The 72,089-nt window shown below is 55.4% G+C and overlaps 2 protein-coding genes across 2 annotated transcripts in view; both read right to left on the bottom strand.

Annotated features, from left to right (window-relative positions):
• Window positions 1–771, bottom strand: part of LOC119090895 (glutamate receptor ionotropic, delta-1) — an 11,874-nt gene extending 11,103 nt beyond the window's left edge. Inside the window, exons 1-2 of the mRNA XM_037213625.1 lie at window positions 650–771; window positions 1–140 (exon numbers count right to left, since the gene is read on the bottom strand). The exon at window positions 1–140 is cut by the window's left edge and continues 43 nt beyond it. Coding sequence (XP_037069520.1) covers window positions 1–140; window positions 650–709 — 200 coding nt within the window. The 5' untranslated portion in view covers window positions 710–771. The remainder of the gene's footprint in view (window positions 141–649) is intronic.
• Window positions 772–17,441: 16,670 nt separating this feature from the next.
• On the bottom strand, window positions 17,442–45,637 carry LOC119090892 (alpha-N-acetylgalactosaminidase-like). Its single transcript, XM_037213623.1, is given in 11 exon segments — window positions 17,442–17,486; window positions 18,110–18,172; window positions 18,174–18,212; window positions 23,411–23,575; window positions 27,594–27,781; window positions 32,562–32,733; window positions 33,409–33,503; window positions 36,069–36,243; window positions 37,989–38,163; window positions 42,452–42,627; window positions 45,607–45,637. Coding segments are annotated over 10 exon segments (1,293 nt in total). The 5' UTR covers window positions 45,607–45,637.
• Between the last annotated feature and the right edge of the window lie 26,452 nt (window positions 45,638–72,089).

Raw genomic sequence — 72,089 nt, forward strand, 5'->3', positions numbered from 1 at the left:
GCGTCAGGGACGCCGCCGCTCGGATTCGCCGACGGTACGTACTCCGGCGTGAAGTTGTAGACGGACGCCAGGATGTTGATGACGCGGAACGACCAGCGGTCTGGCTGCTGTGTCGAGTTCAGATAGGCGGCAGTCGGCATCTGGGACGGAAACACGGATGCCCAGCCAAGATCAGCTGAAGGCCCAGGCATGACAAACCACGTTTGACCTGGCTAGGCCATTTCCCGCTGGACAAACGGGACCTCAGGGGCTTCCCTGGAGTTCTCTAGGGATTGGCTTAAAACTAATGGACGGATGACGCTGAGCATTGTGGCATTGTGCCAATGGCACCAGCCTAATGCAGTTAACTGGCGATGATAAGTGAGCTACTCGGTGGCGCATGTTCACCGTGACCAAACGTGCTCCTCACCAAATTTGCATCAGCGCCAGATCGAACATACCATGCACACACACACACACACACACACACACACACACACACACACACACACACACACACCACACACACACATATATATATATATATATATATATATATATATATATATATATATATATATATATATATGCCTGACGGATGTACATCGTCTGATGTGGTCCCGCGCGGCCACCTGGTGGCGCGGTGGCCGGGCAGGAGAGCGGCCCGCACCTCCTTCACGCCGAGCCGAATGGTGCGGTTCTGCATGTCCCTGGTGACGCTGGGTCGCATCCACTGTATCAGCTGGCCGTCCGTCAGGCGGAGATAGTCGTTTGTTGCCGCACAGGCCTCGCTGTAGCCTGTAACAGCCGTGGCCAGAACTTCAGTACGTGGCAGGATGTCGGCTACTATCTGGCGGGCGAGGAAGGTCGTCCACCTCCACCTGAGCCTGACCGCGGGCTGCGCTGCTCAGCATAACTTTCGAAGTAAAAACATCGGCGATCCATGTCTAATGACAATCGCAGCATCAAAAAACTAGGTACAAAAAACAGAGAGCGAACACGCAAACACATTCTCGGTTATATTGTCCTGATATAAACGAACACAACAAGGGCATCAATAACAAAACTAAACAAGTTTCCAAGGACACGTTAGTACCGGATACACGAGTGAAAAATTATTTATAGAAGGGGCTGGATGTTACTCAGCCTAACTTGCATACGCCTGAAGATGCTGACAATGGTAAATACCGCTCTATGTACTCGCCAAGCTGACCGGTAAGAACTGGCAGCGCCGGTCGCAGTGGCATGGCGGAGAACTGTGTCACGTGCTGACGGTGTTGACCGTTGCGGACTGGCCATCACCCACCTGACGTCTTCCCGGCTGTTACGAACTCGTGCTGATGACCATTACCGGCTGATGGTGTTGACCGTTATCTACTGATAGTGTTGACCGTTATGGACTGGTGGTGTTGGCAATCATGAAATGACGATAAGATTCGCCAACAACTTGGGCCTCCGTTAATCTAGTTAATCTTCTCAATCTATGGGCAGTTAGTATTGTGTTTAAGCAGTTAAATCAGGGGGCGGAAGCCTAAGTGCATTTTGGCTACTAGTTTCTGGTCGTGCTGTCAGTGGTGTAGCTTTCACATCTTTAGCAGAAGGAAAGTATCAGTAACGGCACCTGCCGCATACCTTGCGTCGCCGTCGGATGTGAAGTGAGCAAGGTGAGTTTGGAAGATCTTCTGTTTCTCTTCAACAACTGATAATGGTTGTTACCAGTTGCATTGTCTTTAGATGTAAGAAGGAAGTTGAAGAAGGCAGTCAGAGCCATAGCAACGAAGGACGGTAGCATACAAAGGGTGGGGTAACGCCTCCTTTCGCCGACAATTCCTTCCATGCATCACCCCAAGGCTAGTGCTAAGTTTTCCAAGGAAGGTGGTAAGACATTGCACACCTGGTCCTTCGTTCATACGATTATGAACGAAAGTGTTGACACAAGGCTATAAGTTAAAATTTAAAACAAACATTGGAGCCCTGATCAGAGGATCTTACTCAATCCCGCGTCCCTATCCAAAGACGATAATACCTTTCACTGGAGGACGCCAAAGAATAGGCAATACCTAGCACGAACAGCTCTTGATCGGACGGGCGAAAAGTCTGTGCTGCGTCTCAAGTCCAGGGCTATAGATCTGACAAGAAACCAGAAACAAACTGACCAGCGCTGCCCCGAGGAGAGAGCCTAGAGCTCTCGTCCCCAGCTACGGCATGCCAACAAAATAACCGTCACTTCATCAGTTCACGTCCTTCACCTAACTGTCAGCCCGGTCTGCTCTTTTTCTCTTTGCCTTGGAAGCCATTCGACACGGGAGTGCACTTCGTCAGACTGATAGCGTGTCTGCGTTGTTAAACGGGGCCTCCCATCTGTTCCCATTTGCCGAGCGACTTTTCAGGTAGCCTGACCTTGTTCATGAGCTAAGTGGGTAATAAAGAAGCAAACGATTTCGTGGAGTGCTTCCGAATGCCGCCGGCTCCAGCCAGCTACGAGGACGAGGGGGCGTAGTAGATACAGTAGAACACAAAGGTGAATGCGTCTGGAGTTTGCTGTCAGGTGTTAGTGTAACTCGCACAGGCCAATGTCATTCACTGTCAGAAACAGTCAAGGTTGTTCAGTGATTTGTAATTAATCGTCTGCTAAGCCTGGGCGTCCAGGACGTTAGGCGTCTCCCTGACCAGGAACGCATCAACAGCGGATACACCGGCGGAGAAATTAGGAATAGAAGGACATAGCATCGATGAATATTTAGTGGGGAGCTTTTGTCGGCCTGCACTAGCGATAGTTTGTCCGTACTGGACAGGCAGTTTGGCCCGTTACGAGCACACGGTGTTGACTGTTACCCGCTGGCGGCGCTGACCGCTCCGAACAGATAGTGTCGTCAGCCAGGGACTTAAGGGATTGATCGCCACGTATGTGTAGTGCCTACCGTTGCATTTGATCGTGCTGGTCGTTACCGACTGCCGGTGTTGATCGTTGTGGATTTATCGTTTAGACAGTTATGCCTGATGGTGTTGACCATTGCAAAGTAATGGTGTTGACCGTTATGGACTGAATACATTAACGATTACAGACTATTGGACTGACCGATGCAGACTATTGCATTGACCGCTACAGATTGTTGAAATGATCGCTGTGCACCAAGGATGTTGACCGCTGCTTACTGATGGTGTGAGCTGTTGGGTTTCTACTACGGAACTGATGGTTTTGCCGGCAGCCATATAATTGCACTATTGACCACAGTGAATCAAAGGTGTTTGCAGTGATCGATCAATTATCTCGACCGTTATGAATTAACGGTGTTGTCCGCTACAGACCGATATGTGCGCCGCTGCGGGGTAAGGGCGTCCACCTATATAAACTAATGGTATCGACTGTTATGGACGGATGATTTTGACCGTTTCGCACTGACTGTGTTGGCCGCTCAGACCTGATGTGTTGACCGATGCGGATTGAGGGTTTTAGCTTCCATAGACTGGTGATGCTGACTGTTATGGACCGTTACGCAAATTGACGTCGTTGACCGCCATGGATTGACGATGTGGACCGCTAAGCAGAATGATGATGTAGATCGTATGAACTAAAGGTGTAGGCCATTTCGGACTCATGTTGCGGCACCGTTACGCACTAGCGGTGCTAACCATTGTGGACCGATAGTTTGAGTGCTATGGACTAAAGATGTTGGTCATTATGGCCTGGCGGTGTTTGACTGTTATGGATCAACGGCGCCAACCGCTAAGGAGCTATGGTGCTGACCATTGTGAACTAGTGCGCTGAGGTCTAAGCACTGATGATGTTGACCTTTGTGATCCGATGGTGTTGACAGTTATGAATTAATCCCTTTCATGCATTAGACTTCGATTAAAATCCATATGGGTAGGCTCATTCGGCCCCCGCAACATATCAGACCCTGTGACACCGATTTTGAGAGTCTTTCTAAGCGAAGCTTGCGGTGCGGGCGGCGCGCTCAGAAAACCGTCAGAAGTAAATAAGGGCAAATGTGATAACTAAGGGCGAGCCTATACTTGTACCCTTAATGTCATCTGAGTGACATATAACACGGTTGCACACGGTTTCCTTCGCTCGGCAATTGCATTTGCTCAATTTCGATGCCACCTTTATCCAGTGAATACAGCTGTTGCACATTGAATACGAAACTGGCTATTTTTCATATCGGTCACAATCTCCTCTGAAGGTTTGGGCCCTTCAGAGGTCCACACCCAGGGCTGCCCTCTGTCCCCGCCGCCATTCGTTCCCGTCACAGAAACGCTGGCCATTCAAACTCGAGGCGCGCCAGCCGCGACGGGTGGTGCGTCAACCGCACAAACGTGGCCCGCCAGCCGCGGCGAGTGGTGCGTCAACCGCACAAACGTGGCGCGCCAGCCGCGACGAGTGGTGCGTCAACCACACAAACGTTGGTGCGCTAGCAGCGACGAGTGGTGCGTCAACCGCACAAACGTGGCGCGCCAGCCGCGACGAGTGGTGCGTCAACCGCACAAACGTGGCGCGCCAGCCGCGACGAGTGGTGCGTCAACCACACAAATGTGGCGCGCCAGCCGCGACGAGTGGTGCGTCAACCACACAAACGTGGTGCGCTAGCAGCGACGAGTCATCACAACCGGCGCGGAGCTACAAGTGTTTCAGTTCGCTGGCGGTGCTTCGTGTTTGTTCAAAATGCCTGCGCAGCGCGCGCTGGAATGGACGTCGTGATATCAACTGGACACGGCTCAGGCCTGCATAACAAGTGGGACAGAAGTCTTTTGATGCGACTAGGGCGAAAGCAGGAATCAAACTATGGCATCTGAGAATACAGAGGGTCCCTATGCGCCAGCGAAGTCCAGCTCGTATGTTCTCGGAAGTAGCGTTCGGAAGCCCACTGCTTAATACGCTGGAATCCAGAGGGCTACAGTTTCAGACATGGGCTGGCGCAGGAGAAATACACAGCTGGTCAAACAGAACCCCCCCACTTTGCAAGCTTCAGTCACAAATAAGCTCGCAGGGTAAAGCGGTTAACAAGTTGCACTTGTAGCGTATACTTTGTGGCGACTAACAATGTACAATCGCTACAATACCGTATCACCAGTAGTTATTCCCATCCAAACGGTACCTTTCATCCAGAAGCGTTATCGACGGCCCCAATTGTATTAAGTGCCGCAGGTAGAGAAGGCCTAATCCGTTTAAGCGTGAAAACAGTCTTATTTGGACGCTTTGAGACGCCCAAAGTGCATCACTATTGGGAAATACCATGTACAATCAACAGAATGGAGCCCTTTCATAGCATGCGTACAAAACTGTTTTACGCTCTGAATACACGGCTGTTCGGGGGCGGGGCTAATCAAGTAGCTCACAGACAGGTGGAAGCCGTTCGCGACAAATCAGTTACAGTTAGATTTCAGTCCATTGCTGATGCATATCACCATCTGTATCTGCAATCACCTCAGCTATTATTTCGATAAAGGCATGGTACCGAAATATCAACCCAACTATATCTCCATTCTCCTCCTTTTTCTCCGAGGAATAAGGCTAATACTACTGTCTTATCCATGTGAATGATGTTCCTCGCTAACGCTCTTAACAACGTACATAAACCAATCATCTTTCACCTGCTGCAGTTGTTGTGCTGCTGCAAATGTGTCATGTCCGTTGTACATGGCGGTGAACCCGTCGCCGTTACGTTGCGCGATCGCACCCATGCCTCCCTACTTCTGAAATTTGCTTGTCGTCAGTTGCGGTCGCGGTCGCACGGCACAGTCGAGTCGTGAGACTGTGTTGCCGGCCGGTCCAGTACCGTACCACGGTCGTCCCGGGGTCATCCGGCATCCGGCCCGCGACGCTCAGCGTGAGGCAGCGCGGGCAGCGCGGGCGGCGCGGGCGCCGGGCCGCCAGGCGGAGCACGCGCATGAAACATTGGCACGGACAAGAAGTGTGACTGCAAAATGCTCGCACCCGTTCGTCGAGCCCCCAGTAGTGTTACGTCGTGCGTCCCTGACCTGACCGATGTAGAATAATGTCCGAGTTGTTAGGTGCCGGTCAATGACCGATCCTAGCGACACGTGCGTGTCGAGGGATACAATGATAGCATGATATGGAGGCATAATATTATACAGTTATCACGTCTCGCAAAGTATGCTTATACATGACATACCGATCATGTTTTTCACGAGTTTGGGTTTGCGGGTGTCTGTTCATTTATATGTATTTTTCTTTGACGTTAAAATGGAAAGCCTTTCCACAGTAGCAGCTATGAAAGTCATATAAAAACGCATTCAGGTAACCTGCATTTATGACAAGCCAACAGCTATATTGAAACACCGGTGGATGCAGACCTATGACAGTAAGGGTTGTTAAAATAATTGATAATGAACAGCCCGCTGTAACAAAACTTGTGCCACTTGCCTCATGCCCCATGATGCATCACTTGTGATCGCTTCTGGTGATTTTCCAGATGACTGGTGGATGTAAGGCGCAAGTTTCACGAGGTAGGTGGGCCATGATCCTTACGGTTTAAACATTGAAAGACATATGAAAGACAATCTGCCGGTTGTTACCAATTGTAACAATGGCCGTTCTTGCTCCGTATGCTTTACTTCGCCACGCCACCGTGACTGGCTGCGTCTACCTCTGCAAGCACTGGAACCTTGTCGGAGTGCCATGGACACTTCGTTGCCAACGAAAAAGGCTCTTGATATTGCACACATTAAATCCTAACTATCATCCCCTAAGAACTTCCCCTAGGTTCACGGTTGTTCACATATTTTATCCCTCTCCACACAACCTTGTGCCATTCTCCGCCGGCACCACGCAGCTGGCAGCAGGGTACCGGCCATCATGCCAGCGGGGGGGCCCCAGGCGGCGCCGGAACGAGCGAGGCCGGCAGCAGGGGTATCGGCTATCACGCCAGAGGGGCGCCCCAGCGGCGCCGGAAGAGCGAGGCCGGCAGCAGGTGTACCGGCCATCATGCCAGCGGGGGCCCCAGGCGGCGCCGGACGAGCGGCCGGCAGCAGGGTATCGGCTACCACGCCAGAGGGGCGCCCCAGGCGGCGCCGGACGAGCGAGGCCGGCAGCAGGGTACCGGCTACCACGCCAGAGGGGCGCCCCAGGCGGCGCCGGACGAGCGAGGCCGCAGCAGGTGCCGGCTCTCGTGCCAGGGCGCCCCAGGCGGCGCCGGACGAGCGAGGCCGGCAGCAGGTGCCGGCTGCCAGCGGGGCGCCCCAGGCGGCGCCGGACGAGCGAGGCCGGCAGCAGGTGCCGGCTCTCGTGCCAGCGGGGCGCCCCAGGCGGCGCCGGACGAGCGAGGCCGGCAGCAGGATTCCGGCTATCACGCCAGCGGGGCAGCCCGGGCAGCGCGTGGCGAGCGAGCCGTAACAGACGCAAACGCTAGCAGGAAGCTAGGGGATGCCAAACACTAAGCTGGTGAACCCAGACACCGGCGGCGACCGGTACCAACGGTGTTCGTTCACGCGTGGGAGTTGCATTTCATGGAAATTTTGCAGATGGAGTTTCACAAATCCAGCATTCGCCAGCTAATTCAAAAATATTTTGCTGAAAAATTTCCGGCTATAAGACCGGTCGGTCTCAGGAGTGTTAATACAGGACACCAATGAGCTCGCTGTCTTACAGATTTGGCGATCAAAAATACACTATAGAAAAACACGAATGTTTTGGGAAAATGCTGGTCGAATTGAACAGCACACTACGCCTGTGTATTTTCCATGGCCCAACCTTCCTTGGTTTAGGCTGCAGCAGTAGCGCAGGCAGGGGGGGGGGGGCACAGGGAGCACGTACCCCTTTCCCCTTAGGCTCCGAGCAGCCACTCGGGATCTACGATTAGGGGCCCAATTTGAATGCTCGAAGGGCCCAAAGCACCGGCCGGAGCTCGGGCCCCGGCAGGCTGGGCCGGGCACTCCAATGCTAGTCAGAGGGCCCTGCGCGCTTATATAAAGCCCCTGAATCGATAAGGGCCTATATATCGGTTAGACACCAGCAGTAATGCACAGTCGGTTCCGTGGCGGCATGGGGCTGAGGGCCCATTTCTTAAGCAATGACAAAGCTGGAGCTAGCGATTTGCGTTGCTCGGGGCCCCACGGCGCCTGTGCTTGCGAGCGGCCCCAAATTGACCAGCGGTAGTGTTCGAGGAGGCCCTAAGAGCCCGGGGGGTCCAACCAGGATAAGCCAAGGATAAGAGTCTGACAATTAAGGGCTAATTGGAAGGTCTGAAGACACGAAGGGCTGGTCGGAGTCTCATTCAAGGGCCTAGAGACCAGCCCTTTTGCCTGCGCGACCGCCTCTCAAATGACAGTCAGAGGGCTCTGGGCGCCGATCAGGGACACCCTGAGTCGATATCGGTCTACATGCCGGTCAGGCACCGCCAGCACCGCGCAGTCGGCTCCGTGTCGATATGGACCTGAGCGCCCACTTCCCAATCAGCTAAAGCCGGGGCCAGTGATTTACACTGGTCGGGGCCTCTGTATCTGTCAGAGGCCTACAGCGCCTAACAGAGAGTCCTGTGCCCGCAGAGGCTCTGGGCCGACCAAGGCCAGTGTTCGATGAGGCCTGGAGAGGGGCCCGGGCGACCCACCGGAACCGACTATCAAAGGCCCGGTTGGAGGGCATAAGGGCCCGAAGGATTGACTGTTGGTCACATAAAGAATCGCGGCTTGTAGGATAGTGACCTGAAATATCATTCAGAGGTCCTTTTGTACTGTTTGATGACCCTCTGAAACATTGCCGGTGTCTGAGTCGGCCAGAGATCACGGACATTGAACAGTTGGTTCACTGTCAATCTGAACCCTGGGGGCCCATTTTTCAAGCAGGAGCGAAACCGGGGGTACGATTTACATTGGTCTGGGTCGCCGAAATAGTGGTTTGCGCCCCTGTGTAGGTTGGGAGCCCACAGTGCACAACAAGAGGTCATGCCTCGGCCTTTTTCATAATCAGATGCGGCAAATAAAAAAGATCTCTAAATAATCGGACGAGCTATCTGAATTCCTGCAGATTAATTTTGCTAGGACCAACATAGGCAACCTAGGGCCCTAAGGGGTTATGCAGGGCAACGTTTTATAGAAAAAGGACAGATCTGTTAACTAGTAAACAATTGAGAACATCGAAAAATTCAAAGACTAGCCTAAAGTTGGGCATTTTTATGATTTTTGGAGAGTTCAACTCTCGCAATTTTATGTTACATGATCCATGTTACTAAATAACTCTGACTGCATGTTGAAAATTTTCAGACAAACATGACTTGGCCATGCTAATACATATTGTTGACCCACTTCGATGCATGCTTGCAGGGTCCCTCATATCTCTGTAAACTAAGATAAAGATTCTGACAAAGCCTCTGAGTCCCATCGGCCGAATAAGTCCATGGAACCAATGCAAAATTAAGAGCGATCTTTTCATGCAGTTCTTTGATGCATTTAGGCAGAAATGAGCTGTGGTACTTCTCAGCTTCTTTTTTAGTTGGAGAAAGTAAGCATGAAAATATTAAAGAAAAACATGGCCTAGATAAGACAGTAGTATTGGCCTTATTCCTGGGAAAAAACAGGAGAATGGAAATAATTGGGTTGATATTTTAGCAACATGCCTTTCCCGAAACAATAGCAGAAGTGACTTGAAATTGCCTGCCAATGATCCTACTCGATTTTTCAGGTTTTTTTGAAAGAGCAAGCCACAATCTTCACAGGACACCAACATTCAGCAGCGATTGCCAGCCATTACCAAGATACAGTGCCTGTCTAAGAATTAGAATGCCCGGACATACGTGTACATACAGAAGAATTCAGCAAATAAGCATCACGCATCATGCTTTATTCGAACATGCGAGCGAGTTGAAGAAAGCAGGCATCACACATCGCGCAATAATTGGTGCGCAATGTGTGATGCCTGTTTACTTGAACTCGCTTGCATGTCCGAATGAAGCGTGATGCGTGATGCCTATTTGCTTGAATTTGTTTGTACGTACACGTATGTCCGGGCATTCTAATCCATAGGGGAGCTGTATCTTGGTAATGGCTGGCAATCGGCGTTTGTACAATCCCCTGAATGTTGGTGCCCTGTAAAAACTATGGCTTGCTCTTTCAAAAAACCTGAAAAATCTAATAGGATCATGGGCAGGCAATTTTGACTTCACTTCTGCTATTGTTTCAAGGAAGGCATCTTGCCGAAATATCATCCTAACGTTATCTCCAATCCCATGGTTCTCCGAAGAATAAGGCTTATACTACCGTCTTATCTGTGTGACTAATGTTACTCGCCAGTGCACTGAACAACTTACGTAAAAACATGGCCTCGTTAACAGATGGACCATATTCGGCGATTCCTTGCTGTTTGATGGTATGCCCTTTTACTGTCAGGGCCCTCTACTATTCGTCAACCCTGGGGGGCACAGGGTTGGGGATCACACCCTTTTACTATCTGTCAACCCTGTGCCCCTCCCTTGTGTGCTATGGCTGCGCACTTGAGCTGCAGTGTTTTGTATCCGAGATCGTTTTCAGAAGAGGTGGGTGGCACCTGCCACCTCTCAGTCGCTTACTAGCCAATGCACGGACCGGGAAGTTTTTCAGGTCCATCATCGAGTCGTGGCCGGTGCATTCACATACACCGTTACGTTAGCTTTACATCTGCATGTGCTGTGGTCGCTGAGATGTGACACCAATTCTGAAAATTACCACCAAAACAGGATATTTTATTGCTTGCGCACGAAAACGCGTAAACTTGTACACACATAGACCCACAGCGTCCTCTATGGAATCTTCCGTTTTCTCCTCCATCAGAATATATCAGCCTCGTGTCGATGGGATGCTTTGATATTGGATCAGCGAGATCTGGACACGGCTTAGGCCCTGGTATTTCACGTTTCAGTGTTAAAATTGAATCCTTTCACGCATTCATGCAGTAGGGAAAGTACAATTGTAGAGGCATTGCAAGCTTGCTGGAAAAATTGGCCCAAGCGCAGACTCCTTGTTTACAAATGCCTGATAATTCACGTAACACACCTGTTACAGATTTTGATGTTGTTTTTTTTTGCTGAGAGGTGCATCAGCTTGCAGCCAGGGTTGCGAGCTATTGACCCCTAAAAGACATAGCGGCCGGTGCGGGCCGGTTCGGCCGCTCAAGTTGAAAACTTATAGCTCAAGCAGGCTCACCCGGCCTGCGGCTTCCCTCGTAATGAGCACCACACACTGATTTTAGCACACAACCAGCGCCGATTCATCATGGTATCGCCCTCCTGACATGGCCTACACATGTTAATGGTAATTTAAAGTCTGTCATGGGCATGGCCGCTGCGTTACTGATGTCATTTCACCGTACTCAAAACAATTCGGGTCATTTGACGTCCCTCAGTAATAGGAAGTAATCTGGACAGTGCAGTCCTCTGAGGCGACCACGACTTGTGCTGACGTGCCTCCCACCACCCCGAGCCCTCTCTGGGCTGTGCAAGGCATGGCCATTTTGTCAGGGTAGATCAGACCAATATGCATGAAAAGACGTCGAATTTTACGGGCGTAGAACGCACCGGTTTGGTGATGGGCCAGGAAGGCCAGAGGGTCAAGCTGGCCGTGCGAAGTTAACGCTGACCATGCTGACCACTTCGAACCAGCGGTGTTCTGTTGACCGTTTAGGACCAACGACGACAGCCATGGCTGGTCGTGCTGACCGCTAAAGACTAACAGTGTTGACCGTAACCGACTAATGGTGCCAAGTGTTAGGAAATAAGAGTGTTGAAAGCTAGGAGCAGCACATGTCGACGGTTACGTTCTTATGGTGTTGGCTATAAAGGGTAGAAAGTTGACCGTACCGCTCGAATGGCATCACAGCGACGAGCCTTCGGTGCCGGCTCCGTTACGAACTCAGTAATGTCACGGACAGGCGACGTCGACCGTTGCGTACCTTCCAACTGGCATGCAATGATCAAGACATCGCGATTATCGCGATCATCTGTCCAGTGGTGTTAATCATTAGGGGTGATGATGCTGGTTTTAAATGGTTTGCCTATGGTGCTGACTTGACTGATGGTTTACAGCTAATTGGCGCCGATCGTTTTCTACTTTGGTATCAGTCTCGCCAGTGAAAACGTCGGAAGTTACGCGACGATGCTATGAATTGTTGTGGACTGGTGTCTTTGGCGGTCACATGCATTAGCATTCACGAATGTTAGCGTTCACAAACTAGCTGTCGCTTGTTGGCATTAACGTTACACCAAAACATTTACGCAGCGTTTCATCACCTACATTAGAACACTCACATTAAGCCATAATGGCGACAACATTACAGGAATAACAATTACATCATCAATATTTTGATAGCATTTTGCTGCGTCCCGGCGTTGTCGACCGTTGCCGTGTGGCGGTACCAGCCGGGTAGGAGTGACAGTGCTGATCGGCACGTCACGGGCGACATCAACAGTCACATATTGACGGCGTTGCTGTTTACCGTTCGGACCACGTCAAACGCGGGAAGGGAAGAGAGGACGCAAACACTTTGTTGCTGTTAAGTTATGGACGTGGAGATCTTGACAACCCGCCTGAAGAGCGGGAAAACCTCACCAACGTGAAGTGCGGATGGGGAGAAGCGCAATAAGTTTCACCTGTTTGGCTGTGGCAGCGGAGCCGATCACTCATCCTCGGCAGCTCGCTGAGCCCACACTCACCTGCCGTGTGGCGGTCAGCGGCGGGCACGGTAGGCAGGCTGGGCAGCCGTGTCTCCAGACACACGCTGGCCAGCACCGTCTGCACGAACCCGGCCGTGGCCGCCATGGCGGCCCTAGAAGCGGCGCGGGTCGGTTGTAGACGGACGCTCGCCACAAGAACGTGGTGACGAACACCAGCAGGGAAGAGCAGCACGAGGTAGGCGAGCATCCAGCCGCGGGCGCCGACGCCGGCCGCCGACTGCGCCGGAAACTGCCGCGGGCCGCGGGGGTTGGCGGCCGCCCGGACGAATGCGGCGCGCGCCGGGCAGTCGGCGTCTCCGGCCACTCGGCCTGCCACAGAGCTTTTGGCATCGGTGGTTGAGTGTTGTTGAGGTGTGTGGACAGCTTTTGGGGATCGAAGTTCGCACAGAGTCCGCTGTGCAGTTTTCGAAACTACTTAGTGATCCTGATTTAGACATATTTTAGCTTCGTCGTATGGATCAGCTAGCCCGCGGTGGATCTTTTAAGGATGATGAGTTGATGTTGCGCGGCTGTCTAGTGACCCGGGGTGACCCTGATGTCGAGCGAAGATGATGTTATATAATCGAACCCACGGTGCCTTTCACACACCACATGGAAGATGAAATATTCTACGTCGGCCAACAGCCTACTGGTGAGTTGTTGCTTCTGGCATGTCTCAAGTCCACCACGGAGCTTTACGTCGAAACGGAACATGTATTGAACCATGCTATACATTTGTGCCATGCACATGTACAAGGTAGCAAATACTTCCATGCATTTGCTGGCAGAGCACAAGCTTCCAGCGAAGCTGAAGGCACTTGATCATAGCGCAAAGTTTGGTGCACAGTGGCTCTGCAGGGTGTCTGCCGACACGTGCCATCCATGTAAGTGCCTCACTGGGTGAAATCGTGTGGTTTTGCTTTTATTAATGCCCATGCGCAATCGACGGTGGGAGATACATCAGGGAGACGTATTTCATGTTGCTTACGTGGCTTGCGAACAAAGGTTGTGATGTATTTATGCTGTGCACCACCATGGTTTTGCGATGCGACCACTTGTTGCATAATTATTGTCTACACAAGGCTGTCTCATGAATGACGCTTATTCCAAGGAGGAGGACGTTCAAGAGCCGATATGTCACGTGCCCCTGGGAGGCAGGTTCCTGAACTGCATCCTAAATCGTTAGGTGTGTGGTTTCGCGCGGTGCCGTCCACTCGAGCGGTTCCGGTTGAAGTCGCGGACCGGGCCAGAGAACGGTAGGTGTTTGAGAACGACCCGCTCTTTGTAGCTGCTACCATGGCGTCCGGGCCTGAGAACGGTAGGTTTTGTGAACGACCGCTGTTGTAGGAGCTACCGTAGCATCCGGACCAGAGGACGGTAGGTGTTTGTGAACGGCCCGCTCTGTTGTAGGAGCTACCGTAGCATCCGGGCTGGAGAGCGGTAGGTGGGTGAGAACACCCGCTCTGTTGTAGCTGCTTCCGTAGCATCCGGGCCAAAGAGCGGCAGGTGTTTGTGAACGACCGCTCTGTTGTAGGAGCTACCGTGGCATCCGGGCCAGAGAGCGGTAGGTGTTTGTGAACGACCGCTGTCGTAGGACCTACCGTAGCATGTTATACGTGTCGTGCAATGAGTGGCATAGTTTCTCAAGACAATTTATGTGAAGACCGACAAGGCATTTACACAAGAGATTTACTTGGTTTCAAAATGCTCGCGTTTCAGCGGGCTCTGACCTCATTTGCGCCTTTGAATGATTCAACGACGAATTTCGGATCGGTGCAAAGCGTTTGTGTGTTATTGACCCGGTAAGCCGCTCGGGGAAGCTGAAGCCTTGGGGGCCATGCCAGCTTGGATGCATCGATGACTGGTCGCAACGGTGCACATCGACACAGGGCAAAGCCGAGTCGAGGTGCCGCCCTCTGACTACGCTACAAACGTATGCCTCCGACAACTGCCCCCTTCCGCAAAAAACGCACACTGATGCAAACTAGACGCGACTTCCAGTCTAGTCGCCACCATCTTGGGCATTTGTTTCACTTCACTCACATCCGGCGAGGTCCACAGGACCCAGCAGCATTTGTCAAGTTTATTCCGCAGCATCAAACACAACCGTGATGGGAATGTCCGTACGCATATAGACGCGCACCTAAGCGCCACAGGACAGGCGACATTATCAAGTGATCTTCCAAACCTTATACAGTTTCATAAACACACTCGGTTCAAATGTATAGCAAGAACACCTACGCATTAACATTTCAAACAGGCCATATTCTGGGTGTGTCGCCTTGTTGCGTTCCTTTTAGTTTTAAAAACCTTGCCCACAATGGTAAATGGCCAAACCTTACACGGCTGGACTCCACAAACTTTCTCCGCAGAAATACCCACCGTTATGCACAATTTGTCAACACGGCTTTGCATCTGGAAATGTACCGCTCGTGGTGAACTCAAATCGGGCCGTAAAACGCAATCAAAAGCGCACCATCTTGGAGGTGGACCGGCGTCAGTCATACGCGCCAACGTCAAACGACAGAGCAACGGCAGAGCCACCCTAGACAATACATGCGGATGAGAAGCATGATAATCCTTCGCTAGCTACGTACAATCAAGCTGATGATCTCGATGGACCACCAGAGCGACTACCCACTCCCCTCGACCCGGCTCTGGCCTGGCTGACCCAGGAGCAGAAACTGCGCCCGTTCTGGCCGACGGGCCCCGTAGCAGAGCGCTGAGCCGACGTCCGGCCAGCCCGGCGTCGGGGCCTCGGACGACGCTGGCCCACCACGGCGGGCCGTCTCTGGCGAGGTCGCCCACGTCTCACCCCCGGCCGGTCGGCAAGGCACAAAGCACAGCATGGTCGGCGGCACGGCCCGCTCCCCGGCCGCCCTGCAACGGCAGACGGAGCAGTGGCAGACGGCGGCAGACACCGCCGGCTGAGGAGCCCCCCGGCCAGGGCCTGACTAGGCGGCGTGAGACCCACAGGGGACAGGCAGGCAGTGGCAGGTGGAGGCAAGGCACGGTGGTCAGCGGAGGGGACCGGACCACAGATCGCTGCGGCCGCACGCACTGCCGACAGCGGACGGGACCGACCACAGGACCGCTGCGGCGGCACGCACAGCGGACAGCGGACGGGACCGACCACAGACCGTTGCGGCGGCACGCATTGCGGGCAGCGGACGTGACCGACCACAGACCGCTGCGGCGGCACGTACTGCGGACAGGGGACGGGACCGACCACAAACCGCTGCGGTGGCACGCACACGCGCGGCACCCACATGCCTCGCCCCAGCCGCTGCCTGAACGGTGACCCGCCCCCCACGCCGTACCAAGCAGCACACGTAATGCAATGAGCGGGACAGTTTCTCCAGGGGACTGAAGTAGCGTCCAGTGAAGCGTTCGGCCGACACCAGGCTGCGCGCGGACGGCGCCTGCTCAGCACTCTGGGTCCTGTAGCACGAACTGAGCGAGACCGGCATCGACGGCGACACATCGTCGGATCAAGTATCATCCAAAACATGAACATCCAGACCGTCGTGGATCGCTGACTTTGACGTGATGAACCTGATGTCGTTGCACTGCGTTTGTTTGCGCTCGCAATTCAGAATTTGGTGGGTGCGGCATCGAGTGCCGTTGCAGCCCGAACAAACGCCGTGCAAAATGTTCACAACAGCGTATGAAAAACGGAGTTATTTACTTCCACATTCGACTCACAATACATGTCCAATGGCGTTTTATCACCCTCCTACCACGTTTAGCTCCAAGGTACTGTAAGTCGGAGAAGCCAACTGTCCGGTCACTCGTAAGGAAAGACCCAGGGCCCAGGGAAGGGCTCACGGCACTACACCCGCTCACGCTGAGACAGTGCCGACAGGCATGGCACGGTACATATAGCCCCCATGCATATACACAAGTCCAAGCTTCCATCGCAGACAACGACTCATTCAAAGGTCCACTGAACAGGCGCCAGAAGGTCCAGAAAAGGTCCAGAAAAGGTCCAAAGGTCCAGAAAAGGTGCAGAACTGAACAGGCGCCACGACCAGGACAGCTCCTTTATTGTGCGGAGCAATGGGCGGCCATATCAGGACAGAACAAAAGAAACTCGCGGCGGCGAAGAAACCCAGTTGGTTGGGCGACAATAGACCATTCATTACTGCGGTCAAATCAACCATTGAGGGTGCATTAACAAGAGCGCTGTTCTGAATGCTTTGAATTCGCATGGTGTCGCATAGTCCCGACGTGAAATAAACATAAAATAGCACGGTGCGTTTACAAAGCTTGCTGAATCAATGAAGCAATACTGACCTCCTTTGTGCATGCATGACGTCATCGCAGAGCATGCACGCGCTATAACATTTTCAGTTATACCACCGCTACAAACAGAACGACATTTGACACCAAAAATGTACACCAATTTCCTGGCAAAAGATGAACGCGCAGTAACGCATAAACACACCCGAGATGATTTCGTTTTGTGCTTTTGAAAAGCAAAACATTTTTGCGCATTAATAACCATCGAAACCGAACTTCGAGCTTGACGTAAAAAAATCGATGGCAGTAGTTATTCTACGAAAGTGATGACAAGATATTAAAACCGTGCACACGAAACGTAATACTTTAATGCAAATAATCAAAAATAACTATTTCAGTCCACATGAAATGAGAAACAGCTGCACAAAAAAATGCCGTCGATTTACCTTACAACCGACGAATCTCATCCGTTATGTCTCCGACAATGGCAGTTCCTGCGGAAAGATAGCATTATTGACACGTTTCGATTTTCCCATCCCTGCGTGGGTGGTGGCTGTGGGTGGGCTCGAGGCGCAACTGTCACCGACTGCGTGGGCGGCAGTTGTAGATGAGCTCGAGGTCACACTGGGGCAAGCGTGCCGTGACAGTTGGGGGCTGTGGATGGGCTCGAGGTCACATTGGGGCAGCGTGCCGTGACAGTTGGGGAGGACGCATATCGGCTACTGGGTTCAGCAGCGCTAAAGGTGGTCCGTAGTGAATGCAGTAAGACCCGATGCGCGTCTTCAAACGACTTTTATGATTGCCGTGCTATCTTTCACCCTCTCCGGACGATGTCGTGTGAACCAGTTGATAGATCAGGAGACAGAGAATCCTTCTGCAGATCGGAAGTTCGCGAGCTTCGCTCCAAAACCAACTGAGAGTGCACGCCTTTCGATCTCACCAAGCAGCGTCCATATCACCGGTCATTCTCAGACCAACAGACAGCCCCTGGACCCCTCCTTTTCCATGCTGATCCACAGTACGACAGATAGAACCCTTCCATTTCCGCACGGACCCGCAGTGTACGCGACCCCGCCAGAACAACCCCACCCTCCCACACCCAGTCCCACCGGTAACGCCCGCCCCGCCCGTCTCAGGCACGAGCCTCCCTGGGGCGCGCACCTCAGAAGAAGCGTCCGGCGGCGAGCGGCAGCCGGCGGCCGGGCGTCAGCCCGCTGCGCCGGCGGCCGGCCGAAGCCGCGGCCGGCGACGGCGCCGCAGCGCACCATCACCACGCCCGACGGGTTGACGTCCACCTTGAGCCGGGTCGGCCGGGTACAGCACGCCGTACGTCCGCGCCGCGAACAGGTCCTGCGGCGCCGCACGGGCCGGCGGTCAGCGGACGATCTCGCCGCCGCCTGCCGTGGAGGCCGGGTGGCACGGACACCGCGGCCCGTACCACAGGCCTGACGGGCCTCACACCTGACATGACGGGCTCCACCGACACGCCAGGTCCCAGCCACGAGGGACGCTGCACATCCCATGGGGCCAACACTCCTCATGTTCAACATCACATGCTCAACGGACACATTGTGTCCAAAGCCCAGACAGTGCATACGACACGCGGATCCAACACACATCATGCTTGACGTCGCAGGCTCCTCAGGACACATTCACGGACACATCAGGTTACGCCACCGCCGCGTGCGACGCGTGAGTCCAACAACGACACGCGTGACGCCATAAGTTCCACGGACACGCGTCAGTTCGGACGTACACTGCGTGTGGCGAGGGCTCCACAGTCATGCCAAACCACGGGCTCCGGGGACACACCAGGTCGCATAGGCGCCGCGCGCGCGGAACAGCGGCCCCTCGGACGTCACAACGCGATGCTATCGGCGCCACGAACATTTCAAGTCCCTCAACAGGAGCGTAGGACGAGAGCGGAGGTCAGATGGAAGCCTCCCAAGATCCGACCACGACTCAGGACACTGCCAAGGCTCTGAGAATGTCGACCTTGCCATATACGGTAAACACTGCGCACCTGGTAGCTCACCAGCAGTTTAAGCTTACGTGACAACTATGAGAAGAAACAGGCAATAAAAAACCAAACACAAACATCAGTACACCCAACTTAAAAATTGTATAACTAGGACAGCATATCATCCTTCAATTCGTCACCGTCTGGCTATTGCGGCCCCGTTCCTATCTTCATGCCGGTGTCGACAAACATCTCTCACTACACCCTCGCCGGCGCGCCGCTCGGTCCGTTACCAACAGCGCGCACGCGACACGGGCGGGAGTCACGCAACAGCCTTCGGCATTTACTGGTCATTTTCGCCAAAACGTCGCAATTATCGAACGACGTCGGTCACCGCGGCGACTCATCAGTCAAGGCCTCCCGCTTGCGGGGCAATTTCAGTTTTCAGGCGGCATGCCATTAGTTCGTCGTCCGTCAGCTGCCGGCTATCGGCAGCCGGGTCAATGCCGCACTTAGGCGATATCGTTTACAATTAGGCAACTTTCATACGCATGCGAGCTGAAAGCACCCCACTTTCCGATGCACGTAACTTGAAAACATCACATTACGCGTCAAACAGCCGCTGGGCGTGTCACAACTTTGTTCAAGAGTGCGAGCCCAGGCCAACTAAACATGGCCGCTCCTGCGCCAGCGACACTGAGCGATGCCACAAAACAGGGCGGTGGGGGGCGACAGGCTCTGCTGGCAGCCAGACGCCGCGACAACTGGTCAACTGCTGGGCAAGAGCCCAGCTCCAATGAGTCAACGCGAGGTAAACACGAGGAGGCGCGGAAGCGCTCGGAGCTCTTTAGTTATTGGGCTTGAGGGGCACATCGACTGTGTTAGTTATTTGCGCTCGGAGCTCCAAATAACCGAAAAAGCTAGCTTCTCATCGGTGGCCGTTTAATACCGCCTGTTCGCCTCGCGCAGCTCGTTTCAGAGCCGCTTTCTTCCCACCCCGCCACGCGCCTCCCACCGGAGCCGACGCGGCGGGCTGTAAGCTGCGACAGCGCTGCCGCTTCAGCGACGGCCGACGGCGCCGCCGCACCCACCGGCCAGGGGGGTCGCTCCCGACGGCTCGAGCGTCGCGCCGCGAGCACCGGGGGCACTCCGAGGCACCGCGGGCGAGCGTGGCTGCCGCTCGGCCTTCATCGCGCCGCTGGTGTTCGGCCGGGCCGCGCCGTACGGGCGCCGGGGGGCACTCCGGGCACCGAGGGCGAGCGTGGCTGCCGCTCGGCGCTTCATCACGCCGCTGGTGATCGGCCGGGCCGCGCCGTACGGGTCGCCAGCGGACCAATCGGCCACCAATGGCCCCATAATGCGCCGCCGGTCGGCCATTCCGCGGCCACCGCGTCGGACGACATGCACACGAGCGGCCCGGCCTCAGTCCGCCAGCCGGTCACAGCACGCGAGGGACGGAGAGAGCACGCGGCCGGCGGTCTGACGGTGCGCCCATGACGTGGCCTGTTTTACTAGGCGAGGGACGGAGAGAGCACGCGGCCGGCGGTCTGGGTCTCGGCTCGCCGCTGCGCCACGCCCAGGCGGCGGCCGGCGCTTCTTTCCGCTGGTCCCCGGGAGGCGTTACGCCCGACGGTCCGCACAGCTCGTCGGACGTCAGACGGGGTGTTTAGCTGCCGATGCAAGACCCCGGAGCACGACCGCTCGCTTTAGAAACGTTTGTCTCATATTCATGGGAAGCGATCCATAATGAGCCGGTGCGGCGGTAATAAAGCCGGCAGTCAACTGCCGGGCGATGAGGGTTTGCGTCGTGACGACCGGCCCCGGAGCCCAATCATGCGCCGCCTGTTCATGGACGGCCTGCGCGGTCACAGGCCAGGCCAGGCTGTTGAGCCCTGGATATCCACCGGCTTGGCAGCTTCGGCATCAACAGGACCGAGAGCTTTTACATCCACGGGGTCAGGAGCCATGACGTCACGCGCCGAACGCTAGCGGGACACTGATGAAAATCGCAGCGGACGGGTGTGATGTGTATCGGGCTGACGGCCCGCGTTAACGAACGGACGCCCCATTCGCTGCACCCCCCGTCCCCCGCCCCTAAAGGACACGTGGCGGAACAGTGTCTGCACGAGTGATGCCACACAAGTGGAGACGCAGACTCGTCACCGCAGCGCGCCCTGAGGACGTGCCCAAGTGCGCGTGCGATCGGTATGACCAGCTTCGGCGGGCACCGCCGGGCGCCCACCAGGGCCCATCCGGCGGCGCAGCGCCTCGGAGGCCGCTCTGCAAACACCGGCTCAAGGGCAAACACCGGACAAAGGAACTGTGTACCACTATACGCTGACAATTGAATACTTGTGTTGTGTATAGAGCAGTAACAGCGCCCCCACAAAGGATCGTGAGGAGCTGAGCCAACAACGGTGCAAACGGACATTCATGTGTAATGCAGTGTATACGGGACGCATTACTTATTTGTTAAAACCAATACCAGGGGCAGAAAAAAGAGCTGTCGCTTCCCCTTTCACACACAAACAGTATTGATGGGGGAATCGACATCATATCATATTGGCAAGTGACTGGTTGGCGGTGGTAGGAAAGTCGCCACCAAGGAATACGTCCGACGGCACACAAAAGGGCGGCAGTAAGTGGGAGAAACCATGAGAGAAAGACCTTCAAACCATGAGTGCCGCACAATGGTAGCATCAACAAACATGAACACGACGGAAGACAACCGCCCAGTGTCACGGGAAACCCAGCTTTAGAGACCTTAGAACTTTACTTTAGAACTTAAGAGACAGTCATCAGATATTCGATGTCTTCTAGCCCGCCCCTGAGGAAAAACCTCCGATAATCAAGCGCAGCGCCCCACCAAACAAAGTCAGGGCGCATCCTTCAAAGGGTCACTAGGTCCTTTCAGAGCGTCGCCAGGTTCCTTCAGAGCGTCGCCAGGTCCCGCGTGCCGCACGCCCAGCCCACGGGCCGCGTCCACAGGCCCCAGACCCGTGACCGGCGCCGCCACCGGCGCCTGGTGGTCCGACCACGGCCGGACACCGGTCAGGCGCGCCCAGCGACGGAGCGCAGGCTGACACGGAATCCGCCGGCGTGCAGGCCGGGTACCGCACGGCCGGCGGGCGGTGCGCGGACACGGTTACGTCCGTTAACACGCCGTGACAGAGGTGGCCCGCCTGCGTGTCACGCCGTCCATTGTGAGCGGGACACCTCGGCGTCGTCCGGCGCTGCATTATGCAGACTAATCGCCCGTGCAAATGGCAGCGACAGCGTGGAACATTGACAAAAAAGTAATACGTGCAGTCACAGTTCAGGGGCATTGGCATAAGCCGCCAACGTCCTGGCGAGGAATGATGCTGCTTAGTGAAGAACATTAGCTTCGTTCTAAATGTGTCAAAAAGGTAATGAACTCGTGCGCATGTGCAGTGTGACGTTGTCACGAGCTCAGGCGATGCTTCTAGCTTCCCTCCTGAATTGCGATGCGGAGCAGTGGAGCAAGCTGATAAGAAATTCCCAAAGGCATTTAAACGCAAAAGTTTCCTTGCACCCGCAGTAGCATGCAAGCACAAAGGTGGATGTGAAGAATGGAGGGGAAATATTTGCTTCATCTGTATATGTCTGATGAAGACTTATGGCCAGATATATCGCGTTTTTGTGTGCACTTGTCCAAGCTATTGTGAGTAAAACGCTACATTTATCCTCGCATTTATCACCAGACAGAATGCAAAGACTGGCCATACATGTTGCTCCGTCTTTAGTTAACAAGTGGAAAAGATGCAACTCGTCTTGCCAGTGCTGGAGTGTTGAGAGCCCTGTGGGGCTCACACGCGAGCTGCTTGAGAACCGCCGGCCTGGACAGCTGCTGCCTGAGAGGCGCCGGCCTGGACAGCTGCTGACCGTCATCGCCACGGCCAGCTGATGTCGCTGCCGTCGGTTCGAGAGGCGTTCCGCCCCCACCCGGAGGCTCCGGAGGCGTCAGCCGGGCTGCCCGGCGCCGCTGCTGCCGTGGGGCCCCGCTCCCGTCCGGAGGCTTCGTCTTTTGCCGGCGTGGAACCCGCCCTTGTCCGGAGGTTCCGGAAGGCATCAGCCGGGCTGCCCGGCGCCGCTGCTGCCGTGGGACCCGCCCCCGTCCAGGGGCTCCGTCTACTGCTGCCGTGGGACCCGCCACCCGCTCCGCGCCACTGCGCCGATTTGTGCGCCGATCACTTGCATGAACTGTTGTGCACTGTGGCATGGTCGTGACACTGTATATCTTCTGCCGCTCTGTGCCTGTGCTTCAGCTTTCCTTCAACAGGGCCGTGTGTGCGTCGTCCCAGACTAACAGTTGACTTACGCCCTTTGTAACGCCAGCTATGCTCTATTATGCTGTTTGTCCTTCAGTTCTCCTGGAATAGTTACGTCCTTAAATGAAACCGTGTTTACGTTCTACGCCAACTGTGTCGTTAGTGAATACTGGAACCACTCAAGGAGAATACGGGGCCAGCGATCGACATGTGTCAGCACAGTCAACTGCCGAGGCTACCACCGCCCAGCACCGCCGCGTGGTGGGCGGCAGCGGTCGCCCTGGCGCGTCAGCACTGACCTCCGTCTTGTAGCCGGCCGGGTTCAGCATGCCCAGCTCCTGGATGGTGACGGACACCTGGCTGGGCGTGCCGTCCACGCGTCGGTTGAAGAACACGATGGCGTACGAGTAGAAGTCGCCCACCACGGGCGTGATGGGCCGCGCCCAGATCTCGATGCCCTTGTCCTGCGGGAGCGACGGACGGCGGTCAGCTGAGCGCGTTCAGCGAGCGGCACACAGGCGCAGCCAGCCAAGCTCGGCCCGGACAAGCGGCGGGGCGGTCTCCCAGTCCCATCACGCGCTCGTGGCGGACGGCCGCCGCACCCCGCTGCCCGACCCGAACCACGCCGGGAGCATCCGCGACCGGTGCTCTCCAGAGGAGCGCGGACGCCTGCCGGCAGGGCGTCCAGCCGTGTTTACCCATCGACCCCGGCAGGCGGCCGTGCTCTCCAGAGGAGCGCAGACGCCCACCGGCAGGGTGTCCAGCCGTGTTTACCCATCGACCCCGGCAGGCGGTGGTGCTCTCCAGAGGAGCGCAGACGCCCACCGGCAGGGTGTCCAGCCGTGTTTACCCATCGACCCCGGCAGGCGGCCGTGCTCTCCAGAGGAGCGCAGACGCCCGCCGACAGGGCGTCCAGCCGTGTTTGCCCATCGACCCTGGCCGGCGGCGACGTTCGCCGCTGGCCGACCCGTCCTCACACTCCTCGCGCGCGCCGCTGGCCGCCGGGCATCGATTGGTGTCACGCCGGCCGCGGGCCGCGCGTTATCGGGCGGCCGCGATGGGTCGCCGTGGGACGGCCTCCCCAGAGACGATGTCGGCCGGTAATGCACACGCCCGCTGCACGCGGCGCATGCAGTTTTGCAGCCGATTGCTAGCTGATGGTGGCTAGTTAAGACGTGGCGAAGCTCGCCGGCCCGGAACCGTCTGCTTATGAGGTCAGGACTTAAGTTACTACGGGGTTTGCCTGATGCGCTTCAAGGTGTAGAATAGTACTGATTATGTAGCATAGCACGACGGGCGTAAGCTATCGTCAAAAGCGTCCCGAAATTCCGCCGTCGTCCCGATGACATCAACAGCAAGGCTGTGCGTCCTCTTTGGCGAGCACGGAGCATAGGCACAAAGAGTACAAAAAAGTCTTCAAATTCATATGGCGACAGGGCAATAACGAGCTGCTCCTCAAACAATGAAAAAGCAGTTCAGCCAAACGATCGAATGCGCGGGTACAATAACAGGAAGCCTTCCGTTGGAGCTTGCTCTCCCCAAACTACCCTCAATAATTACGTCTTGTTGGTTCGAACACAGTAGCTTTGCCAACGGGTTTCTCAAATAAAGGCTTTTGCACGGCACAGTAATTTCGACGCTGAGCGAGCCACAGCAAAAAAGGCCACCACGAGCCAGGAGCGGGTACATCGAACGACATCAATACGATCGATGTCAAATGGGCCGAAAATTGGTACATTACTGTCATGTGACTCGCGCCATTGAACCTGAACTCGTTCGGCAAAACATGTTGACGAAGAGTGAAAAATCATTGGGCGATGATGGTAGTGTTTCGATTGAACCCCATCTGTGGCTGCTGAAAAATGCGCAGACACCCTACTTTGAGGGCTATTGCAAGTGAATTAATGATTTCCTTAGTTACTGTCACAGAACAACCGCAATTGAGGACAAACAACAGTTGTCAAAGACCAGTCGGAAACTTCGGGGCAGCAATGTCCGTCTCATCGCCGCCTGTGGAGCCTCACTGATTATTCAGCTCACATATGATCTAGGCCGCCAGCTGACTACGCCAATGCGCATCCGCTCAAAGCAAACGACGCTCTTCAAAAACCCTCGTAAGAAGCAGCAAAGCCTCAAGGATCTGCCGCGTGTGGCTCAATGTCAATACACTAGTTGAGACTGACCAGCCGCTGTGCGCATAGTTCAATGCCCCGGGTCGTGGCTGCATGGCTAACAGCCCACGCGCGTTGACAACTTCAACGACTCAGCCATAAAGGCCGCTCAGTTAGGGGTGTTTGCCCCCCCAGTGGGCAAGGGATCACGCTGAAACACGGCATAGGTTTCAAGAAAGAAGTTGCTTCAACAAGGCAGCCACACGGGCAAAGTATCCCAGCCACACTTTTCATTCCAGGTTCCGTGCGACCAGCCGGGCAAGAATGCGGGCACGTGTAGTTCAGACTCCCTTCCACTCCCCCCTCCCTCCCCCCGCACCAGATCTGCACGAACCACTGACAGATCGTTCGGGAACTGGTTGCAAATTAAACTATCACTTACGAAATCACGAGATTCTTCCAGGGTGACGCTGACAGGAAACAAATTGCACGCGGGATATCCTAAACGCGAGATTTTGTTTCTCTGATCAAAACTCCAAATGGTGCTGAGAATCGAATGCAAAATACTGGAAAATGTGCACAATAAGCTTGCACATATCGTTGACCCACGCCATTTCCCTTCTACACAAAGTTTCTACACTCCGATAAGACGGTTTTCTAAGCGCACTGACTACCGGCTCACGGAAACGAACAGAAGTTCTTAGACATGTCTTCCCATGGTGCTTCTAGTGACTGACCCGGTCACTGGACTTTGGGCGAATAATTAGGACTACAGCTACAAAGATGGAATAAGCGTACAGCAAGCCTGGAATGAGTTTGACACAACTTACGCAGTTTCTACGCTTCAAGAAATTATAAAACCCGGATAACAGCAACATTAACCGATGGCACCTTGCAGATAGTGTCCAAGATAGTGAATATACACGACCTGTGAACACCTGCAACACGTGCGATAAAACTGAGATATTATCATCGTGCTTTGTTTCCTACGGCCACTTTCGTCATCTTGATATCGCTCATTCGCCAAAATGAATGAGCTGGGCCTATTCTTTCAATGAAATTAGGCTTCCTTCCTTAAAGGATGTCGTTTATTGCGTACTGATTACCGGCTTACGGAAACGAATAGAAGAATATAGACATACATTCCCCGGGTGCCGCCCATGACTGACCAAGTCATTGGTCTTCCGTTGTATAATTAGGACTACGGCTACAAAGACGGAATAAGCATACATCAAACTTGGAATGAGTTTTGGACACAAGCTCGTCCTAAGTCACCAAGTTGCAAGACATCAGAGTTTGAGCCTGTTAAAAACCGCACGGGAGAGCTTCTTTTAATTGCCTCCTCCACCCTCCCCGGCACTCCGACCCGGGGGCAGGGTTAACACGTCACTGGTGACGTGTTTCAGAGCCGACCGCTACATGGTATTGCATCCATTGCACAACTTAGCCACTTTTGCTTCATTTAATAACACCATTCAGCGACATAGTCATTCAAAACACCGGTTACCGCGTTTTCAAATGTGGCGAATTCGACGCAACTTCCATGCATGCGTACACATGTCGTTGACTACATGGTCTTAGCAGCGTGCCAACCGGGTATTATTGTGGCGCTTGCTTGCGTGCGTCGTAACATTACCTGACATATATCCAGCGGCATGCGTCATCAAACAACCGAGCCAGCTGGAAATTGCGTGGGTAAAATGACTTCATTAATATCAACCCAGAACAGTCGGTCGTTGGGCACCGTACCGTCTCTCGGCCAGCAAGCTGATAAAACCATACTGAGCGGGCGACAGACGACTCCCGTTCAGAAGCGCGCGGCTCGTCTCGGGTGACCCGCCGCGGCCACCGCGGCCCTAGCCAGCCACGAGCCACACCTGTTGGATCCCCTCATTACGAAGAAACGACGTTGGCCGGCGACGGGAATCGATAGCCGGGACGCGTCCGCCCGGCTGTCGTGACGGCCGGACCGTGACGGGCGCGCCCCGCCGGCCGAGCGCCACCAGCCGTCACCGGTTCACCGGTCCGCCGACCCGGCCGCCAGCCAGCCGACCGCATGCTCCGAGTCGGCCCCAACGGCACCCCGACACGGCGGGCGCCCGCCAGCTCGTCAGCCGCCACACGGGACGCGCCTAGTCCGGTACCAGAATCACGGACTCAGACTGCACACTCGCCCTCTAGTCACCGGAACCAGCCCACCAGTACCCCCGCCACTCTCCCCACACTCCATTTCCACACAGACCAACTCAGGCCTGCCAAATGCACCCCCCCCCCCGAAGCAGTGACCGCCCCCCACCCCCCCCCCCGCCCCCCCCCCCACCGCCGCCACATAGCTGCCCGCCCCCGCGTCCCCGGCCGGCGCGGCGCTTGCCTTGAATATGCGTTTGCCCTGTATGCCGAGCGGGTCCTGGTTGACGGCGATGACGGCGCGGTTCTGCAGGATGGCGCGGTAGTCGGCTCCGATGGTGCGCAGATCCACCGAGCTGAGCAGCGGTGACGCCATCACCGACCACAGCGCCATCTGCGCCTTGCTCTGCTCGAAGCTCAGACCGAAGTTGCCTGCGGGGGAGCGGGGCGTCAGCCGGCGCCGAGGTGCGGCGCTGACACGGGGTGTGGTAACAGGGCATGGCTCGCACAGAGATATGTGGTTTAGTGGCTGAGGCGCTTGCGGTACTGCGCTGTGCAGTTAATCGGCGTTTAACAACCTAGTTATGTCCGATCAGAGGCGAGTCGAACACAGGGGTATTCTATGTGCATCGGTGTTTCAAAAACCAACGGCGGTGTCTTTCAAAGTTATATGTCGACTGATGCATTCTATTTTTGACAACGGTGCGAGCCATTCGAAATCTAGAATGAAATTACACTTTCTGTGGATAGAAAAAAACCCGCATCAGTTCTCCATAGAACAAAATGTACCATAAGTGAAGACGATTAAACATCACAAAAGCGAACCCCAAGCCAGAGACAGATGGGCCGGATCACTGGAATTCGAGCGGAAAGGTTGCTGTGCTACAAATCAATGCCGGGGCTATTACGTCAACAGGAGTTACAGTATGGGCTTGGTCACGAACGAGGGTGACTGACGGAGCCTCGAAATGATGAACGGTTTGTTATAACTTGCTCTAATACGGCTACCAGCGCCGCGCCTTTATCGAATTTACAACAGGAAAACAATTATTGGAATGGCAAATGTTTCCCACCGACCTGTTCAGTTCGTACCTCGATTTCATTTTTTTTTTTTAATTACTGGCAACTGACGTGCAACGCAATAGGTGTATGACAGACACAGCCAAATCCTGACTACACGACGCCGATGAACACAAAAGTAGCTAAGTGCCAATGCTTAATGCTAATTTTAGCACACACCATCAACGAGCGCAAATCGGTATGCTTCATTAACCATGTACTGTTGGTAAACTGGGCACGTTTAGACACAGATACAGCCACAGATGGTTACAGACAGAACGAGTCGCATCCGAAGACATGCAGAGCGCCGCCATCCAACGACTCCGTGTAAAGAAGGCGAGCGGAGCGCGTCATCCGTCGTTGGCTTAATCAGTGCTGAGAGATACGAGCCTCTTGGTAAGAGTGCTTTACAACGGGCTGCGTGAGTGTTAATGATGCCGTCTGACCAGCATCAATGATCAGATCCTCGAACCGCAACATCGATGGTGATAGCCAACAGTCCGCATGTGGAGGCAGCTGACCACGGCGGACCGAACTATTACCACTGATGATGACAGCCAACAGTCCGCATGTGAAGGCAGCTGACCACGGCGGACAGAACTATTACCACTGATGGTGACAACCAACAGTCCGCATGTGGAGGCAGCTGACCACGGCGGACAGAACTATTACCACTGATGATGTTTGCCATGTGCGGCTTGGGCAATCACATGGCTGGTTTATTGGGTGATGCGAAGATTTCACGACATTCAAACATGGCCCCGTCAAAACAAGCTTTGGCTACAAAAGTAAGGTGTTAATATTGGCTCACGGCAAAATCTAGGTTAATGAGCATGACCTTCATTACCCACACAGCTCGGCTCATTGTTTGGTTTTTGCTAAAAACATGCGCAATGCTTCTACACCACTTAACTGTTTAAAGCTGCCTTGACCAGACTTCTATTTGGAGAATAATAGACGCCGCTGGAGCTGGGTAATATTCAAGGACAGTAGCAGGAGGTGCATGGACCTACCAAGTGTCAAAATGGTTCCTGGTATGCCACCAGAAAATCAAAATTTGAATCGCACCTGACGGCGCATACACGCTAGAGAAAAACGCCTGCACTTTTGGGCCGCACCCCGCTGTTCAACACGCATGGATTCGCATTCCCGATAACGATCCACGAGCTGTATCGTACCGCGCTGCATAGCCTGACCAAAGGTGGTGCCCGTATTCAAAAGGCCCAACGTGCCATCAACCTGCAGCGCACACGTATGTATACATATGTTTGTATGTACACATTATGCATTTATGTATCTACGTATGTATGCATACATGCATGTGTACATGCGTGCATGCGTGTATGATGTGTTTGTTTGAATGTATATGCTATGTATGTATGTATGTGTGTATGTATATATTTATGTATGCGTGTATGTATGCGTGTATGTATGCATATGTATGTGTGTGAATGTACATGCATGTTTATGTGTATATATGTATGTATGTATGTATGTATGTATGGGTGCGCGTATGTATGAATGCGTATGTGTATGCATGTATGAAACATCTACGTGCGCGCGCATTATGTCTGCATAAATGTGCGTGCGTGCGTGCGTGCGTGCGTGTGTGTGTGTGTGTAAAAAGTTTAGACAAGATGTTAAGACGACACTCCAGTCAACACACAGTATGGGCAAATAAAGACTCGAAAACACATATTCACAACGCATTCCCTTGGATACCCAATTCCGGGTAGTGTTCAAGGTGGTGGGCTACGACCGTCGTGTAGCGGTGGACAACCGACAACAACAAAATACTCCAAAGCTCGAAGAAACCATTATGTAAATAAGCATTCGACCATGCCGGGAACGTCGACTCCGGTGCCTGCGCGCTGTTGGGTACTCGCGCAGGCCGCCGGCACGAGGGCCGGGGAGCGAGCCGTCAGGCCGCCGGCACGAGGGCCGGAGAGCGAGCCGTCAGGCCGCCGGCACGAGGGCCCGGGAGCGAGCCGTCAGGCCGCCGGCACGAGGGCCGGGGAGCGAGCCGTCAGGCCGCCGGCACGAGGGCCAGGGAGCGAGCCGTCAGGCCGCCGGCACGAGGGCCCGGGAGCGAGCCGTCAGGCCGCCGGCACGAGGGCCCGGGAGCGAGCCGTCAGGCCGCCGGCACGAGGGCCGGAGAGCGAGCCGTCAGGCCGCCGGCACGAGGGCCAGGGAGCAAGCCGTCAGGCCGCCGGCACGAGGGCCAGGGAGCGAGCCGTCAGGCCGCCGGCACGAGGGCCGGAGAGCGAGCCGTCAGGCCGCCGGCACGAGGGCCAGGGAGCGAGCCGTCAGGCCGCCGGCACGGGGGCCGGAGAGCGAGCCGTCAGGCCGCCGGCACGAGGGCCCGGGAGCGAGCCGTCAGGCCGCCGGCACGAGGGCCGGAGAGCGAGCCGTCAGGCCGCCGGCACGAGGGCCGGAGAGCGAGCCGTCAGGCCGCCGGCACGGGGGCCGGAGAGCGAGCCGTCAGGCCGCCGGCACGAGGGCCAGGGAGCGAGCCGTCAGGCCGCCGGCACGGGGGCCGGAGAGCGAGCCGTCAGGCCGCCGGCACGAGGGCCGGAGAGCGAGCCGTCAGGCCGCCGGCACTCAGAGGTCTGTGCCAGCCGGGCTGGCCGAGTGGTCTGTGTACACGCCGCTGACGGTGGGCGGCACCACCACCGTCCGAGCACAAACAACGGCCGGCCGACCTGGGCCTTGTTCGGCGAGGTAATTGTCCAGCGATCGACCGGAGCCGGCACAGAGGGTGCGCAGGGAGCGGACTGAGGCCGGCACAGAGGCGCCGCAGGGAGCGGACTGAGGCCGGCACAGGGGCGCCGCAGGGAGCGGACTGATGCCGGCACAGAGGGTCCGCAGAGAGCGGACTGAGGCCGGCACAGGGGCGCCGCAGGGGGCCGACTGATGCCGGCACAGAGGGTCCCAAGAGAGCGGACTGAGGCCGGCACAGGGGCACCGTCCACTGACCGCACGGAGCGGATCGAGGCCAAGACGGCACAGAGGGTCCGAAGGGAGCGGACTGAGGCCGGCACAGAGGAGCCGCCCACTGACCGAATGGCGCGAAACCGAGGCCGAGCCGGCACAGAGGGTCCGCAGGGAGCGGACTGAGGCCGGCACAGAGGCGCCACCCACTGACGGAACGGAGCGAACCGAGGCCAAGCCGGCACAGAGGGTCCGCAGGGAGCGGACTGATGCCGGCACAGAGGGTCCGCAGGGAGCGGACTGAGGCCGGCACAGAGGCGCCACCCACTGACAGAACGGAGCGAACCGAGGCCAAGCCGGCGCAGAGGGTCCGCAGGGAGCGGACTGAGGCCACCCCCGCACAAAGGAACCCGGCCTGACGGATCGGGGCCTAGCAGACCGGGACTGAATGACCGGGACTGACGGACCGCGACTGATGGACCGGGACTGACGGACCGGACCGGTACTGGCGGACCGGGACTGGCGAACCGGGACTGCCGGACCGGGACTGGCGGAACGGGACTAACGGACCGGGGACTGATGGACCAGGACTGATGGACCGGGACTGACGGACCGGGAATGGCGGACCGGGGCTGGCGGACGGGGACTGGCGGACGGGGGACTGGCGGACCGCGACTGATGGACCGGGACTGACGGGCCGGACCGGGACTGCCGGACCGGGACTGCTGGACCGGGGCTGGCGGACCGGAACTGGCGGACCGGAGCTGACGAATCGGAGCTGACGGACCGGGACTGGCGGACCGGAAATGGCGGACCGGGACTGGCGGACCGGGACTGGCGGACCGGGACTGGCGGACTGGGACTGGTGGACTGGGACTGGTGACCGGGACTGGCGGACTGGGACTGGCGGACCGGGACTGGCAGACCGGGACTGGCGGACCGGGACTGGTGGACCCATGTGGAGGACGGCGGGAGCCCAGGACGTGGTGATGCCAACGCTACGTTTGGCCGGCGACACGCAAAAGAGTCTGCAACAAATTCCTAAGACGTCACTAGCAGCGGCTCCAGCTCGCTGTTCTGCGCTCATTTAAGCCCCGGACGTATCCCCGGCGCTTCTTCAGCGGGCTGGCATCTGTCGGCTGTTTTCACCCGGCCGGCAGCAACAGTCGCAGCTCCGCTCAAATGACCAGGCCAGCACGGCACGAACGCAGCGCTTGCTCACCGATGATGAGCATGTCAGGATCGTTGAAGTGTCCGGGCCCAGCCAGCGGGATCAGCACGGCCTGCTGGTCGCCGTAGTAGTCGATGACGCTCGTCACTGACGCCCACGAGTCCTGGATGTCGTCGAAGTTGCGCCACAGGTTGCAGTGCTGCACGATCGAGGCGTAGTCCGGCTGGGGACGGGCGATCGTGAGCGGGACCCGGCTGGGGACGGGCGGCGCCCGTGTGGCGGCTCGTGGGAGCGCGTAAACGTGCGTGGATGACGGGACAGTCAATCATCAGCCAGACACACGCGTTTTGTCTGTACCCTGGCCTAACACCCGGACCGTTTCATCTCAGTTCACCTGCTGCTTTCGCGCTGGCCTTCTTTCACAACGGGGGGGGGGGGGGAGGACTTATTCGTGCTACATAAAGCTGCTGGGCCGATCTATGCGAGACTGATCCACTATACCCGCCTAAATGCTGCGTCACAGCTTGGCGAAAAGGTGAACTACTACCGTGCCTCAACCTCACGTGGATAGTCACATGCCATCCTCCAATACCCTTGGCTTCGGCGGCCGCAGGTACCGAATCTAACCTCCAACCACCCCACGTTCACAACGCACATCGATGACCCACTCCGTTGATCCAGCAGACGGTCGCGGAGTGTGTAACGCGACACGCCCCGTCCGCTTGCACCACTCGTTAGCGCGTTTCCAATAATGAAGTGGAGTGGGGGTGGGAGGGGGACCCTTGACTGGAGGTGGCCGGCGGCCCAGGCCGGATCCGGCCCCATCAGCTAATGAGCAGCCGGGAACGTGCGGCGACCCCGCCTCCGGGGACAGGCGGCGGCGCGGGCAGACACTCACCGTCATACCGCTGTAGATCTGGTACACGGGCCACGAGCATGAGTAGACCATGGGCCGGCCCGTCCGGTTCAGGTAGTAGCCGAACTCTGGGTAACCTGCGGCACGGGCACGGCAGCGGACCGTCAGCGGCGTCACAGGGAACACGGCAGGCTGACCCCGGCACGTCGTCCACGGCCGTCCACGGCCGACCCCGACACGTCGTTCACGGCTGACACCGACACGTCGTCCACGGCCGACCCCGGCACGTCGCTCACGGCCGACCCCGACACGTCGTCCACGGCCGACCTCGGCACGTCGCTCACGGCCGATCCCGGCACGTCGCTCACGGCCGACCCCGGCACGTCGCTCACAGCCGACCCCGGCGCGTCGCTCACAGCTGACCACGGCACATCGCTCACGGCCGATCCCGGCACGTCGCTCACGGCCGATTCCGGCACGTCGCTCACGGCCGATCCCGCACGTCTCTCACGGCCGATCCCGGCACGTCGCTCGCAGCCGACCCCGGCACGTCGCTCACGGCCGACCCTGGCACGTCGATCACGGCCGATCCCGGCATGTCGATCACGGCCGACACCGGCACGTCGCTCACGGCCGATCCCGGCACGTCGCTCACGGCCGATCCCGGCGCGTCGCTCACGGCCGACCCCGGCACGTCGCTCACGGCCGTCCCCAGCACGTCGCTCACTGCGAGCCAGGAGTTTTGAACCGCGTCGAACCAAAAACGCATTCATTTTGTCGGACGTCACATAGAAGCGGCAACTCGAATGGGCAACCCCAGGTTCGATGTTGCTGATAAGCTTGAAGCGACGTCAGATTCGGTAACAACTGGCAGTGTGGACAGTGTGAATTCAGTGACACGGACTGAAATGGGCGACGTCATTACATGTAACTGCGCAATATATAGCAGCCCAGCCGATAATGGTACCCACATGTTTTAGAGTCGCTGGATATGGGTAACATGCTGACGTGAAGCCTCGGGGAGCATGTGAAGTTTAAACCGCTATGAGAAACAGAACATTAGGGTCATTTCTGTTACGCCTTGGTCAGCTGTGTTCCATTTTGATGTGACCCGATTAGAGACGGTAAAAAATAAGCGGCAAACATCGCGGACAGCATGTCCGCATGCAGACCTGCTTACCATAACAAGGCTCCTTCAAACAGGGTCATGGCCCCGCGGATACTATCGCGGACTTGATCCGGCCCCGCACTGGCGGCGCAAGCGTCCCGTGGGAGGACACGTCCGACGATCGATATCATTGAGGCCGGAGCACAACAAACAGGAGGCGTCCACGTGCACGCCCCGCTCGTTTGGCCGCCGGCTTGGTTTGGTCCGACGAGAGCTGCTCCGGCGCCCACTGATCATTTCAGGGCGGCGGCATTCCGGTAGCAGGTAGCAGCTGAGGCGGTGCCGTAGCCAGCTCGGGGTGTTGGTGCTACTGAGGCTTGCCACGCAAAGGGACCGCGCGCGGGTGCCTGTGCGGATGTCCAGGGGGGGGGGGGGGAAGGACTTTTCGTCATGGATGTCCGTCCCGGTGGCTCAGTTGGTTGGAGCGCCTGCCTCCCGATTCACCCACCCGTGGCGGGGTGGGTTCGAGTCGCTTTAGGCGCTCGCTATTTGCCCTTGACAGGTATGGCCTGCGGCCGGTGGCAGCGGTCGCACTAAAGGTCAGTTGACGTCAGAGGGCAGGACGGGCCGTGCCGAGCATTGCGGCACGTTAAGCTTTCGACACTATATTCTGCCGTTGCCTGGAATTACGCGATCGGATGGTAGGGGTCAGGGCTCACACAGCAAGCACTGCTTAGCGTAAGCGCTGATCCCAGAAATCCATCCATTCAAAGGGTTCGGATCAAATTTCAAAAACAAAAAATGGATGATGTCGCAGCACTCTCCTGAGGTGCTGCGGGAGTGCAGAAAGACGGTGGAAAAAGGATGGATGTACCCCTTTTCAGATTTTTTGGAGGGACGTAGTTGGCGAAAGCTCTTTCGGCTATTACTAACTTTCAGAGCCATAGTGTGACAAAAAAAAATCAGGTAATGCCGTGGCCCATCTTAAGCAGCTTTCCATGCCCTTAGACGACGCATGTTGGTTTGTTCAGTTAAGAGCTTTTTCGGGCGACAACAACCCCTCCACAGACATTGGATTACAGACATGTGCGTGATGTGGCAGTACTGTAGCCGCCGCGGGCGGACTCCCTCGCCGAGGGTCGGCCTGTCCAGGCCCGCCTTCGGGGTTTGTGAAGGTGCGGGGGGAGGGACTCGCGCTAGGGCGGTCGCGGCGCCGCCTCGTGGCAGACGGCAGCTTCAAGTGCCGGCAAAGCAGGGGGCGTTTCAAGGATTTCGGATGAAGCGATGAGTAGGAGATGGCGCGGCCAGATGACCAATATCCAAACCCCGGCTACATAAAATGGTGACGAGTGAGAGAGTACTAGGAGGTATGTTATATGGCAAATCTTGCATCATTCTGTCAACGCATCTAGTTCAAATGCTGAGGACAACATTAACAGCAAGCATGCAGTGCTAGAAACTGCCTTTCACGTTGACAAATAAGAGTGAATGTCTTCCGAAAGGCAATTTACGATCTGCAAGACGAATGTTACCCCGAGTGCCATCTAGTGGCGGTCCGCTACACTCATATTTGCATTCCCAGCCGCTGTCACACCTCGATCCATGTCCTTGGGGTGGGAGTAGCAGCCGTCCAGCTTGACGTAGTCGATGTCCCAGTCGGCGAACGTCTGCGCGTCCGTCTCCAGATAGCCGAGGATGCCCGGGTAGCCGGCGCACGTGTAGTTCCCGTAGTCCTCGTAAATGCCAATCTTCAGACCCTTGGAGTGAACCTGAACCCGAACCGGACCCCGTTAGCCAGCTGTCGGCAGCTGGAGCAGCTCTTGGCGGAACGGCTCCAGTATTGGACTCAGTCCACATTCCAGCCAGGTGCGATATTCGACCATATCTAACCGGCCACCTCGGACGCAACCCACCGGTGCGCCACGTTTCATGCAGCACACCTCACAGCAAACTGCGAAAAACACAGGGTACGGCCTACCACCAGCAATGAATCAGGGTCGCTGGTGCCGAAGCAGCCAAGCATAATCAGCTCCACCATCCGAGCGGCAGACCATCTGGCTAGATGGTGACACATGAAATCATGGGATTACTACATGTGGCATGTAGGACCGCACACTGGGCGCACGGCTCGTCAGGACTGGAAACAAAGGCGTCTTCCTGCTCCCGTTCCGTGCGGTAGCAAGTCACCACATATGTTCTGCCCTTTGTCCCGGGCCGATAGATCAGATGCACTTCAACTGCATCCTTCATCCCAGCCGACAGCTTTTCCCTTCAGCCGCTGACGGGCAACATCGCCGCACTCACTCAAACCCTGCTTAATGAAATATTTCACATTTGAAGATGTCGAGGCAAGCATCAGGTATGATGAAACAAGCTCACTTATAACTATTGGTGTGCTTTTTAAGTGAAAAAGACTGAGCTTGACAGCAAAATTCTCCTTCGAGTAACCATTTTCCTCAATGCGTCATGGTCTGATTGCGTGATCGTGCCTTGCACAACAATGATTGAGACAATGGACGGTCGTTACATCTGTAGATCACGCTCACGAGCGCCAGATATGAACGCCTTGACAATTGTAGCTTATTGGCCTTGATTGCCGCATGACTCATGGAATGGTAGGATTTGAAAGACGTTATTGTGACGTCATGAATGCCAAAGTGGCTTCGAAATACTATCCCCGATATGCCTTTCCCCATTTTCGCGGGTATGAGGCTCGGGAACTAAAGGGGGTTGGGTCTTAAGGACAGGAGGAGTAGCACCGAAACGTATTCAAGATCGCTGCTTCAGCTCAAAACTCCATGCGATATGCAATATATGACACTGCCTTTAACAGGCCCACCTGCTGCCCTCTACCCACGACAAACACAAACACATTCCCTCTCTGTTTTTAAGACGCCTGTGATAACGTTATACTGCTTGGTCGGTGGCGTATGAACCAGATCACGGGTCCTGTCCACCGTCAAACACTTCCTGCACACCGATGTGCGCCAAGCTAACTGGGGTCGCTCTGGCCTGGTTCGAGACGCCGCGTGATGTCGCCTGGATACATGGGGGGTGACCCAGTGAACCTCTTTGGGATTGGCAACAATTCCACGGGTCAGTGGAGTTCCAATGGCCTGGGACATCCATCTACACCGCCAGGGCAGAGGTTGAATGTGACGCCCAAACGGTGCCACAGTGTGTGCATTGTCTTGGGAAAATCCACATCCCCTCGGTGCTCAGACGAGCCTAGGGTTTCACATAGCACCTGTAAAGTCTTGGAGACACCAGCACAACCCAATAGGGCCCAGCAAAATTCGCACAATCTAAAGATGACTGGCCCACGAGACCCACACCCAACAGCGCGAAGTCCGTGACACTCGCAACGTCCCATTTGTCTACAGGGTTTGGAAATGCACGAACAGTCCACAACAGTCTGCTGAGATCAACAACATACTCGCAGCTCGCCACTTCCCCTCCCTCCCTGTGAGCCCCAGACGCCACCAACTCGGAGTGGACCATCAGCGCCACTCACGTAGTCGGCCAGCGCCTTGATGCCGTTGGGGAAGCGGTCGGGGTCAGCCTGCAGCCGGCCGTGGGCGTCCCGCTCGCGCGACAGCCAGCAGTCGTCGATGTTGAGGTACTCGTAGCCGGCCGCCAGGAAGCCGTCCGCCACCAGCCGGTCGGCCATCTCGTAGAACAGGTTCTCACTGCGGCGGCCCGGGGCGCAGGCGGGGTCAGCGCAGCGTCCGGGTCACGCATGGCACGCTCTCACTGAGTCAGGAGAAGGGCGCGGGGCGGGGCGGGGGGGACGCCTGGGGCGGCCCGGGGTGCCGGGCGGGTCAGCGCGGCGCCGGGGCACGCATGGCACGCCCTTACTGAGTCAGGAGAAGGGCGCGGGGCGGGGTGGGGGGACGCCTTGGGCGGCCCGGGGCGCCGGGCGGGGTCAGCGCAGCGTCCGGTCTCACTGAGTTACTGAGTCACAGTCGCGCTCTCACTGAGTCAGGAGATGGGGGCGGGGCGGGGCGGGGGGACGCCTGGGGCGGGCGTCGGGCGGAGGGCGCCGATGTCCGGCTCACGGGGGACCATCGTGAGCTGGGTGGAAGTGGGCGGTGAGGGAGGTCCGTGGCGCCTCTCCAGAGCCTCCAGCCAGCGACCGGTGACGGCAGGTGAGGGCGGTCCGCGGCGCCTCTCCAGAGCCTCCAGCCAGCGACCGGTGACGGCAGGTGAGGGCGGTCCGCGGCGCCTCTCCAGAGCCTCCAGCCAGCGACCGGTGACAGCAGGTGAGGGCGGTCCGCGGCGCCTCTCCGGAGCCTCCAGCCATCGACCGGTGACGGCAGGTGAGGGCGGTCCGCGGCGCCTCTCCAGAGCCTCCAGCCAGCGACCGGTGACGGCAGGTGAGGGCGGCCCGCGGCGCCTCTCCAGAGCCTCCAGCCAGCGACCGGTGACGGCAGGTGAGGGCGGTCCGCGGCGCCTCTCCAGAGCCTCCAGCCAACGACCGGTGACGGCAGGTGAGGGCGGTCCGCGGCGCCTCTCCAGAGCCTCCAGCCAGCGACCGGTGACGGCAGGAGAGGTTGGCCGGGGTGAGTCGGGACGGCACGGCCACTACAAACTGTCGGGCTTTGGACTGTACAAGCAAACATGCAGCCAGCTCTCAATCAATCGCTGATGGAGCGTGAAATGTGAAGATTGTAACAAACTGTCGGAAGTCAAAGCCTATGTCAAAAACTGACCAAACTAAAAAAAAAAACGTTTTCCATTCTAATATATGGCAAGTTGCGACGTACGGTCTCATGTACTATCTGCATTTTATTAAGTCCCAAATGGGAGGCCATTATTACTTACCCGCACTTTCATTATCGCGGCGTTTGCAGCCGAGAACAAAATGCAAAGATGGAATCATTTCGAGTGTTGGGATTTGTCGAGTTGAAAAACTGTTTTTGAGGGAACCGGATACGCTCGTTCTGGTAGCGACCATACTAGAAAGCTTCTTTTGGTAGGTCCAATACGTTCGCATCATCAAAGGCAAACGGAGACGTCTGTACTGTGCTACACCAATACTCGTGGTGTATAGATCCAAAAAACACGTGTTTCACAAACTCGGCTCGCCAGTGACGGATAACGTAGGCGGTAGTTATTAAACACAACTGTTGTTACACCCAAAACCGAAAGCCACGCCACCGAAGCGATGTAAAAAAAACCGTCAAATTCGCACATGCGTGCCTCAGTTTTCTTTCTCTGCAAAGATGAGTTTGCAACGCTTCGCAAGGTTTGTAAACTGAAAGAGCGAATAAACATCTTGTTTCCACCCGGGATATGATTCTATAAATGAAAACATTATTCACATTATGGCTCTGAACAACAGAACAAATAATCAAATTCCACTGCTTGCGAACGTACCACAAAGTTGACAGCGAATCGAGAGGAGGTTATGGAAAGAAAACCTGACTGAAGTTCCTTTGCCTTTCACCGGCACAGCTGGAGAACAGCGTTTATGGCGCAACGTTACCGCAAATGCATCATCAAAGCTCGACAACCAGAGCGGTTCAAAGGCATAATATCAATTATGACCGTTCGCAATTAGCGTAATTGATATAGTTTGCGGTAATTACGCGGACATTAATCAGCGATAAGAACCGAATCGCTCACATTACATCCCATTAGCTTCTCACGACATGTTTACGGGTCGGAGGTGTAGAGGCGTACGGGCGGGGGGCAATGATGCAAAATGAGGTTAACAGTGTTCACATTACACAGGTCGTGATTCTGTCATTCAACAAATAGCTGCATGTGATTACACTACACTGCATCCATATCAGCTCGCGTATGCAACCACAGGTGGCATGCTGGCATGGTTCCGAGCGTCATCACCCAAGATTTGGCAGTGCGTGGCAAGAGGGAGCCACGCCCGCCGTCATAGCCACGCGGAGCTCCTCGCACACGTGGTGCGTGGCCTGCCAACCGCGCCGGACGGGCGCGTATCGTCCTCGCCAGACATAGGCTCACCTTCCGCCACTTGAGAAGCACACATGACCCACTCGCTGACTTTCACGCTACCTGGATAAGATGCATATGAATCCGCTCTAGCTACGGGCTACTAAATTACACGGCGAAGGCAAGTGCTCGAGAGAAAGTGCTATGGCTATCTGACCTGCGTCCGCTTGGACGCCTCCTGCCTACGTGACCAAGGACGCGTCGTATTCGCAACGCTGTAATCCTGGCTGACTGGATAACCCTAAAAGCACAACCTACACAACATCAAAAATCAATAAAGCACTGTGCTTCTAAGCGGTCTATACCCCTCTCCCAAACCAAAGTTTAGGAGAGCCAAAGTAATGGAAGGGCGCAAGGTCCAAGTACGCGAAACACTACCGAGGAATACTGTCACAAAGTACCTAGCAATTCCATGATGACTCACAGAACGGTTCGTCGCAAATAATGATGAGTGCGCCATTTGGGAACAGGTCTGCATCAGCCATCAGACATATGTCACTAGCATCAATGTCAAACACACACACATCATCGTTTATGGATATGGTCTAGCACACCAAAGTTGGTTACACCGGCTTAATTCAATGACATCCATTAGCCATGGTATCTGGTAACCCACACACCCATGACATTAGAAGCAGACGCAACTCCACGCATGGGGCCATTACACCAACATGACACTTATGTACGGTTCATCAAACAAATTGAGTTTTGCGGATCGGCTCTCAATACCTTAATGGGCAAGTGGGGACCGATGTAGGCCGGCAGGTCACTGACCCCTATCAACAGATCGGCCGCCCTACCAGCTGATGACGTCATCCGTCACAGCCGGGCGTTTGTGAGCCTATTTACACGGCGTCGCTGGGGTGCATTACAACCTTCGGGACTACACCGCCGTGGCGTCACCACCAATCGCACGTGGGGAGATGCAAGCTATTCGCGCAAGTCAGACGTCACTGGCGGGACAGCCTGGCGGGGATGCGCATGCCAGGTCACGGCACTGCCGACCAGAACCGGCTCCACCAATGGGGTCGTGCGCACAGCATGTACACGGCGTCACTCACACGGTGTTGATGTTTGTGTTTCGTTAGCGCCACGGCATGCTCGCGACGAGAGCTGAGCTATAGGGCTGGCGGAGGAGGAAACACGCACTCGCAGTGTTCCCTCTCCTCGCATCACCACTGATGTGATCGGCTTCATGCAACGAGAGGGCACGTGCTGGGGACGGAGCTTGATGGGGACTCCCAAAAGTTAGACCGTGGCCATGAAAGTACAAACGGCCCGATCGAGCTGAAAGGAAGCGCAATGGCAGACGCCCCTGTGCTTTCTTCCAGCTAGATGCAGCCTTTCCCACAAGTCACCCCCACCAGGCTCGAGAAGCTGACTGGCCTGATGCTCCCGCTGACCTGACGCGTGACTCGGGTCGGCGACAGCAGCTGACTGACCTGATGCTCCCGCCGACCTGACACGCGGCACGGGTCGGCGACAGCGGCTGACCAACCTGATACTCCCACCGACCTGATACGCGGCTCGGGTCGGCGACATCGGCTGACTGACCTGATGCTCCCGCCGACCTGACACGCGGCACGGGTCGGCGACAGCAGCTGACCAACCTGATGCTCCCGCCGACATGACGCGTGGCCCGGGTCGGCGACAGCAGCTGACCAACCTGATGCTCTCGCCGGCCTGACGCGCGGGCTCGGGTCGGCGACAGCAGCTGACCAACCTGATGCTCCCGCCGACATGACGCGCGGCCCGGGTCGGCGACAGCAGCTGACCAACCTGATGCTCCCGCCGACATGACGCGCGGCTCGGGTCGGCGACAGCAGCTGACCAACCTGATGCTCCCGCCGACATGACGCGTGGCCCGGGTCGGCGACAGCAGCTGACCAACCTGATGCTCTCGCCGGCCTGACGCGTGGCCCGGGTCGGCGACAGGGGCTAACCGACCTGATGCTCTCGCCGGCCTGACGCGCGGGCTCGGGTCGGCGACAGCAGCCGACTGACCTGATGCAGTTTTTCGGGTCGTTGACACAGTCGGTGTTGCACCGGAAGCGCTCCCAGGCCAGCCAGCCCATGGGCGGCGTCAGCGCCAGACCGTTGTCCAAGCCGAGCACGGCAGGTGGCAGCACCAGCGCCGCCACCGCCGCCGACAGAATGCCCATCATGCCCGTCAGACCCATCTGGCGGACATGGCGGGACTCAGTCAATGGCATGATCAGGGATAGGGCAGGCAAGAGAGACACTGCATGTTTCAGAATACCAGCTCTGTCACTGGAAAAACATGTGGGGGCAAAGCAGCATTTTAAGGCATTTTATTTTGTGCACCTGGAGAGGGGCCCCATGTTGCAAGTTGTTTCCTTTCTTCCCATGCAGTTGCCAAGAAGTATATATTCAACATGACAGACAATGAAACAGAGTGGCAGCCATTTAGAAGCCAGATGCTTCACATAAGTGGCCATCCTGATACATTCAGAATATAATTGCTGCATGTCTTTGGCATAACAAATCTCATTATCAAGGTAAGTTTGCTTCTTAAATCTAGTTTGTTCATCACACCCACAACTAACAGACATCCTTGCCAAGTTGTATATCACTTAAGCACATTAGGTTGAAATAAATTTCTCCTCTTGATGTTTGTTTACAGCAAGTCAGACACAAATGTGTCCCTAACACATAAGCCCTGTTACACAATTACCAATCACTATTCACAAAGCATTTCATTCAACTCATGTACCTTTGCAGCTCAATGCCCAATAATTCAAAATACAGACAATCAAGCCATTCAGCAGGCAAGTACCTTTGCACTATTGATTTCCATGCTCTGTGGCAGAGGTGCTTCAGACACACATTACACTGTCAATGTGAAAAACATGGTACACAACAAATAAGCTTACCAGCAGAAAATGTTCAGCACATTTACACCAACCCATCAAGATAAGGTAGAAATGCATAACCTTTGATAACCTTTTGACATGGACACCACGGCATCAGCATCACACTTATCGCGTTAGTCAAGAGTTAGTTCTGAGCAATTACACATGTCCATCACACCACCAGGTATTAAGCCAAAGCTGATCCTAGAATTGGGAATTTTTTGTTCCTTCAGGGTACAGCTGACTTATCTGAAAATCCCTGGGAGCCACAGTAAGATTTCAGTCCACCATAATGCCTGAAATAATCACATCTACAAAAATGGAAACTGTGATCAAGCAAGTTGCTCATAAGTGGGTTGCGTTTCTTAGCATCAGCATCATAAAGCATTCAGCACTTAGCTTGTCAGAATCGCCAGCAATATCATTAGCATTGGCAGTAATCAGAATCAGGAATGATCTCCCAGAAAATCATCAATCACAAGTCTGGTGGCAGTTGCATGTGCAGTCATGACAACAACTCATGCATAATCTGCCTAGACACAGTGATTACCTACTTAACTCAGCTAAACAGCCATTTCAAAACAGCCCTTCCATTCATTTTTGACAACACTGTGAAAAACCTGTGGAAAAATTTGCCAATAACAAGATTGGTCTCTTTATGCAATAGATGATCAAGTTAATGTGTTGGGCAGCTGGTGCCTTCAGTCCAGCAAAACATGAGAACAAGGTAGACACTGCAAAATTTATCATTATGTGATATGGGGTCATATGAGTGCATTAAAATAATTTTCAGAGCGATTATGTCGATAAGCTTCAAAATGTGAACACGTACCTACCATTTACTTCGCTATTTTTCTTAGCAATGCACTCCGGATGCTTCAATAACTAGCTAACAGACTAAAACGCAAACAGCCAGGCGGTCGATGTACCCAGAAACCTTAAACACAGGCCACCCTAATCGTATGTGATAGCACTGCAGCCTTGATTACTGTAAGTCTGCTAACAGCACGAAATGCATTGATATGGCAGTGCGCACCACTTCGGCGGCTTTTTCGGCAAGGGTTTCATTCCCGACGCCTATGATTCAAAATAGTGTGCGCAATGACTACCAAATTCCATTGCTCTCCAAATAGCGAGTTGCCCACTCCGGGCGGTTTCTGCGGCTCCGGACGTCATTTTGTATGCTTAAACATTAACAGTTTCAGGCGCAAGGGCGGATGATTGCAGCGGAAGAGAAAGACGAGCAAACCCGTCTGTAACAAAATCGAAGTAAACTCTTTGGTTAAACGTTTCTATGCTCACTGCGCTATAAATTCGAAGAGCGGCTGGGTTAAAACTACACTCATGCTCAAGTCTTCCAGACGCCTAGACGCCTGCCTTTCAAGGGTAGATATCGGATCCTATGGCTTCTCTTGTGACAGGATTCAGGTCTTGGACCTTTGGGTTTGTTTTTGGACCTAAAACACAGCAAGCCTTCATATTGTCTGCCCCTATCCTGGAACATTGATGGCATTTCCGTTCGGAACAAGCGCCCGCAGTTTTTTTGAGACGACGCTGTTCACGTCGGTTGGTCTCAGAGAAAATATACGCGGTTCCTTTACACCTATCATGCTGCAATTCTTGTCATATCCTATGCACAATGATACATTAACAGAGACGTGGGGGAGAAGCGGCCCTTGGGTTCGCTTTTTAGCGCCGTAGATGGCTTTTAATACAAAGCTAAAAATCAGTGCAACGAGTCGTCAATGGGCTCCGGGATCACCTCCACGAAGAAAATCTTGCGCTAATGAAATATTGGCTACTTCCTTGTATCTTAGGTAAACTGTGCATGAAATTTGCCTTCAGGTTAAGTGTTTACCGTGAGATATAATTGCATTTGATCCTCTGAGCGAGGTGCGCCAGAACTTAACCAAACGCGCCTGGAAAGGACTAAAAAATTATGACCCTCCGGGTTTCATTTGCCTTGTGCCAAAAAGGCAGGTGTTTGAAGTTCGACTTCGGCGGGGATAAGCCGATGTTTGATGTGGTGCGCCTTTATCAGGAAATGGAAGTTCCTGGGCAGTTTCTTGGGTGGAATATAGTAGGGCTGTCGCCCCAGATGCTACGATTTGTGTAGGGATATACATTTGCAATAAACAGAGTAAGTGCCCATGAAAGTCATCATCGACAGAGATTACTGTATTGTTTTCGTTATGGCTGAAAAATTGCAGCTCTCCGATAAATGCCTATACGGGCCAACCTGTTTGATGAAATCTGGTCTCCATGCACGTGTTAGCGCGTACTTACCAGTGAAGTCCCCGGGGCCTTGGTTGTGACAGCGCTGTTCCACGCTCGTAACTGGCCCGCGTTCATGACAACGACTTATATATGCCTCCTCGGGGATCGCTGCCCGATAACCGGCTTCTTCGCCACACCTTCGAACCCCGTGACATAGACGGCTTTTCTGTCACACGTTCGAACGTAGTTTTCGCCACTGCACAATGCATTCACAGCCTCTTATCGAAGCGCTGGGAAAACACATGTGTTTAAATAGGTCGCCAGGCAGCTACGCGTTAGCAGTCCCAGAATGCTGGCTTGAATTGTTGGATCATCCAATCCACAGTCTCAAAGATTGCTAAAAGTCCACCTCATAGCGGCTCCTTTTCCGAAAAGGCTCCAACGCTTGAAACAACCATTTCATTTCAAGGCTATCCAATAGCTCACAACGCGCCCAACCCAAACGGAGCTAGCCCCGCACGGGCCGAACCGACCGCGCTTTGTGAGGTGGTGCTGTCATTGCGGTCAGCGGCGGGGTAGCCTTCAGGCCGGAGCTACCGAATGCCGCTGTGCGGTTCACGCGGTTATGGCACACCGATCCCATTGCAGGTCACCATAAAAAACAAGCATGTCAGTTGATCGGGATGATTGGCCGCGGTCGTGTTTGTGGGTCAAGGATGGTTCACCGGGGCACCAGAGTAAGTGCATCGGAAAACGTCCCATCGGGGCGTGCAATGAATTCGCGCGCCAAATAGCCAGTATGCATAAAATCTGCATACATGCCACATGAGCCTTAAGTGGTGAGCCAAAGCGCATGTCATTGCCGACAAAAATATTACGTTACGGTTTGCACGAAATCACGTGCATATTTGCGGCGGAAGGAAAGGTCAGATTCCTCACAAACATTCTGGTCGGATCGGCTGCCGTCTGGATAAGTCTTCGCGGTACCGCTCAGCCACTACCATGGCCCTCTACTTCGGAATTTTGGTTAGTTAACTGCTCATCCAGAGATGAAACTTAGCAAGACGACGCGAATGGGGTCTATGGAATTTCTTCCTCTTTCCATGCGACTTCAGATGCCTCAATTTCTTGAAACATCGCGGACACGGCTGTACCTCCAGTGAACAATTGGGTTCCAGTCGTGTACATGCCACTTAAAACTTTCGCTGCTCGTGACCAGTGAGCCAGTTAGCGGCGTCGCCGGCCGTCGTCGGCGGCCCTGGCCGGCCGGGTCACACGCCCACCACGCTGGAGCACCGGCCCGAACCGTAGCACGTGGTGAGACAAGGCCGGCCGCCGGCAGACCGGAACCCACCGACACCTAGCTCCGATCAGAGAAAGTGAGGTAGACTGCGAGGGGGGGGGGGGCGGATTCCGAGCGTCGGGTGGTGCATGGACGTGCGCCACGGCAGGGCCGGGCCGCCGATGCACGGTGTCACCCGTGTCACGTCGCCTGGTCCTGGACTCGTCAGCGGTCGCCGAGCGCCTGAACTTCAGCCGCCGTCCTCGTCCCAGGGTAGTGCACGGAGGTCCGCCCAGCGGCCCCGGGTTCTCATACGCCAGCGGCGGCGGAGCGGAACGCAGGCAGTGGGCGGCGGAGGCGATTGTTCTCTCACCGATGAGTGTATTGTCTTCGCTGGCCAATCATGAGGAAGGAAGCCATTTTACTCTTCCTTTGATTACATTGTAGTCTCCCATTCATTCGGAAGAGTAATTCAGGGCTCTCCCTGTCCAGTCCCTGAGTCCGCCAGTTTGGCGAGAACACGGACGAGGACATGAGACTTCGGTATCCTTCAGCGGACAAAAGCTTCGCCCATCCGAACGATCGCATCCTCTAAATTATTCCTATACAGTAGCGGCTTGGAAGAGACCTTTTCAAACGGACTGCATGGACTTGCTTACTTTGTATCGTGACGCGGCACAGCCTCCCGGGTCAGGTCAGCCATTTTCACCAGCTGCCGGTTGACCTGCCCGTATCCGTTAAGCCAAACGATGCACCTTCTCTGGGACTGGTACCCAGTGCTGCTGAATAACAAGTCCATCATTGTTCCCCGCACAACAGAGGCGGCGTCCAAGACGGCATGTGTATACCTCAGAGCCTCCAAAACAACATCGAAGCCCGACCACGCCTGACGATGATGCTAGTGTATGACGTCATCTAGCCTTGCTTGAGCGGGCACGTTCGAACATGCCGCTCATTCGTCCTGTCGTGGCAGACGAATACCACGTGAACCGACACCACGCCCCGGAGGAGGCCGTCCGTCAGCTGCCTAAGCGATCGTCCGATGTCAGCCGCCGACGGGACCCGCCCCTCTGACCTCTCAATGCTCGTCGACCAGATTCACGCTCCAGATACGAGCGCCGAACTGCTCCCGACCTTTGTCTGACCCGTGTTGCAACGACCCGGCAACGAGGAACGGGTCGCACATGTGACCGGCCGCGCCCGGCGGGTCGGCGGCGACAGCCGAGGAGGCCGAGAACGCCCTGCGCAACGCTGAGCGGGCGCATGCATGAGGTTGGATCCGACCCCCTGACCACGGAGAAAAAAGCGACGAACTGTCTCTTCGCCCATCATGTTATTCGCAATCACCCCATGATGTCAAGGTTTCAAGAAGCCATTTGTCTGGACCGACACTTGGCGTCCGGCCGCTGGGGTGGCGGTGCTCACTCAGCGTGAACCTCCAGAGGAGGCGGCGCCGGCGCCAGCAGCCTGTCACCACTCGGGCCTAAACAGGAACGTGGGAACGGATGCGCGCGAGCGGTGACGACATGCCGGCGAGGTGAGGCCCGCTCCTCGGATGGCCGTGCTGCACTGTGACACGGTATCATGAAGGGGGCTGTGGTTGGATCTCTCCGCGCGCGGAGCAGGAAGTTGGCCTGCCATTAATTTTGAGGCGCGCGTGCGCAGTCTTCAAAACAGATAACGGGTCAGTAAAATAAAAAGTGTGGGTAAATTCACAGGGTTTATATACTACTGTTGAGTATTAGCGAGAGAGTGGGGCAATGTCACCTCACGCCATGTTCGCGCATAAGAATATATTTAACTTTTTTACACAAGGTAACGATTTAGAAGTAACGTTCGTGTGTGGGTGATCTAGCAATATATTACACCCTCCCCTACGATTTGGGCACACGTTTCATTTTGTACAGTTTAGTGCGCGAAAAATCAGGGACGTAATTCAGTCACATGTTCCATTTCGAACCTAACCATCCCTACGTTTTACGTTGGAAGCTGGAAACAGTGAACATATTCCCTCTATATCCCACCGCCTACGGGATATGCGGTAATGTGGCACGGTTCAAGGTGGCTAGGCTAGCAGACGGCTTAGCTGAGCTGCACCCCTCTCACCGAACACGAGTTGTACAGCACAGCAACACACAGCTGACCTGGCACGCCAGCTGTCCACGTAATTCGTCAGCGCCTCTAGGTTTGGCGCGCGTAACCCCCCGCTTTCGACACCGGACCATGTGACGCAAAGGCTCAGCCAGACGAACGGACCGGTTCCGACCCGTCTCGCGCCCTCGGGCTGTGATGCGGGCCACCAACCCTTGCACACAGCTCCGCTCGATCCGGCACTGCCACCCGCCGGCTGCATGGACGACATCTGAGCGGGATATCCGCCGATAGCGGCCGAAGCTGGCGACCAGCACCAGCACACGGTCCCATTGGGTCTGATCTTGGCTTTGACGATTTGACGGAGCCAGTGTCAGATCCTGTGGCTCTGGCATATGATCCAATACTGGCCCTGACCGGTGAACCGTATACATTGTATCAAAATGGCATTAACAGGATTTCGGCATTAAAGAAGACCAACGCATGTCGTGCCTTCACCGAATCGGACCTGCAAAGTGTATACTTATTTCATAAGTTTGCCCCAAATGGTCTGCATGATATATGGGTTCCGAGAACCTGCTAAACAAAGCCTGTTGCACATATCCGGAGCCCATTAAGTTGTGCCACCCAGCGCACCCGGTTGAACGGATAATTTTGCACCGCCGTTTCGCCGGACAGGACCGTGAGGGGTTTGACGTGCCGCACAGGGCCGCAGTGCAGCCGCCTCGAGTCTGCGCTGACTCCCATCCATCGGATTCTAGCTGACATTGCCCTTGCCTGATGCAGTGGACATAGAAATTTCATATTGATATTGATCGATTCGGAAAAAATGGTATATTTGGCTAAACCGCATTGGAAGTGCTATGATATTAACCGCACTGTATCACAGCAATACCCTGTCCAGATCAGCTCTACAATCCTCTGGACCACAGCAACGGCAGCATTTGAGAACGGACGCCAAAATAACGGATGCGACCATATTTTAGACGCGATCCTTGTACGCGATCTGACGGCACACCAGCGTCGCTCGTCTCAAACCTGGCACCGCCGCCGACCCGCGACCGCGTCTTCCCGTTCCCGTAAGCGCGGTACGCACCTGACCTGCATTGGTCGGTCAGGGTGACGCAATGCCCGTTGACTGCGGCGGGTCTCATTCCCAGCGTGGCGGCATCGCGGGGATCTGCCGCCAGCGGCGCCGGCCGCCGCCCCGCCGCCGGCCGACAATGCGCCGCCGGTGGCGCTGCGGGGCGGCGCGGCCGGCCGGGCGGCGCCGTTGCGTCACGGTCGGCACGGCCCTGCCCGGCGCCCCCCGAGCGCCGCTGGACGCTCCGGCCGCATTTCACCGCGTCCCGCCGCCTGACGAAATGGGACCGGGATGCCCGCTGGAGGGGCGGCGCCGCCGGTCACTGCAGCGGCGCTCCGCCGCGATGTGGACACGGGCGTGCTTCGCCGTTGAGGCGGAACGCTCTCGGGATAGTACTGCGAGGCCTCTCGGGACTGGAACCCTCGCCGGTGTGTGACGGGCGTGACTTGAGCTGTCCGCCCAGTGGCCGGTGCGTGACGCACCCGTTACGAGCGACGTGGAGTGAAAAACGTGTGCGTGGCAAATGTGTTTCGCAGTAACGAGTGTGATTTAATGCAGAGTGCGGAGCGACGCCAGCTGCTCTAAAGGGAACTGTAAAGCGATGTCGTGGGCGAAGCCGGCAACACGCTGAATAATTTGTAACGATCACTTACAGTACGCCATGAGAGTTCATGGATGAATTTCCCGGTTTAAAAGTACTCAGCCCACATCAGTGTGGTAGATCATGGACGAGTTCTCTACAAATTGAAGCCGGTACTCATATTCAGTTATTTAACGGAGTATAAATATTCAGCCCACCTCAGTACGGTGGATCGGGGTCGAACTATCACATATGAAAGTCAGGGCTCGCATTGAATTAAGCATGCCAACTCAAGTCCTATTCAATCCAGATGAATTGCTGAACAGGTATATAAGCCAGCCAAAAACCACTCACTTCACACAGTTGTGCTGAACACCGTGCAATGCAGCGCTCTTCTTTCCAGTTGATTCCAGTCAGGCAAAGCAACCCAGAAAGTGGCAGCATTGCAAGCCACACAGCCAATACGGGCTTGATAGTCCATGTTGTCCAAGACCGACGTCCGAAACACGCCGTTTTGCTTCCCCCCCCCCCCCCACAAACAATTTCCTCACTCAGCTCACTGTCGCTTCCCTTCGCCGCGGTCAAGCTCAGCATCCCATCACAGCCGTGGGTGACGTTATCGTGCACGCTCATACCACGCGGCCACTCTCGCCGGCGCCGTGAGCACGCGCCTGCTCGCCCGGCGTGCTCCCCTGCCGGGCCGAGCCGGGTCGCGCCGGCCGTCGCCGCCGGCGGCCAGCAGAGCCTCGCCAAGCCGCTACTGCCGATCACGCAGCTGGCGGTCACTCTCACGTGCCGGCCGGCCGCCGCACGCGTCGCGGTGGAAGGAGGGTGGTCCGCGCGGCTCGCCAACAAAGCGAGGCTATGGATCACATGTGACAGCGACGGCGACTACAGACGGTTCGGTCGCCGCTTTTGTCTCACCCCACGAGGTGTGTGCCGCCAGTCAAGACAAGAAAGTTGGGACATTGACGTAGAACAATGTTGTGTTTATGGTAACAGTTAATCGTTAGAATACAAGTGTCACAAACCTTCCCCAAACGGGACGAGGTATCAGCCTGAGAGAGAGCCCAAACCGTGCACTCGAGGCACGTTCCTTTCCTTCCTCACACATGCGTGATGTATGCCCTTAGATAACGACGCTGGAAGTCACTTTGATCATACACCTAGTATAATCGCTCGAAGACGGTTTTATATCGAGCAAATAACAAAGCACATTGCAGGCAAAAACCACAACGTTCGCCATATTCACGCCTCTTCAGTCTGTAAGTCGTCCAAAATACCCGGAACGACCTGAGAGCAACATTGCGACACAACTTTCAGGTTACGGCGGCAGTGCCCGACAGCCTGGGAGTTAGCGCGTACCCCGCCCGGACCGCCGTGGGAGAGGTGGGGTTCAGCCGGGTCAGCGATCCAGGAAAAAGCTCAGCCGCGGCGTGACAAGTTCTGCCGCGGCGCAGAAGACGGAAATAGTTCCACCGGCGTCGTGGCGGTGACGAAGTTCCGTATCGCCCCTCACGCGTTTCCTGTTCTTCTACGGCAACTCAAAAGTTGCATACGTCGCAACAGCGAATCAGTGATAAGAAAGAAATAAAAAGTGTATTCACGAACGCCAGCTTCCGGCGGAACACGATACATCAGCCAGAGGCTGGGGCTGTTTCTACTCAGAGCGTCACCCAGCTGTCGCTGGGCCGGGACCCTGGAACGTATCATCGTGCTACACATGTGGTGAGCGCACGGCCAGCCTCCGACAAGTAAACTTCACGCAAGGCCCCCACGTCTTCCAAATCGCCTACCGCCAAACGGCAGACCCGCAGTGCTGGCCGGCTAGTTCGGCGCGGGGCACTACGCGGCGCGCCAAAAACAGCGCAGGGCGGCGCCGCTGGAGGGGTAGAAGGTAGAAGGGTAGAGTAGAAGCCCCGAGGAGTAATGAATGCCGGAGCACGCCCGGATGGCGTGTTACTTCACCCAAGCGACTCAAGCGCTGAGCGAACCTGAGTAGCGGCACGGCAGAATGTCCGACAGCGTTTACAGAATAACGAAATAGATATTTGTTGTAACATACGAGTGCATGAAGGGAGATTAAAAGGCATTCTAGTAAAAATGTGAATAAGCCTAAATGGAGATATGCATGCCTGCTATGCTAAATGGGTGGAATCTGATTATGCAATACATACCCACAAATCTTGGTGGCAGTGCTGTACCTGCGATAACCTAAACACATGGGAAACGGCTTTCAGGCAGTAAATTTTGGCTGTTGCCAGATTTAATAAGTATAATACAGCTCACTTAACGCTTCCTCGTACCACCAAAACCCAGCGCTGAGGCTCAGACATAATTTGGTAGCAACAGCTCATGCACCAGTACTGGAATATTACATCGCTAGCACGAGCTATGTATGAAGCTTAAAGTGACGCATAAGGAGGCGGGCTGAAAAAATCTGGCAATTCCTCACATCACAGTTGAAGGTAAACAATGTCGCAATACCAAACGAGAAGCATGTGCACAACCAAAAAAGCCAAGGATTCTTTCGCACAAAACAATCCCTGCACATTTCATGAGTGATACCTTTTTAATGCGTGCCTATTGTTCGAAAGACGCAAATGGTCTTCCGCTAGGCTTCCGTCACGTTAATGCGATACGATCTTGGAACCAGTTTCCTATACATGATTGTGACAAATCTGCAGGCATGTCAGTTATGTCAGTCATCTTTCACTTTCGTATTCGCATTGCGTTACTGTTCCAACAGCCAAAGTTACTCTGATTGATAGTTAGAACGAAGTAAGGCCGCTGGTTTTCGGGCACCATGCATCGACTGTGAATGAAAGTCATTACGCAATGACTCAACGTATACACTGCCACTTCCGTCAGCACGTTAAGCCCCAGTCCTGATGTTACCGAGAGGCCCGACCTCGGCGACGGCGCAGCAGATCCGTGGCGGTCCGGAGTGTCAGGAGCGCTGCCGGTTGTGACCGGCGGATTGGCATACCACGCCAGATCGTGGATCTCTCGGAGATAACTCCGCACCCAGGTAGCACCAGAGCCGCGCCGCGGCGCGCAGTGCACCAGGGAACGGCTAACTACTGCGCGGATAATGGGGCATGTGTGTAGCCACATGCAGCTCGTGCACGCTCGTAGATAAGACGCAAGATCAATAGAGATATTGGTTGTGATGGATGTTGTCCAAATGCTGAAAGTACCTTGTAGAGCCTGAGAAACCTTTCAGTTGTGTTGCTTTCTCAAAGGAGATGACAGATCGATCATCCTTTTGTTTTGGACCGCGGAATGTGACCGCCCCCGGCGCAGTGCGCTGACGCCTCCATCGCCCTTCAGCTCGTTAGCGGCCTGGGAGGAGGTGAGTCAGCACGCGGGAATGAGCCAGCTTTTTACCGATTGTCTCGAACAAGAATCCGATGCACAACACGAGGGAAAAAGCTGCGCCAGCGTTATCAATATACGTACCACTTTTTGTAGTTTAGAAAGCGTCACGCGGAAGGAGAGAGCATGATCAAATGACTTTTATCATCCATAATTTTATCGTCAGTACGCAAGTAGGCAGTCCATAGAACACCATCCATGACGCTGCGTGGGACCGAATGATATGTGCGACTTTCAAGCGTACAGAAAGCTACCACAATGCGCCCAAATCATTGAAATTCCCCAACGTTTTCAATGCATACCCTCCTACCAACGAAAGCCATCTCTTATCACTGGAGGTGGAGTCGTGCTCGATCGCGGCTGGCACGTCGGCCGGCTTACCTTGGCAGGAGCCCGGTTCGGAGGGCGGCGTCCGTCTGTGGAGGCTGTCGTCCGCGCTCGGTCTGCAGCACGGCGTCAGCGCTCGCTCCTCGCACAGCCGACCGTCCGCTCCGCCCAACGACACCACGCGACTGCCGCCAGCCGCGCCGCCGCCGCCGCCGCGTCAAGTTCAACTTTCGCTTTCTGCGGCGCCGCGCGCCACACGCGGCGGCCGCGGGCCCCGCCGCGAGGCCGACGCAGGGTCAGCTGGGCGCGCCCGCCGCCGGTGCGCCCCTGCCGTCGACGCCGCAGGCGCCGCCCTCCGGCAGCGCACAACGCCGGCACTGGCCCGACGTGGAGATGACTGCCGTGACTTTTAGACAGGAGGTGCTGCAAGTGCCGGCATTTCGTGGCATGCTGTGGGGATTGTTCTTCGTGAGCTTGCATGCAATAGGTGATTGCTTTGCTGATTTTGCAGAGGGAGGAATGGTCGGAGACAGTTGCTTGGGTGGATTCACACGAAGAATGACGGTCGCCAGCCGCGCCGCCGAACTGCAAGTGGGGAGACCGAGTGGTCTTCATAACGGTATGCTATTATTGATGTTTTTAGCGTGACTTCTGGCTAAGCATTAACCTTTTTACAGATTCCGTTTTAAATTATGTCATCCATTTCCCAACGAACTGAAAACGACAGTGAAATCAGTTTAACGTCAAATAAATGCTTCCTAGCAGAACAGCTGTCAGCCGTCAATCTCTGAAGGCTCTATCTCCACTTACCTCCGATATTAAATCGTGTGGCTCAGCGTCGCGTCGCATCATCCTGGGGGAGGTGGGGGGGGGGGGGGGGGGGGGGGCTCCAACAGCAGCGGAGCCTCCGTATAATAACCACGAGAAGCGCCGTAACGCACGCGGAGAAGCACGCATACGTGTCATGGTAGTCACGTGAACGCGGCGCGGCCGCCGCCCACCCGAGCGGTGAGCACGCCCGCACGCCGCGTACACCCGTGCCCTGTGACACGGCCGGGTGGCGACGGGGCCGGCTTTCGAGCCGGCGGCGCTCCCAGCGTGCAGCATGAGTGGAACGAAAGGAGGAAACCTGCGCGACGTGGTCGGCTGCCGGCGCGCCACACACCAGCAGCTGCGGACGCCGGGCGCCGAAACGGATCGGCAGCCCTCACCGAATCGAACGCCATTTATCAGGATAGGACGCTTTCCCTGCATGACCGGCTCTTTGGTCGGGGCACGTAAAGAGCGCGTCCGAGGAGTATTTCGGTCTTTTGGCTGGAAGGTTCGCTTCACGCGAAGACGTGTCATAAAGGTGAACTCGGCGGCTTTACGGTACGCCATGGCGGTCTGTGGACCTGAAGCAGGGTCGGAGATAGGCACTGATAGTCATTTGCAAAAATCCGGGGCTTCAAATGGCTGAGCATGACGCCCTGTGGAAAACGTGACCACCTCGGTGATGTAACTGTAGGCTCGTGAGGCATCTGGCGGGCATTTTCTTCCGTTTAAATGCATTTTTACCTCGTTCTGTTTCTGAAAGTGTCGCTCGATGTTCTTAATTCTAGGTTGTTGTGCCGGTCTTAATAAGATGATTATTGAGCAAGTGCACCGGATCCACCGGGGTTAGGTGCACAAGTAGTGACACAACCGGGGTCGGGTGTGCAGTGACACAGCCAAGGTCATGTGTGCAATGACAAGGCCGGGGTCAACTGTGCAGCGCATTAGCTGGTGCCGCCCACGCTGCGTACCGGGCCGGGGTCAAGCGTACAGTGCCGGAGCCGGGCGGCGAGCGCAGACGGGCCGTTTCACAATTGAGGCGTGTTCACGAGAAGCGGCGGGCGGCGGCGGCGCGGGTCACGCCGGGGTCGGCCGGGGCGGACGTGCGGGCCCGGGACGGGCCGGGTCGCGGCCGCTGCCCCCCGTCCGTCGGCGCCTGCCAGCCCTGCGCCGCCTGATGAGGCAGCGGCGGCCACGAGCGGAGGCCGACCTTGCACAGCGCCGGAGATGGTCTGCTACGCTTGGGCAGGCCCATCGCTGCCGACCTAACGACGCGTGATAATTGCCACGGCACGGCGCACTGTCCCGTTGGGCCGGATAAGTGGCAGGCACGGCTCACTGCACACGTTTAGGAAACGAGTGATGCAGCGACGAGTAGTGCACTCCTTTGCAGCCAAGTAAAACCGGGAAGGGGAATCGTGCAGTGGATGGTTATTCCTAGGCTCGTGTTAGGTGGACCATAATATTTTTAGTAAACAGAAGCAACTAGTTTTGAAAACTTGATTCGCACTACGTTCTACGAGGTCAAGCGGACATGTGTCCCCAGACAAGTCGTAATTAAGTGCACCAAATAATGTCAGCAAAACACACGTTGAATGCTCGGTTGAGATTGGTTTGGGGTGTCCGTGGCTCGCGCTGGGTGACGCACGGGGTGGCTGTCAGAGTGACAGCTGGCCGGCGGATCGCCGCTCGCTCTCTTCGGCTAGAACGGCCGGGCTGTCCTAGTGCTTCGTGCTGAGACGGCGGGAGACAGGCCGGCGTCATCGCCGCCGCCGTACTGGCGACGAGTCGGCCGCGGTCGCGTTGACAGCTTTGATCCGGTCCCCGCCATCTCCACTTATCCGGTACGTCTTGATTTGTATTGTTTCTCTGCTTGCCCGTTGTCCGTTGTGCAAACCAGTTATGGAGACCGAAATATGTGCGTGGACCGCTAGCGGCTTTATTGCTCGAATACCAAAGCAATCTTATACCATTCTTCGGTCGCAAACATCGCCATCACCAGCATGCGCTGATACACGACGCGGAGACGCCGCAAAAAGCGCGCCGACCCGCAGCGCCGTTCGCTGGCCGCTCCAGCAGCCGCTCGCCCTGGCGGCGTCAGCTCCGTCGACCGAGTCAGCCGGCCGGACGTTTTCCAGACGGGTTTCCCTTTCGAGCGCCTCGGCGGCGCACTGCCGGGCGCGCCAGCTGCACGTGCGCCGCAATTGTCTCGCTGCTGGTGACGTAACGACGCGCGGTGTGCGTGACGTCAGCTGGGAGCAGCTCCGCCAGCCGGACAGCGGTGTCCGCCGACGGCTCGCGCGGCCAGACTGTGCTGACACGGGTCAGCTTGGTCCGATTCGGGTGTTTCGAACGAACAAACAGTGGCCGAGCTGGCCATCATGCAAAGGGCCGAGCAACGCGTCTCAGTCATGTAGGAAGGCATAAGACTATATGTCTGTCATATTATAAAGCGCTATTAAAACGCCTTTAGAGGCCAGGGGCTAAACACCCGACCAAAATCCTCCCGGTTCAGTTACGTGCACGTGCATGCATACGATGGAGGGTCAGGGCTTGCACAACAACACATGAACGTCCAATCAAAATGTCCAGACTAAATATGCGTGCAGATTGCAGTTCTGAGTAGTTTCCGGATGGTTGTCATTGCTAAGAACAATTTGAGAAGCTGCTCCTGCTAGCTATCTATAGCTATAGAAGCTGCTACTCCTGCTACAAAACAATGTAAAAGGTCATGTTTTCCGATTCGGCGTCCCTGAGTCTGGACATTTTCATCTATTTCATTTTTCGTTGCTGTTCACAGTTACCTTCAAGCGTCGTTTACGGTGATGCGAAACTCGCGCGTTTGCGGCTTTACCATGCGCTTAAGCCTCTGCCGGCAAGCCCGTGCAAAGAGCACTCAAGCGGTCCAGTTGGACCACGGGAGCTGTTCCGGGAATCACCTTACCTCACCGTGTCGATACTTATCCGTGCCTTGCACCAGCTGCACACGGCTCAACTTCTGAGCTCTGGTAGCGGCGGGACCCCGCTGTCCGTGACTGCTCACGTGCTTTTCACTGGCCGCGGGGTAGCGCGGGGCTGCGGGACCGTGCCGCCCATGACTGCTCACATGATCTCCACTGGCTGCGGGGTAGTGGGGCTTCGGGAACCCACTGTACACATGCCGATCACACTCCTCGCTCCCTGAGCTGTACTGTTACGAGCTATCGACAGCGTGACCTCGCTTCATTAAGTCCCCGCACCGCAGCGAACAGTAAACAAAGGAGCGCCAAGACGAGCCTGTCCGGCGCGTACGCACCGAGGCCGGAAGGCGACAGCTTCAGTGTGGAACTGTCAACACCGCAGCGCCCGCATCGTCGCCTGGCACGAAGCGGACAGGTGTCGAGGTCATCTGAGCGACCGAAACGATATTCGCCATCATTACGGCAGCTTTGGTGACACGACCGAGCCGGGGCGCCGACCTGAAACAATCGGACGATTGGCATTGACCCGAACGACAGACGTGCCGCTCAGGCACTTCACAGATACGCTTCAGAGCAAATGCCAGTGCATGACAGGGGTGTCTACTCCTCTGTGAGGGCCCTGACCTCCCAATGCTGATCTGGGCCCATGTGTTGGCTTGGGCCCCGATGCTTTTTGCCGAGGTAGAACGAATAATGGTGAAACGTTAATTATCTCACAAAGCATCATACATTATTACGCACTGCTTTATTAGGCACTGCATATTTGTGCCGCCTCTTTACGTATTATTGATGAACTTGACTTCTATGCACTAATATTATAATATATAAAGCACTTTTCGAGAAATGACACTATAAAGAATTGTCGTTGGACAAAATAGTGGGCTAAATTCGTTGAGGGAGGCATCAATGAGGAGCTTAGGTTGTCACGTCCCAGCTCAGTCCTCCCAATCATTTATACAGGCCATTGCCCCTGAGACACTCCGTCAAGCTCATCTGTGCACTCACGTTCTCGGAATATGCTGCCTGCATGCCCTGCGTCAGCCCCAAGTGCCTCTGTATTCTCCAGTGCTAGTCCATCTCCATGCCAGTGTACTGCTCCCTCCCGCAGTTTGGCGCAGCCATGTGGGCGGGAGCTGTCGCCCGGCCGCTGTTCCCTCCCCCAGTTTGACGCGGCCGTGTCAGCCGGAGCCGGAGCCCGGCTGTTGTTCCCTCCCGCAGTTTGGCGCGGCCATGGTCAGGCCGGAGCTGTCATCTGGCCGCCGTTCCCTCCCGCAGTCTGGCATGGCCATGTCGGCGGGAGCTCTGGTCCGGCAGCTGTTCCCCACACTGATCCTGACCGCCGCGTGGGGCCGCGGCCGAGCAGGCGGCCGGGCGCCGCCCGCCGGCGACCTTGATAGGAGAGGGAGCGTCCGCCCGAGCCGTGACTGGACCGATCTGGATCCCGGCCCGCACTGACCCCGGGGTCAGCGGGCCGCGGTGACGCTCAGATCGCTATCAGCGTCGTGCGCGGTACTGCGGCGGGCCGCGTCCGCCGGCGGCGTTGGCCAACCGCGCCCCGGTCGAGGGCGAGTGCGTGTCGCCCGGACCGTGGGACTCGGAGCGGCGCCGGCTGACCGCGGCCGGCGCCGACGCGCGCAGCTCAGCTCCAGGCGCGCTGGCCGGCTGAGGGGTGTGGCGTCTCAAGTGCTCTTGAGGCTCAGACGTTCTGTGAAATTAACACAGCAGTATAAGCTTTATTCCTCGGAGAAAAACCAGGAAAAAACAGCTATGTCTCCATTCTGCTGTTTTTTCTTCTCCGAGGAATAAGGCTAGTACTACGTCTTAGGCATATAACTATATAGCTATATATGTCCCTCTATATAGCTATAGAGAATAATGTCTTTTCTACGTGAAAAATGCTCCTTGCTAATGCACTGAACAACTTACCTAGATCTGTGACCTTATTGGCTCTTTTTTGAAGTTGTTCTCTGTTTTCAGGTGAAGAGATACTTCGCTTGCAGGCGTAGCTAAGCTGCTGAGCCGCCACGGACTCGTGCTCATTGCACGTCATTCGCTCGGCGTGTGGCCTTCGTTGCTGTTGTTCGCCGTGAGGTCTTCCGTTCTGACCCCACTGATAGCGTCTCACAAATTGAGGCTTACCAAGCTGATGAATTGCTGCGTTTTGATTACCTACGCAGCGTTTCGGGAAAATCAATTTCACGCGCGCAGCTATCATCACGTCTGTGCCAACAAGGATACGGCGATCGATCAGGCCCACGTGATTGGGACCGCGCGATATCCGTATCTGTATTTTCGGCTTGGGGTCAACCACTCAATCACAGCCAAAATTATGCAACCAGAAGTCCAATGCGTAGCACACCAGATCCACAAACGCGCCGCTCGCCGCCAGCTTACATATCGCGCCCGCGGTTTACACGCGATGAGGTGCGCACACGGACGCCCCCGAGGCCCAGGCGGGAGCAGAGGCACTCGCCGCCGGGTCAGCCGCGGGCGACGCCTGGGGTCAGGCGGGTCAGGCGGAGGGGCGCCGCCTGACCCGGTCCGCAGGCGCTCGCGGCGGGAGGCGGTGAGGCGGGCAGCGTTGCACAAGGCGCCGCCGCCGCCGCCGCCGTGGTCGGAACAATGCGCACGGCTGGCGGCGGTCGGCCCGGTGGCAGTCGCTGGGGTGAAGGCGGCATGACACGGTCACCCGGCGCTGCCAAGGCCGCCGGCCACGCAGGTCAGCCATTCTCAGCGGGCGGCGGGCCTCTGACGCAGCCCCCACATGGCCTTTGTGCGCCGGCAGTCCGCGCGGAGCCGCCTTTGTGCATCAGGAGACCGCGCGCGCACGGTGTCCGCGATTGGCTTCAATTCGTTCTCATTTGCGTCTTTTCTGGCGACGTTTTACCCAGGGCTGGCATTCCTCGTCCGCGGAATAGGCTTCGAATGCTTTAAAAGTGGCGACCTTTCCGCCCGCTCCCCAGCCAGCCTCGATAGCCAGCCTTCTATGTCTCGTACCATGCACGGTGGAGTGTTGCGCACGCGTGAGAGAAGGTAATTTGAAAAAAGCGGGCTTCGAACATTTGTATTTTTGTTCCGGAAAGCTTAAGGAGGAAGCACACTCCGCCTCTGATTGCGCAATGAATTCCGTCCTAGTCCACAGAATAGTTTTGAGGTCTCATAGCTAAAGGCGAGATTTTGAGCAGCCCGCCGCACTCCTGAACAGCCAACTGTGTAGTCCTGCCGTTCATAACCTCACAGCAATATTGGTGCTCATGCGTTATTGTCCGTCGGTAGTTACAAATCCGTCGCTCAGAGACGGCAGAATTTGCCGGTCGGATTTTTTCACACTAGTTCAGACCAGCGCACCTTCGGATTTCATACGAGTAGTAAGTGCTGGCGTTGTACGGGACGCCCTCCATGCGCGAAGTTTTGCTTTCTGGCTTGCCATGATCGACCGGCAGGCCTCAGTCCGTGCGGTGCTGGGATATATCAGCGTGATGACCAGGCTTGCTGTAATGAGTGGGACTTCAGGGCACTTAGCATGCAAAGTCGAATCTTTTCCATCATACCGGTTTGCTTAGAAGTTATGTCTATGGTGAGTGTAAACTGTGTGGTGCCAGCATGCCGTTCTAGGCACCAGAGGCGCCGTTTTCTGGAAGTTCTTGTCCAAAGCTTAATTTAAAGTCCAAGCATGTACCAGCTGTCCCTCCCAAAAAAAAATCCAATAGATCAGGTTGTCCAAAAAACTACATTCAGGAATATAAGTACTATATTCAACCGATAACTCCAGTCAGCACTCGCGTTTCTTTTGCGCGATTCAGGAAATGACTCAAACACATGCATAAACTGAACTCATATATCACAAATCCAGGATGGCAGGGAAACGATAACATCACAATGCCTCTGAGGAAATTGTGTGGCAAGTGTCTGCATTCGCGTGTGATGGATCGCTCCCATTCTAGTGTGGACCAAGGACCTGCCGACCAGACGATCCATGGCAGATTTCGGTAAACTGACTGCACGCGGCAGGCTCAGCCCTACTCCGGATCGTGTGCGACGCTCAGCGGTACTGTACTGTAAGAAGCGCCAGTCGCCGGTACTGTACCGTAAGAAGCGCCAGTCGCCGGTACTGTACCGTAAGAAGCGCCAGTCGCCGGCCGTGGAGCTCGACCATTCCTTCCCCACTTTACACTCCCAGTGCGTAACTTGAGCGACACTGGGCGAGAGGAGGTGAACAGCTGCGCAGCCATAACGCCGCTCACCGATGGACCCTAGAATACACGTTGTTATGGATGATTGACTTACATGCTGGAATGTAATTAACAGTAGGACGCTTTGTGCGGTGCGGGAAGAGCTAGGCCACAACAAAGGCGAGAGTTGGCCGTTGTTATCTTGGAGACGATGTCAACAACTAAGCTAATGGAATCAGATTACTTCGATAAACAACGCTAATGGACTGGAACAATACGTTGAAAGGTTTATTGGTCATGATAGTTTAGCAGGCGAACGTATCAGTTGCATGAAATCATTTAGATAATGTACGTGCTGGCATTAAGGATGAGATGCTTGTTCGGACGGTCCCACTCGCGTTGGGTGTGAGCCGTAACACGCCATACTAGGTTGAAAGTTGGAAGAATTATTCCATCCGTAAAGCGAAGTAGAATTAAAAAACTTCGGGGGTTGTACACCTCAGACGCGAGATTTTCCTGGTATCTCGCGAACAACATTGCTTTGAAAATGGCCGGCTGTGAGTCCAATCAGAGCTGGCATATGTATTTCTATTGGTTAAAGTTTTCTTTATTGCGTGATGCCGTCGTTTGCGCAAGAGAGCGCGTGAGCTTTCGTGCACATGTGGAGCCCGTCACAATATGGCAATCTCATGTCGCCGCAACGCTGGGACGACGAGATCTGGACCCGATTTCGACCCATGTTCTTCAGAGTTTTTCGCGTGCTGAACATTTCGCCTTTTCCATGCTATCCAATGTGCGGTCTTATAACACCACTGATAATCCTCCAAAATCGTCGCAAGCGTGACGAACGTTCGTGTTTAATCTGCGTTCTCATCTTCACACTCATGTTTAATCTGCGTCCTTATCTTTACACTCATGTACACCATCAAGCTCCATCTAGCAGAACTTGAAAAAATGCCTGATATTTCGAAAGACCATGCAAACCAGTCAGGCCGAGCAGTCCTTGACGTTGCACGTCTCCAAGGCAAAGATAATACAACAAAATAATAAAGCGACCAGTTTTACCACAATGGATAAAGCTGTACACCCTTCATGACCGCGAAGGGTTACGAGGAGCCAAGTGACATCCGAGACTGGGATCGGTTGCGGTGCTCCGATATGTCCCTGCTGGGTTTTCAAAGGCTGATGTAGTGTTACCCGAAGCTATTACACACAGTGCGTGCGCATATCAGCATTCAGCATGTACCGGCGCCTCTATTAACACGCGCCCGGGTGGCCGGTTGGTTACCCTTCGTTCAAGTGGGGGTCAATTCGACCCGTTGAGATCTCGGAAACTAAGAGAGCTAGGGACACCAGATTCACGGGGTGAGTTGGTCAGTACGTGAACTCACTTAGGTCAAAGTTTGAGCCTCCTAGGTCATGACCTTTGGATTAGATAATGCCAGACAAGGTCAAACTCCAAGATAGTCCCCCAGGTGTCCCCAGAACCTAGATACCTGTTCTAAGCAGAAGGTCACATACTCATTTAAGGTCAGTGACCTTGCTTGATCTTTCAAAGGCCATGGTGACCAAAATTATAAAAGGCTGCTTTGAGTCTTGCAGTTGAATGAGCGACAAAGATGACGTTAGGCAGTAAGTCCCTTAAAACGAAATGTCGACCTAGGTCATTGCTGGTCAGTGACCTAATATGACCTTAAAGAGGTCCATGCAGAATGTCTAATACGGTTCCTGTTCTCAATAAATTCGAAATGAGCACCAGAAACTACATCATGCAGCAAGCATTAGAGCAATAAAACAGGTTGGCTTTGACCTTGGTCTGACCCTCATACTTGACCATAGGACAATAGAATTTGGTCATTCAATTGTTGTGTTGCCTAAGAAAGTACCTCAGAGATGTATGAATCCGTCTAGCATTTCACCGTTTCTCCAGATTGGACGATTCCCTAGAAATTGACTTCGTTGAATCTATGGCCTGACTTTGACCTGCCGTGGGTCAGCGACCTTACAAATCACATTTCATTTTTGATGCCACACGATCCGCTATTCCATTGTCTGCGGCTGTGCAAAACTTGGCGCGGCTTCACCTCGCCGCTCGGAAACCATTCCGAAAAGCCTTCGGGGGGGGGGGGGGGGTCAAGTCAAGGGGTCCAGGGATCCCCACACGAACGCGTGTTAACGCAACAGTTTTTTTTTGGCGTCGGACACCGGCCTAGCTTTAAACCCAGCTGTCTGCTTTCGGCACCGACGGCACAGAAGAATATTTTTGGCATTGGCTCAAACGTCAGGGAAAAACTAACCCCGTGTACCACACTGCACATGGCGCAAATGGGCCGCCTATTTAAACATGGAGGCCATAACGCAACCTGTAACTCAGGAACCGAATCCAAGGGAGGCAGATGTTTCGAAAGATCCCAGGAACGTGGCAGTTCTTTCGTGCTCATGAAAGGCTCGGGACCAATTAAAATGCGTTTGTTTTTCATCTGCAGAGCCATTTGCTTCTCAGACATCTGCTGCCTGAGCATCGTCCCCAGGCGGCTACATGGTATTTAGCTTGGCGCTAAATGCACATAGAATTAAAGCGAACCCACTTAGGCGACTGCCGTTACGCGTTATCCCGTCCTTGAAGACACATAACTTCCCCGCTATAACGGGCCATTTGCGATGACATGGTTTCCAGAGCAGGTAGTGAAGTGCACCACCGCTCACGATGTCCGTTTGTGGTAGGGCTTGGCAAATACGTCCCTGCCGCGCCGCATTCTCACATTCCACCGCCCCTGGTCGGCCAGCCACAGACGTCCTCTAGCCCGGCGCGCTTGGGCGGCTTGGCCCGGAGTCGGCCTCGGCGGCAGTCAGAGTCTGCGGCGGCCAGGCCCGGCCGTAATGTCGGGTGTCGGTCGGCAGGTCCAATTACACGTATCTGACGCCGATGGCTGGCGCGTGGCGGCCGCTGTCGTGCCGACCACGCCCGCGCGCTGGCGGGCGTGGGCCTCAGCAGCGCTTGCAACGCCACGACCTCCGGTTTTTACACGCATACTTGTGCACACATGAACGGTCACAAGGTCCGCAGGGAAGAAGGAATCGGTGTGCTGGTCACGGTGCGGCGGATCTTCGAGCACACTTTCGCTGCCAATGCCGCGCAGGGTTTGCGATGAAGCGAGAAGAGCTGACGGACCGTGACAAAGAGCACCAGACTAGGATGCGGCAGCCCTTTCTCAGATGGGACCGCGAGCTCGCAAGAAGTTACGGCCCTGTAATGCATGTCCCCTCCGCTACTGGGAGTACAAAGAGGGCACCTGGAGCCTGAAGTCAATGGCAGGATGGAGGGGGTGGGTGGGGTGGGGGTGGGGCGGCTGAAGAGCCCCTCAGCTGTCAGTAAGAGGGTCTGTCGAGCGGAGGCCGCTGTCGGAAAGCTAACCAAGCTCAGTCTTGCGAGGTTTGCTTGCATTAAGTGGTGAGAAGTCTGATGCAGGCTGTGAGCAGCGTAATGCGCAGGCGGTGAGAGGTGTGACTGAGGCGGTGTGAAATGTGATGTCCACGGGAGGAGAAGCGCGACCCAGGCGATGTGAAGCGCTCGTCGGGAAGTTTTAGCCATGAGCCTACGATGGCACCATCCTGCACGATGAGGCACCGTGAGAGCTCTGCTGTGCGGGGGCCGAACCAAACCAAAGCATGAACTTTATTTCATTCATCCAATCCTGCATTTCATGCATTCCGTTCCTGCCGCACGGTTGGCCGCCGGACCGCGACGGTGGCTTGCCACGCCTGGTACGCAGACACGTACCGAGTGCGGGTCGGCTGACGGACGGTGCTCGTCGGGCGTCGCGTTCGGTGGCTGTCAGGGCCGGTAGACAGGCACGTACCGAGTGCGGGTCGGCTGACGGACGGTGATCGTCGGGCGTCGCGCTCGGGGGCTGTCAGGGCAGGTACACAGGCACGTACCGAGTGCGGGTCGGCTGACGGACGGTGCTCGTCGGGCGTCGCGTTCGGTGGCTGTCAGGGCCGGTAGACAGGCACGTACCGAGTGCGGGTCGGCTGACGGACGGTGATCGTCGGGCGTCGCGCTCGGGGGCTGTCAGGGCAGGTACACAGGCACGTACCGAGTGCGGGTCGGCTGACGGACGGTGATCGTCGGACGTCGCGTTCGGTGGCTGTCAGGGCCGGTAGACAGGCACGTACCGAGTGCAGGTCGGCTGACGGACGGTGATCGTCGGGCGTCGCGCTCGGGGGCTGTCAGGGCCGGTAGACAGGCACGTACCGAGTGCGGGTCGGCTGACGAGCGGTGATCGTCGGGCGTCGCGTTCGGGGGCTGTCAGGGCCGGTAGACAGGCACGTACCGAGTGCGGGTCGGCTGACGAGCGGTGATCGTCGGGCGTCGCGTTCGGGGGCTGTCAGGGCCGGTAGCGTGCAGTGCGAGCAGATCATCTCAGGTCGGGGCTGGATGTGAGTCTGCGCCGTTGAGCTGTTCTAGTGTTGTTATTACTTGCTCTGTGCAAACGCCAGTGAGCGCTAAACCATTCCTTTGGAGATGAGACTTAGTAAAGCGTCCCGAACACAACATAAAATATGACGTATCTCACCCAATATTCTTTAGTCTGTTCAATCTGCTTGACTTGAAACCGGTCGCATGAATATCAAGCCCATCGTGTTGTGACATCGCGGTGTCGTTTGTAAGGCAGTGTTCTTTTAGAGCAACGATGCTCTGTGATCGACATGTAAAAGTAGAAACCATCCATTAATTAATTTTCTCACACGCAGGGATGAAATCAAACGGCTAGAAAGCTGCGACCACATCTTATCTAGCACCATATTTATGTGTTCCGTACTCGCTTCTAAAAGCCTCCGCCATTAGAGACCATAAAAACAGTGACCTTCCATTATAGTTCGTGCCTTTTCAGGCGGCCCCCACATATTTCAAACCGCCGCGCTCGGCGACTCGGCGCCCAGAAACTCTCGGAAACCGCGCCGTAAACACATTCACTTAAACCACCTGTAACCGGGCTCCAGTTCGCGTGTTACGCGCAAACCAGTGAACGGAGAGAGGTGTTGACAAACAACGATCATTCATATGTGACGAGGAGCAGTACGTCAGTCGAAATAACACTGCAGTCAAAACGCAACACATCGGATAAAACGTAACGCATCGACTGGGATCTAACGTATCGGCCGAAACGACCAGCCCGACACGCTCGATTGAAACGCACGTATCGGTCGAAACGCAACAGATCTGTCGGTATCTAACACAAAGTGTCTGTCACAACATCGATCAGCACACTGCAGCCAGGTTTGGGCCAGATGCTTGGCGCCCCTCGGACCTCAACGGCGAGGCTCTCCGACATCTCGTGTGGCCAGACGTCAGTATCATTAGGGCGGTGTCGTGGCCGACCCTCCGGCGGACGCAGGTGTCTGACGCAATGAGCCGTAACGAGACTCGCTCCCACAGGCGCCCCGCCGGCGCCGGACGGCGACTCGGGCACCCCGTCGGCACCGGACGGTGTCCCGGGCACACCACCGGCACAGTGTCCCAGGCATCCCACCGACACCGGACGGTGTCCCGGGCACCTCACCGGCACCGGACGGTGTCCCAGACATCCCACTACAGCGACGCACCGCGTCACATCTCCATGTTCGTTCGGAATGTTTGGACGTTTGTCAGTAGGCTATGCATTTGAGCGTCACCACGGTTCACGACCACACCAACAGCGCAGTTTCCGCGCCAACGATGGTGGCAACAAATACCGCGATGCATAGTGTTTTATGATTTTACACTGGATCAAAGACCAGTCCACCTGAAAGGTTTCGAGGCTCTTATTTTCCGCACTTTGCACACACGCATCATGCCAGGTGTTTTTTGTGCATCGCCTCTGGCACTTCGCTCGACGTGTTTACATTGGATAGACAGCGCATGCGCACTATGTACTCGGGCGTGCGAACGGCCAGGTGTGAGCCGGCATCACGATAACGTAGGTGCTGCTCCCGAGCCCGACACTAACTCCACACCGGTGACCCACATCTGGCAGCAGAACTGGCGGTGGTGTGAGAGCAAGCGGGGGCGGGGGGCGCGGCCTGGGAGGCACAAAGCCCCGGGCAGTGGCGGCCTGTGACGCTCCCACGGCAGCGGAGCCGACGCTGGGCGGGCAGGCCGGGCGGCCCGCTGTGATTGGGCTGCCGGATGGCGCGCTAGGATTGGTGCTGCCGGACGGCCCGCTGGAACTAGTGCTTCCGGACGTTGCGCGGGGACTGGTGCTGCCGAACGGCTCGCTGGGACTGTTGCTGCCGGACGGCTCGCTGGGGCTGGTGCTGCTGGACGGCTCACTTGGACTGGTGCTGCCGAGCTGTTCAACTATATGGGCACTGCGAGCTCTGTGCGAAGCGGCATATGGAGCCAAAGTTGCATCTTGCAGCTGTTTGTTGTGTGATAATAATATGCATTTCTTATGACCTGATGACACGGTATAGAAAGGGTATGTCATCGGGACCGTCATTAAGTCGTGACACCATTTGACGTGATTAAGTCAAGCTGTATGAAATCATGGCCGTTAGGCAGAAATCGCGCCTTTGTCTTCTTGTGCATTTATTTTGTAACTGTGCGCTTATGTTGACAGAACAGCTGCTGCTCTTATTTCTCGCCTGCAAGCTCTAGAAGGGCCTTTTGAAGGGGTTACTTGGTGCATGACGACGGAGATCGTCTCCTGGCTTATGATTTCCATTCCAGTGCCGCTTCTCGGCCACTGCAAATTTTGTCATGACTAAAAATTCGGTACCATGTTTGCAATCGCATTTAGCACGGAGACACTCATTCTCTGCTCACCGTCAGCACTCCTTCTGGGTAGCAACAACAGACTCGGCCTGAAAACGCATTCTTAAGGTCCTTGCCGTCGCATGTCTACATGTTAAAAAACAATGGGAAAGGTATAGCCAATGAACCTCCCACTTTTTCTCTAGCATACGTAACCCGCACGCGTAGTGGCACCAGCGTCATTGAGCAGCATGCGTCAGAAACAGGGACGTCTGCCGCCGACACCCGTGCAGAGTGGGGAGGTGTTCACGGGCGGCGGCGGTCTGGCGGTCCAGCTAGCCCGGGTGCGTCACAGCGTCCCGCACCTCTGCGATGAGAGTCTGCAGTCCCGCGGTCACATTGCGTCAGCGGCAGAAATTGTGGGAGCCCCGGACCCACCACCGCTGGTGTTGTCTCAGGCTGTTCACGGCAGGGTGCTCGCCACCAAGGTCACGGTGTACTCGGTCGGTGGTCCTCTTGGCATGACAGTGGATGCACACTCAGCAGCTCTCTCAGTTCTCGTCTGGATTTAACAGCGACAGTCTTCATTGCTTAACGTGCTTATGCTGTACATACATACCGATACAACCACTTTAATTTGTTGGGTTCATGGGGTGAATGCGCTTCATTTTTAGTCGTTTGGTTCACGCACGGTCCCATTCCACGCCCTACTAATGCCTAATTTCTTAATTGGTAAAATCCAGTCGCAGAGACAGGTTTCCTATATCATCATCTTACCAAAATGACTCCACCAGCCAGTGCATCTACCATGGGTGAAAGGGTTCAATTTCGATTTTGCGGCGTTTGCTCCCGCGCAACGCGAAATGAGGGACTCCTTATCACCACATGGTGCAAGACATTGTGCCGACATTCAATACTACTGCAAATATTTTGCGTTTGCATGCATTTAAACGTAACTAAATGCGATGCAACAGAGCGATTTGTTTGCACTGGAATGCATTTAGCTACGTTACAAAACATCGAAAGCCTTGCAATCATACATTGGATATGTAATGCCATGCCTGGATACTATGGCCCTCAGGGCGCCTTGTGTGGTGTGTGGAGCGAGCGAGGTGAAAACAGGTGTGAGAGTTGTCCGTTGTGATCATATAGATGGCATAAGACCAAGCTAATGGAGACGGACGTCATCAGCAGTCGTAGCCATTAGGTTTGTCCAATGCGTTCGAAAGCTTGCCTTTCTTGATAATGCGCCAGGCTCAGCCGGCGTCCACTTGCCAGCCCGGGAAGGATAGTAAACCAGGCTGGGTGGTAAACCAGGCCGGGTGGTAAACCAGGCCGGGTGGTAAACCAGGCCAGGTCAGATTAAACTGGTTGCGCGTCACTGAATGCATAAGGCTTTGGTGATGTTGCAGCTAATAAAATACGCATGTACTGATTGCACATGTACTGAGACTTGATCCTCGTTGGGTGCGGCATCTCCGCCGAGGCGACATCCACCCACTTCAAGAAAAGCGTTGCTCAAAGGAAATGTTTCTCATTCATATGTTTGAGCTGAAATAGCCATCTTAAACATCATTCAGTGCATTTCACAGCCCTGCCCTTCTCAAGACCGAACCCCTTCCGTTTCTGAGCTACACGTTCACGAATATGTGCCGATTTGGGGAGACTATTTCAAGGTCACCCTGGCATCCATGATGTAATAGCGACATGAAAAGCATACCATTCCATCAGCCATGCGACGACCAAGGCCAATAAAAATATAATTGTTGGGCCGATCATATTTGGCGTTCGTGCACACAATTTCCAGATCCCATGTCCGTCAATTGGCTTTCAATCCATGTTGTGCTCGACGCATTCATACAATGACACGGCGAGGAGCGCTTCTACTGAACCGAACAATTGTATTGTCTTGAGCAGCATTTTCCACTTAAAAGTTTGCCAACAGTAATAAGTGAGCATATTTCATCATATCTGATTGTTGCTTCAATATCTTCGAGTGTGAAACGTCCCTTGAAAGGAATTTCCATTTTCCATGTCCCACAGTTTTATGGGGTTTTGAACGGAAATAGACATACTGAAGATTATTAGGTGCAGTTCACACCCCGGCCCTTCTTAAGAACTAAACGTCTCGAGTTTCTGAGCTACATGGTCGCAAATATGTGCAGACTATTTCGGGAGCCTATTTTCTATTTTAAAGTCACTTAGGCATCCATGACGCCATAATAACGTCACTCAAATCCTATCAGTCAGTTGGCCATTCGGCGATCAAGACCAATAAAAATGTATGTAGTTGTCGAGTCGTTCATACCTGGCGTTTGTGAGTGCGATTTCCAGATATAACAGCCGCCAGTTGGCTCCCAATCAGTATTCTGCAAGGTGCGATGACGTGATCAATGACGCATTGAGGAGCACGTTTACTGAACAAAAATCTTGTGCTGCCTGGAGCAGTCGTTCTGTCACGCGCGTCACTGTCTTCGGCGACGAAAGAGAAAGGTGGCAATAATTGCCCTGTAGTTTTCTTCAGTTAACAACCCGAGCCCCCGTGCAGCGCGACACAAGCGTAATCACCTGTACCTCAGGACTCGGCTGTCAACCGGCTGGTTGTGACCGACTGGCCGGGACTAGCACTGCTGCGTTGGTCGTGCTGGTCCGGTTTGAAACAGCGGTGCCGGCATTGAGGTGATGCCGGCCCGAACTGACGGGGAAGCGCGTCCAGGGAGCGACGGATCACGAAGAGTAAAGAACACTGAGTTGTCTGGTTGCACAAAATATATTATCATCGACATGGCTCGGTTCGACCACATCACTTGACAGCAGCCAACATCTGCCTAGTTATTGTAGTCGATATGCCATTAGCGGCCAACAAAAATTATACTAGCAATCGTTCTGTGGTAGGTATATCACTCATATCATGACCCAACATTAACAGTGCAGCGAAGCTATGAAGACACACACAGTTCTCACACGATGCACAATGTCACACACACAACAGCACTCGTTTGCGCCACCTATTGGTGACCCACACGACTAGGTGTTGACCTCGTGCCGCTACAGTTCCACTTAGAGACATACCAATACTTATATATTACCTTATTTCATTGCATATGATGCTCGCTTCAATGTCTTCAA

This window comes from Pollicipes pollicipes, unplaced genomic scaffold (assembly GCF_011947565.3).
Source record: "Pollicipes pollicipes isolate AB1234 unplaced genomic scaffold, Ppol_2.1 Scaffold_3181;HRSCAF=3727_pilon_pilon_pilon, whole genome shotgun sequence".
In the NCBI taxonomy this organism is placed as follows: Eukaryota; Metazoa; Arthropoda; class Thecostraca; order Pollicipedomorpha; family Pollicipedidae; genus Pollicipes; species Pollicipes pollicipes.